Source organism: Thamnophis elegans, chromosome 4 (assembly GCF_009769535.1).
Source record: "Thamnophis elegans isolate rThaEle1 chromosome 4, rThaEle1.pri, whole genome shotgun sequence".
Classification (NCBI taxonomy): domain Eukaryota; kingdom Metazoa; phylum Chordata; class Lepidosauria; order Squamata; family Colubridae; genus Thamnophis; species Thamnophis elegans.
In genome coordinates, this window is record NC_045544.1 from 128,833,372 (window position 1) to 128,903,023 (window position 69,652).

The following is a 69,652-nucleotide window of genomic DNA, read 5'->3' on the forward strand; positions in this document are numbered from 1 at the left end:
CGTGATGGCGAACCTATGGCACGCAGGCCAGAGATGGCACGTGGAGCCATTTGTTAGGGCACGCACATGTTCACTGACCAGCTGACTTCGGCCTTCTTTTAAGGCCATTTTTCATCCTCTGGAGGCTTCCCTTGGGAATGGACTTCTGGTTTGCCCATAGGGCCATTTTTCACACTCTGGAGGGCCTCAGGGTGGGGGGAGGCTGTTTTCGCCCTCCCCAGGTTCTTAAAAAGCCTCTGGAGCCTGGGGAAGGCGGAAAACAGGTCTATCATGCGCCAAAGGTGGGGGGGAGGGTTGCACGTGCATGCATGTGGGGAGTCGTGCACATAGCATTATGGGTATGGGCATGCCTGCGCATGACCTCCTTGAGCTCCCCCACTTTTGGCACGCGATGGGAGAAAGTTTAGCCATCACTGGGCTAGATGGTGTTCCAAAAAAACCCAGGATCAATTGTACTACATTTTCACAGGACGAATCATGTTGCCTTTGGTATGCAAAGCACGTTCAAAATATTGAAGCCATATTTCCTAAACCTAATAAGGATCAAAAGGATAGACAGTTTATAACAGTGTGTTGTTTATGCCGGCTGGGGAATTCTGGAGTTGAAGTCCATGCATCTTAATGTTGGCTTTGTAATCAACGTTTCCCTAAACCTTTATGGCAACACAACAGCTGAGTTGAAAATTCCACTATATTTTGGATTATTGGTTTCCATAAGCATTGTCTACTGTTTGAACCACAGTTTAAATAGTGAAAATACATTCTTCTTAATTTTTGTAAAAGATGTTGAATTATTTCTCCTTCTGATACATTGACAGTATGGTTTGTGTGGTCTATGGCAAGTATTTTGCATGCTCTGTTTTGCAAATGGCCATTGCCAATTAGGTGCTTCTTAATGTCTGCATCTTCTGCTTTTCATTTCTCTGTTATTTCTCAATGTAGAACTTAGAGCCTAAGCCATGGGTGCCAAAGTCGCTGTGTGACGTTGCCGTCATGTGGCGTTTGATGAAATTTTTCCCATTTGTGGAGCTGGTGGGTGTGGCCAGCATCTGGCCCAACGGCCAGCAGTTTGACCCCTGGCCTAAGCAATTGGCAGTACTTAGCTATCCTTGATTGTCCCCCCCACTTTTCGACCTAATCTTTAGTTACAGCTTGGTCTCTTTTTTGGAGCATGCTGCTAGTTGTTACTCATGTTGTAATCATATACTATTGTTTTTTAGTTTTTTTACATTTTATCGAATCTTGCAGTGCTGAATAAAGTTTAGGTGGGAAATACTGTCTCCTTTACTGAATAGCAGGAAAGGTTAATTGCTCAGATAGCTTTCCATAGAGCCACAGGGTTACAAATTAGCGAATCCAAAGTATTCAAAAGTCCTTATTCAGTGTCATGATCCATGTCTCTTAAAATGAAAGCACTCCTCTTATTTAAGGGCCTGTGGGCTGGATGCGTCACAGGCTGGCCATGTCCACAGCCGGTTTAGCGAAAGTGGGGGGAAGTAGTGATATGTCACATGGTGCTGCCATAACAATGCTTGTTTGACACCCGTTATAAACCAATTAAAGTAAGTTTATGAAAATAATTTCCACCAAATTAATTTCATTGCTAAGCCTGTAATCCCCAGCACACTTACCTGGGAGTAAATCCCATTGTACTTGTCAAGACTTACAGCTAAATTCCCACATACAAGATTATCCTGTAAATAAGAAACAGCAAGAAGCAATGCAATGTCTTCATGTATCATATACTAGCTGGATTCCCATTGTCAGATCCCTAAAAGTGATACTGCCATTCAATTGGGAGGAGGGGGCCTCGGAATTAAATCACTAGCTGTATCTATAATGACTGAGTTTTACAACTGGTTTCCTGTCACCGGAAAACTGAAGGTCCCAGCACCTCTGAAGAGATGTTTATGATGGCCATGTGGGATATCTTACTTTAATGTCTAACTAGAGATAGCCATGGGAACGTGTGTTATTCGACTCTCAGGGCAGAAGAGTTAAGGAAACATCTTCACACTTGTGTATTGGTCGGAATCTGCATTCGGACAAAGGGGGGGTCATTATCAGTTTAATCCCACTTGTATTGCCTAAAGGGTTTCAGATGCTGCTTTGCCTCTAATGGTTTTTCATCCTGCTTGATTAAAGGTTCCTTTTGAAATAATCCATTTCAAGAGTCTTTACTTTCTTAAATTAGGAGGGGAGCTATTACACCTGTGCTCCACTACAAAACAATGTGATCGGGCTTGATAAATCAACACTTACAGCTTGAAAATTAATGAGTAGTTAACATTGGCCTCTCCTCTCCCTTTCTCTGCCTCAGGCAGAGACCTCTCCTATCTTATCCCCTTCTCTCCTTCAGGCTTGCCCCACAGAGGCCTCTCCTATCTTATCTCCTTCTTTCCATCAGTCTAACTTCTTAGCATCAGAGTGTTTTTGAGATGGGGAGAGGGAGTAAAATATCTAAACTCCCAGCCCGCAGGCTGGATGAGTCATGCGTTGGCCATGCCCACGTGGCAGTTGGGACAGAGCTTTTTTTAGATGGGAAGTGGGAGTAGAACATCTAACTTCTTAGCATCAGAGCATGTTAATAATAATATATAAGAAATAATAATGATCTGATGGTCATTTTGAAAAATCCCTCCTTAGCGAGCACCTAGAAACCAAGAGGCACATACGTGCCAAATTTCACGTTTGTAGGCTTTACAGTTCTGGAGATTTCCTGATGATGCATGAGTGGTATTTTGCTTTTATATATATAGATGAAACGGCGGGAAAAAAAGACAAAGACAGTTATTGTTTTTTTCCCATTAACTTGCTTCACTAAAAATTTATCAGGATGAGTTTTGAAACAAAAGAACCAACGAACCAAAAACCCAGGGGAAAAATACACATTTGAATTGCCAAAAAACTCTATAAAAATGTTTGATACTCTTGAGAAAATATTGCTAGTAGGCAGTAAGAAGAAAGGACACTGTTGCTTCCCGCCCCCAGCCACATTTCCCAGAATTAGCAGTGCACAAAAATGTTAAAATTCGTAGCCATTTATAGAGAAAAGGACACACACAGGCAGAGATGCTAATGGCTTTTGCCTCGGTTTATAACCTAATTTCCATCCTTCATTGCTTGCCTTTCATAGCACTTAGTACCCTGAAGACTGTCCAAGTCTTAAGAATTTGCATTCATCAGCAGACTCTGTGCAAATCTTGCTTTTAAATGCTATAAAATCCTGCCTTTTCTTTAATTTCATTATTCGGTCTTTCCTTAACAATGCAGCAAGCTGGCTGCAGGGCATCATCTGCGCAAATACATTTTTGGCAGCCCCGTAAAGTTCCTCTCACGTAGGGCTTTGTCCACGATCACAATAAACTGATCTATCACTTCTTTCATTTCCTTTGTGAAGGGTTCAAACCCTTTCTGCTTGGCTCCCGACCGCTTGAAATTCCCATCTCGGTTGTTTTCAACGCAGAGGAGCCGGTCGTAAGTCACTGTGACGTTCAGAAATTCAACCATTTCCCTCAGCTTGGGAAGAAGGGCTTCTTCTAAGTCTTCATAATGAACCACAAGGAGATGCCTGCCGTATTTAAGCCAGTCGAGCACATGAGAGGCCCACCAAGAAGCATAGCTGTTTACAAAATCCGGCCATTCTGCGGGGCAAGAAAGATAATAAAAGATGTTTTTATGGCTTTTTGGAACCCTGTGCAGAACATAAAATTGTTACACCTTCTTATATCTACATAGTCAACTAATAGTCAGCTGTTGTGGCCCAGCAGGAGCTGTTGGAGCTGCCACCAGACTCCGACAGCGAGGGGCCCTCTGAGTCGGCTCTGGAGGAGGTTGAGGACTCTGGACAGGGTTCCGACTCCGAGCAGGGCACAGAGAGGCTGGTTGGCCACCAGGTGGCACCTGAGCCTTGGACAGTGGGGAGGAGACAAGGGAGAGTGATCCAGAAGCCAGCAGTGAGTTGTTCCTGGATGCATGCCATCGAAGAGCTACTCGGTGTCAGGAGCAATTATGCAATTACAGGAGGTAATTGCGCTCCGCTGATGGTCATTAGGCTCCTCTCCAGACTATAAAAAAGACTGCTTGTGACATGTCCTTCTTGCAGAAGTCAACACATTGACTTCTGCAAGAACATGGTTTAGGACCTGGCTACCTGAGAGACCGCCTCCTGCCATTTACTCCCAAAGACCGATTAGATCACACAGATTGGGCCTCCTCTAGGTACCATAGGCGGGTCAATGTGGCTGGCGACCCCACGGGTGAGGGCCTTCTCTGTTGCTGCCCCGGCCCTATGGAATGATCTCCCCGTAGAGATCCGGACCCTCACTACTCTTCCAGCCTTCCGTAAAGCCGTTAAGACCTGGCTGTTCCGGCAGGCCTGGGGCTGTTGATCAACATCCAGCCCCATTTTAAGTGTATGTATGTTGTGTATTTTTAAAATGTTTATATTTCTATTTTTAACTTTAATTCCCTTGTTTCTCTGTAAGCCGCCCAGAGTCCCCGGGAGTGGGCAGCATACAAATACCAATGAATTGGAATAAACTGGACTAAAGAGAACGTAACTAACTTGGCCGCTGGATTGCTGCCAAGGTTTGTCTGAATTGCTGCCAAGGTTTGTTGGACTTGCTGCCAAGGTCCTTATCTGTTTGTTTGCTTGGCTTTCAGCCACCGAGATTCTAGTCTTGTTATTAAAGGACATTCTAATTAAGCTCATCTGGCTTTCGTTACTGGACGGATGAGGGGGTCAGAACATTCAGCACTAAATGGACACTAGATAGAATGAACAGAATTCAGGGGCTGGACTTGGGCCATTTCTGGCAACATAACGATTCTAGGCTACTTCCTCATTTGATTCTGCCCCAAGTTTTGCCTGTCTTCTTCTACAGTAGAAGAGTCACAGAAGAGTAGAAATAACATTTGAAATAAAGGCTGGTTAACCTAAGAGAGAGGGCCTTTTCTGCAGTGGCCCCACTTGTCTGGAAGGGTTTGCTTAAAGCAGGGCTGTCAAACTCAAGGCCCATGGACTGGATCCGGCCCACAGGATGCTTAGATCTGGCCTGAGGGGCTACCCGGGAAACAGCAAAGAACTGGCCAGTGGGGCCTCTGCCAGTGAAAATGGAGTCTCAGCCCTCCTGAGCTCCATTTTCACTGGCAGATGGTTGCAGGAGGCTGTCCCAGCCAAAAATGAAGCTTGGGAGCCATTTTCTCTGGCAGAGCACTTGGGCCACCACAGGCGCCCCCAACACGAGTGACATCAATGGCCACATACACCCCTGCCAGAGTGGGTTCCTACTGGTTTGGACCGGTTCGACCGAACCAGTAGTAACTTCACTGCCTGGGTCGCTGGAACCGGCAATGACCCATGCCTACCATGCCCCCGAACTCATTCTCCTATGGGGCCGCCATCTTGTTTTTCGGTTCTGCATGCACAGAACAATTTTCAGTGGAAATTTTTTTTTTTTTAGGGTTTTAGTGTACAAAATGATGTGCAAAATTTTTCAGGCACCGAACCGGAAGCAATGCCGGCAGCAACCCCACCTGACCCCCACCCCCACCCCCCCGGAGATCACACACAACCCTGATGTGGCCCTCAATGAAATCGAGTTTGACACCCTGGCTTAAAGGTTACTCATGGGAAGGATTCAATGAAGTCCAATCTATGTTAAAAGTGATAGCAGCTCTCAATTTATCTGTGGGCAAGAAACCCTTTACATTCTCGTCCCAGAATAAATTAATCATCTGAGGAAGTTGCAGAGAGATGCTATGGGTTGATTTGGCAGTGATTCTAATTGACCCTTCTCCGTTGCCATCCAAACTGACCCCAATCCTTCCATGGCGGGAAGAAATATTCCCAGGGCCAAAATGATCACAAGAGACCTAGCTATCCTAGTTACCTTTACTTTTCCAGTTTTGGTCTGTGGCATATCCAAGATGGCCAGCACATTTCCTGTTGAATTCTGCCACCAGCGATTTGTACGGGTTGCGTATCAGTAAAATGGCCGCATCAAACATTTCAATTTCCTTTCTGCCACTCTCATGTGTTTTGACACAGAGAGTTCTTCTGCTTCTCCAGTGGTCCTTTTCTCCTTTGAAACCTGGGCAGGATGTAAAGACTGGGGTTACTATTTTCAAAGTCTTAAAAAGTCTTGGATATGTTATGTGAGAAAATAGCTTCTTCTCTATAATTCCTCCCCATTTAATGAAATCATCTGAAGAAATTCACCTATAAATGACATCATGACATCAGGTGATGACCCAGATCAAATATTTCTGTAGTTATCCGAGTTTCCATTCACAGAGCAAAGTGAAGTTCTTATTGACATTAAAATAACCATAAAAAGCTTGGTTATTAAAAATGGGGGTGTTAATTGTCTATGATTTAAATTAATTTTCATTCTGAATTTATTTATTTACTAGCTGGATACCCGTGTTTCGCGATGAAACTATATGATTTGGCTATTGAGGAGAAATTCAGTTCGCAATCTGTTGGCTCAGTGATGGTTGGTGATTGAAACACATAAGGGAATATTGCTCCCACCAACTTGAGTCTGGAAGCAGTTCCATAGGTGAAAGGGTAGACATTTTCATGAGGTACCAATGTTTAGTGCTGTAAGGAGCCCCAGGCCGCTCCTTAGTGAAGGAGTGGAACGTCTGCCAGTTTGAACTGAGGTAATGGAATGTGAGATAATTGGCAGTTGGAACAGAGTTCTTTTCAGGAGGGGAGGGGAGTAGAATGTCTAACTCCTTAGCATTAGAGCATGTTAATATGAGGCAACTGTCAGTTTGTACAGAGTTTTTTTCAGGTGGGGAGGGGAGTAGAACTCCTTAGCATAGAGGGTATTAATTATTGTATAAGAAATACTAATGATCTGATGGTCATTTCAAAAAAATCCTTTCTTAGTGAGCACCTAGAGCCAAGAGGAATATACATGCCAAATTACAAGTTTGTAGGCTTTAGGTTCTGGAGATTTTGTGCTGAGTGAGTGGTTCTCAGTTTTTATATATATATAGTTTAAATGTATTTGCTGCCTATTGTGTGGTAGGCTACAGCATAAAAATATTTAAATCACCAAAAATAAATATTCCTGATACAATAAAATGAAAACATCAAAGTCAAATCATAGTTACAAGTTGGGAATGTCAGCATTCTGAGTAAGCATCGATTGAAAGCAGAACTCCAAGGTAGGCATATTCCTCAAAGAACATATTTATTTGAACATCATATAAGATATTCCAAAGGGCAGGAGCCATGGCAGAGAAGGCTCCCTTCTTGGATCCCACCAGCCAAAATTCCTTGGCTGATGAAATTTGCAGTATAGCCCCTCTGCCAGCGTGAGTAGGGCAAGCCAATCCCATCAGGGTGAGTCAGTTCCTCATATAACTTGCAGCCATGCCATGCAGGGCTTTAAAGGTAATAACCAACACCTTGAATTTGCACCCGGAATTGATATTTAAATATCTTCAGAGATTCTAATGATATGCTTGCATAGTATAATTGGTGAGCATTATTTAGCAATGTAAGCATGTGATGGCAAATGAGGAACTGAATAAATGTAGGCCTCCAAAATTGGAGCTAAAGAGAAGGGTGGTCACATTGAGATACACAATCTTGGGTTTGATCGAAAGAGGGTTTGAAAGAGGCTTTTCAGAATGAGCAGAGCACAAGGATACATCTAAAACTGGAAACCTCACTAATTAGACAATTCATAAAAGCAACCATATCTTTATGTTATTATTTTATTTATTTTATTTATTTTATTTATTTTTTATTTTATTTATTTTATTTATTATTATTTTATTTATTTTATTTATTTTATTGTTTATTTATTTTATTTTATTTATTTATTGTTTGTTTATTTATTTATTTATTTTATTTGTTATTATTTTATTACCACAGGGACACGGCTCAGTGGCTAAGACACTGAGCTTGCCGATCAGAAAAGTCGGAAGTTTGGCAGTTCGAATCCCTAGCGCCACTAACAGAGTCAGCTCCGGTTACTTGTCCCAGCTTCTGCCAACCTAGCAGTCTGAAAGCCATATAAATGCAAGTAGAAAAATAGGGACCACCGTTGGCGGGAAGGTAACAGCGTTCCGTGCGCCTTCGGCATTTACTCATGTCAGCCACTGACCACAGGGACATATGTGTGAGGGGAACCTGGACCTTTACGTTTACCTCACCACAGGCCAGATAAAAGCAACCTTGTCTTTAATATGATTCATTAATACAGCCATTCTACTCCAGGCTCAGATATGGATTATTTTTTTTTATTTTTTTTATAATGCTTGATTGAATTGATGGATGGTTTTAACTCCATTTAAGGGTTTTTTTTCTTTCTTAAGCTTGGAATATAAAGAAGATAAGAAGGATTATAAAGAGGGTTGTAACAACAGGAGGAAAAGCACTGCCACTTAGAGGCTGGATACATTGTTTTTTCTTCTTTCTCTTTGATCACTTGAGATTCAAGGTTCTTTCAGTTTGTTTACTGAGAGTGATAATAGGAAGAGCACAAGTTGTTTATACAGATGCTTTGGGAGTTGTATCATAGCTTTTGGAGGAAAGACAACATTTTGACTTGAAAGATAATAAAGAACCTGTTTGAAGTTATTAAAATAGCCTTGAATCCTATAGTGGCAGTGCCTGTAAAATTGGAAAATGGCGCAGCAGGAAAAAGAAACTGTAACATTGCAAATGATGTTTGAAATTCAAAATCTATTAGTTGTGACAGAGAGAATTGAAAAGAGATGGGAGAATATGGAATACAAAACAGAAAAATTTGATGGAAAAACTGAGGATGTTTATCAAATGAAGAATGTGGAGGACAGCGTTCAAAAAAAATGGAAGAAAAAAAATGAGCAAAAAGATAAGAAATCTGTGGATACTGACAACAAAGTGAGCGTGGTTGGTAATGGCAAAAGCGGAATATGGAAAGGGGAGATAGAACTCTACCCAGACTTCAAAGCACAGAAGAAGAAAAAAGTGTAGGCCGAGGTGTGGTGCAGTGGTTAGGGTGCAGTACTGCAGGCCACTTCACGACTGACTTATCTGCAGTTCAGTGGTTCTAATCTCACCGCTCATGGTGACTCAGCCTTCCATCCTTCAGGTGGGTAAAATGAGGATCCGGACTGTTGTTGGGGGCAATATGCTGACTCTGTAAACCGCTTAGAGAGGGCTGAAAGCCCTATGAAGCGGTATAAGTCTAACTGCTATTGCTATTGCTATCCATTGACTTCCAAAAGATTGCCTGCTTTTAATCCACAGCTTCAGTCTAGAAAGAGTCAACACATACCTTTATTGTACAGAGTTCCATCAAAGTAAAGAGCTCCCTGTGTAGACTCCTGTGGCATGCTCTATCAAATGGCGAACCCATGTTTCCTGCTCCTGGGAAGCTCGACAAAGCAACAAGAGCTTTTGATTGGTAGGGAGAAAATTCCGGTCAATACAAGGTGTCTGCAAGCAACATAGATGACAATTTGACCACAGTTAAATCAAACTGCCCCTCCCATTACTTATTAAGTTGCTTCCACCACCCCAATACTTTATTTTTATTTATTTATTTATGCTGCCAAATATGTATTAGATACAGATATAAATATAAACATGATTATGAATACATGAAATGGATACGAATAAAAGGGAACATTAGGACAGGGACAGTAAGCACGTTGGTGTGCTTATGCACGCTCCTTACGACCTCTTAGGAAAGGGATGAGGTTGACAGTAGACAGTCTTAAGGTTGAAGCTTTGGGGTTTGGGGAAGAAACCACAGAGTCAGGAATACATTCCAGGCATTGACCACTCTGTTGCTGAAGTCGTATTTTCTGCAATCGAGTTTGGAACGGTTACCTTGAGTTGTATCTATTGTGTCCTCATGTATTGTTATAGCTGAGATTGAAGTAGTCATGACAGGTAGGACATTGTAGAAGTTATTGTATGTACTATGCTTAGGTCAGATGAAGGCAGCATAGTTTTAAGATGTCTAAGCCCCAAATTTTAAGCCTGGTGGCATAAGGTATTCTGTTGCGAGCAGAGGAATGGAGGACTCTTCTCGTGAAATATATTGGACTCCTTCGATTGTATTAATGTCCGATATGCAGTGCGGGTTCCAGACAAAATGTCATTGAATAACAGAATGACAGAGCTGGAAGGATTATGGAGATCATCTAGTCCAACCCTCTACACAAGCAGAAAACAACTATATCATTTCAGTGGTTATCCAATCTCTGTTTTAAAAACCTCCAGTGCTGGCACCCACAACTTCTGAAAGCAAGCCTTTCCACAGGTTTATTGTTCTCACTGTCCGGCATTATAAAGTGGTATTAACACTTCACGTGATTTTGATTCTATCTCTCTGACTGCAACCTAGGACTGCATTGGCTTTTTTTGGCATCCGCAGCACACTGTTGAGTCATATGTTATCCATTAGGACTTCAATGTCCCTTTGCAGGTACTACTGTTGAGCCAGGTACTTGTGCGTTTGGGTTTGTGGAGCCCAATTGCTGTCTTGAGATGCTGGATGAACCAAGCCAATATGAAGATGTGGTGTGTGTGTGTGTGTGTGTATGTGTGGTGTGTAGCATGCTATGTAAAGATAGCAGTTATGTGGTATAAACCAGGGTTAAATGCATTGCGTGAAAGTTGGACTATAGGAAATATTGTTTATTTTTAAAATGTGACATTTATTATATATTACTATTTAGTAAATTTATAGACTATCTTTCTTCAGGGGAATTGGCTTCTTCTTCCTTCCTTCCTTCCTTCCTTCCTTCCTCTCTATTCTTCTCTCCTTTTCTTTCTCTCTGTCTCTCTCTCTTTCTCTTCTCTCTGTCTCTCTTCTCTTCTTTTTTCTCCCTCTCTTTTTCTGTCTGTGTCTGTCTTTTTCTTTCTTCTTTCTCTTCTTTCTTTCTCTCTGTCTCTCTTCTTTCTCTTTCTTTCTCTCTCTCTGTCCCTTTCTCTGTCTATCTCTTTCTCTCTCCCTCTTCTCTGTCTCTCTCTATCTCTCTTTTCTCTCTCCCTCTATCTCTCTCTGTCTCTCCGCTCTGTCTCTTTTTTTATCTCTGTCTCTTCTTCTTTCTCTTCCCTCTCTTCTCTGTATCTCTCTCTCTCTCTCTCTGTGTCTCTCTCTCTCCATGATTTTTATTCTACTTGAGCCACCCAGAGTCACATGACAGCAAGATGGGTGGCCTATAAATCTCATAAAATAAATAATCATTTGTTTCTGGGGCTATTGGTCAAAGGGGCGGATGGCTGACATAACAATGGGAAAACTGGAATTTAAAAATCTTGGATTTTTTTTTTTAAAGCAAAAGCAGTTGGAGATCTTTTTACAGATAAATGTGTTCACACCTGGACACACAGGGACCTACAGACTCTGGTTTATCTTTCCCTGCAAATGGCTTCCAGGCAACATTAAAGAAGATGAACATTGATAAGACACAGTTTCAAGGGGAAATGCTCAGAAGTTCTGAAACCATGAAATGAATGCAGTTCAACCAGAAAAAAAAAACAGTTCTGAAAACTGCATTAAAAACACAGAACAGGATGGAATACAGGATGAGCGATTATTACTTATTAGATTTAGACTCTGCGTTTCCTCCAGAAGTTTGTCATGGGAAAAAACTAAAACCTTTTTTCTTCAATGTTAAGCCCATAATTGCCAGGCATAAAGAACCGAACACGACACATGAATGGATTGGAGAGAAATATTTATGTTGCTTGCCTACGGACAGGAATCTTGCCAGACTAAAGCACATACTGCATAACTACTGCATAAATACTGTATTTGTATTTGTATTTTATTATTTGTATGCCGCCCTTCTCCGGGAGGACTCAGGGCGGCAAACAATTCAAGGGGGGAAAAAAAGGGGAACATAAAAGACAAAATACAAATAATAAAAGTAGACAACAGTCGCACAGCCATACATGTCGAGAGGGGAGGGAACTCATCAAAGTTCTAGGGAGGATCTCCCTTCAGCTCTTCCTCCTGACAAGGGAGTCATCTGTTTCATTTTCCACCTCTCCCCAATGCCAGATTCCATCACGACTTCACAAAGATAGTTGAGTAAGAGAGGGAGAGACTGTCCCTATGTCATCCAATTTGATCTTTCTCTATCACATGTCAGATTTGAAACTGGGTCCTCTGGTCCCTTTCAGTGTAGTAACTGCTACAACAGAGCAATTTGAATTCTGTCTCACTCTACCTTACCCCATAGACCCTTGGATACTTTTATAGTGGTATGTTAAATTGTACCCTAAAAAGAGGGTAGGACCCTAGAACAAACCATTCCTAACCATAAGGAGGTGAACATGATGAAATGTGTGGTGATGTCCACAATGCAAGGTCCACCTTTTTCTATTTGTGTTGCATATCTGTCTGTCTATCTATTTATCATCTATCTATCTATCTATCATCTATCTATCTATCTATCTATCTATCTATCTACTATCTATCTATCATCTATCATCATCTATCTATGTCTATCTACTATCTGTCTATCATCAACTACTTAACTTTCTACATCTATCTATTATCTATCTATCTATCTATCTATCTATCTATCTATCTATCTATCTATCTATATCTATCTATCTATCACATCCATCCATCCATCTATCCATCTAATCTATCTCTCTATCTCTACATCCATCATCAAATCTATCTAGATCTATCTATCATCTATCTATCTGTCTGTCTGTCTATCTATCTATCTTCTCTCTCTCTTCTCTCTCTCTTCTCTCTCTCTATCTATCTATTATCTATCTATCTATCATCTATCTATCTATCTATCTATCTATCTATCTATCATCTATCCATCTAATCTATCTCTCTATCTCTATCATCCATCATCAAATCTATCTAGATCTATCTATCATCTATCTATCTGTCTGTCTGTCTGTCTATCTATATCTCTCTCTTTCTCTCTCTCTCCTCTCTCTCTCTCTCTATCTACTATCTCTATCTATCTATCATCTATCTATCTATCTATCTATCTATCTATCTATCTATCTATCTATCTATCATCGTCTAATCATCTGTATCATCAATCATCAAATCCCACCCATCATCCATCCATCATCATCCATCCATCCATCCATCTATCTATCTATCTATCTATCGATCACTATCTATCTATCTATCTATCTATCTATCTATCTATCATCTATCTATCCCTGTGTGTCTGCAAGAGTGGCAATAAGGGGAAATGACAAAGTCAGGCAATCTCCAGAACTTTATTTCATGCAATTATCCTGCCAGGATGACCATTGGTGACAATTCTGGAAGCTGAAATGAAGTGAAGTGTTAGTCTAGATCAATGCTTCCCAACCTTAGCCATTTTAAGATGTGTGGACTTCAAATCCCAGAATGACAATAGCAATAGCACTTAGTCTTATATACTGCTCCACAGTGCTTTACTGCATTCTCTGGGGGTTTATAATGTTAATATATTGCCCCCAATGATCTGGCTCCTCAATTTACCACCTCAGAAGGGTACAAGGCTGAATCTACCTTGATCCGGTCAGGATCAAACTGCTGGCAGAGGGCAAAGTTAGCCTGCAGTACTGCATTCTAATCACTGTGCCACTACAGCTCTTATTTAATGACATATTTCTTATTTAAGAACTTCAACAATGCTGACATACATCTCAAAATGGTTATGGTTGGGAAACATTGTTCTAGCATGTTTTTGAAACAAATCAAATTTCTGTCTTCCTTCCTCCATCCCTGGGTGTTTGTCTGTATGTGTTTACTATATAAATATTAATATGATGATAGATGATATGAGTATGAGCAATGTAGGTCTCAATGCACTCTCTCCTACCTGGACTGGAGTCTGATAAACAAAGCGATGGTCTCCTGCATTTAAAACTTCAGCCGTAGTGTTGACATTTTCAAGCCTGCTGCAAAACGATCTGTCAGAACCATTATGCAGTGGGAAATTAATTGTTGCAAACCCACAATGGCATTGAGGCCTTCTAATAACCGCCAAAGGGAATTCTCTAATGGAAGAAAGTGAAGAAAATCAGGCTGTCATCCATAGTGGTAAACATCAGTAGATATTAACTACTTTAAAAAAAAAGTATTTATCCAACGTATATAGCCACCTGTGTCACCACTATGCAACTCTGAGCAGCATTCAATCATCAAGTAAAACCACAAAATAAAAACAATCATTATAAAAATATAGACAATAATCATTTAAATCATTAAAAAAGAGTAGGCAAACCATAAACAAAGAATTACAGTTACCACATATTCAATGGTGAAATTCAATTTTTTTTTTACTACTGGTTCTGTGGGCGTGGCTTGGTGGGTGTGGTGTGGCTTGGTGGGCATGGCAGGGGAAGGATATTGCAAAATCTATATTCCCCCACTCCAGAGGAAGGATACTGCAAAATCTCTATTCCTATTCCACTCCAGGGGAAGGATACTGCAAAATCTCAAATCCCAGCCACTCCAGGGGAAGGATACTGCAAAATCTCTATTCCCACCCACTCCAGGGGAAGGATACTGCAAAATCTATATTCCCTCCCCACTCCAGAGGAAGGATACTGCAAAATCTCTATTCCTATTCCACTCCAGGGGAAGGATGCTGCAAAATCTCAAATCCCAGCCACTCCAGGGGAAGGATACTGCAAAATCTCTATTCCCACCCACTCCAGGGGAAGATACTGCAAAATCCCCATTCCCTCCCCACTCCAGGGGAAGGATACTGCAATATCTCTATTCCTCCCCACTCCAGAGGAAGGATACTGCAAAATCTCAAATCCTATTCCACTCCAGGGGAAGGATGCTGCAAAATCTCAAATCCCAGCCACTCCAGGGGAAGGATACTGCAAAATCCCCATTCCCTCCCCACCAGGGGAAGGATACTGCAAATCGATATTCCCTCCCACTCCAGAGGAAGGATACTGCAAAATCTCTATTCCTATTCCACTCCAGGAGAAGGATACTGCAAAATCTCAAATCCCAGCCACTCCAGGGGAAGGATACTGCAAAATCTCTATTCCCACCCACTCCAGGGGAAGAATACTGCAAAATCCCCATTCCCTCCCCACTGCAAAATCTCTATTCCTATTCCACTCCAGGAGAAGGATACTGCAAAATCTCAATCCAGCCACTCCAGGGGAAGGATACTGCAAAATCTCTATCCCACCCACTCCAGGGGAAGGATACTGCAAAATCCCCATTCCCTCCCCACTCCAGGAGAAGGATACTGCAAAATCTATATTCTCCCCACTCCAGAGGAAGGATACTGCAAAATCTCTATTCCTATTCCACTCCAGGGGAAGGATGCTGCAAAATCTCAAATCCCAGCCACTCCAGGGGAAGGATACTGCAAAATCCCCATTCCCTCCCCACTCCAGGGGAAGGATACTGCAAAATCGATATTCCCTCCCCACTCCAGAGGAAGGATACTGCAAAATCTCTATTCCTATTCCACTCCAGGAGAAGGATACTGCAAAATCTCAAATCCCAGCCACTCCAGGGGAAGGATACTGCAAAATCTCTATTCCTATTCCACTCCAGGAGAAGGACGCTGCAAAATCTCTATTCCCACCCACTCCAGGGGAAGGATACTGCAAAATCTCTATTCCCACTCCATTCCAGGGAAGGATACTGCAAAATCTCTATTCCCACTCCACTCCAGGGGAAGGATACTGCAAAATCTCTATTCCCCCCCACTCCAGGGGAAGGATACTGCAAAATCTCTATTCCCACTCCACTCCAGGGGAAGGATACTGCAAAATCTCTATTCCCACTCCACTCCAGGGGAAGGATACTGCAAAATCTCCATTCCCACTCCACTCCAGGGAAAGGATACTACAAAATCGCTATTCCCACTCCACTCCAGGGGAAGGATACTGCAAAATCTCTATTCCCACTCCACTCCAGGGGAAGGATACTGCAAAATCTCTATTCCCTCCCCACTCCAGGGGAAGGATACTGCAAGATCTCTATTCCCACCCCACTCCCCAAAATTAACGACTGCAACACAGCAGCAGCCGTAAGGTGACCATGCTCGCCGCTGCCTGCACCTCAAAAATAAGACCAAGTACATATGGGGGGGGACGACGACCCTGTCTTATTTTCAGGGAAACACGTAGAAACAACAGTACTCATATTCTTTATTCAATCAAAACAGTCAGTTTAGCCTTCTCTATTAACTCCCTCAACTTTGACAGCCATTTGTCCATGGTGGGAATCGATCCATCCTTCCAATATAACCCAGATCCTGAGGGACCTTCCGAACATTAGCAAGGATGAAGCTATCCTAATGAATGAAATTAAGTTCTCCACTCTTTTCAACTTCATTTTCAATATATTGGGGCCTTTTGAGATAGATTGTGTCAGATGAAGAGGATTAATGAGACTGTCTGTTGGGATATTGAATTTAGTAGCTGGAACATTAAAGTGTATAGGAGGCCAGAACACACAGTTGTAGTTGATTAATTAGAGAACGCTGAATGTAGCAATCTACGCTAGATTGTTTGATGTGGGTGTAAAGAGGGAGTTTTCCTTTCCCCCCCTTTTCTGTGGGTTTGGTATATAGGTAGTCCTCAATTATGACCACTATTGACCGTCCAAATTTATGTTGCTAAGTGAGACATTGTTAAGTGAGTTTCCCCCCATTTTACAATTTTTTTTGCCACAGTTGTTAAGTGAACTACTGCAGTTGACCCCTAATCCCTTGCATCGGGGTGGAATCGGGCAACTCAATGGAGCTGATGTTTGGTGGTGTTTACTGGCCAGATGTCCTTCCTATCGCCAATGCAGAGTGTATTGTGCCCAGAGAGAGAAATATCCCTCTACTTAGCATTGAACTCATAGCCTCCTGATTGTGAGGCGAGAGCTCCACCTCTAGGCCACAGTACCACCCATGTTAGTAACACAGTTTGCCCACAGTTTTTCGCACTCCGGAGGCTTCAAGGAAGCTCTAAAGCCTTTGGGGGGGGGGCTTCCAGGGGGAGGGGAGGCTGGTTTTGCCCTCCCCAAGCTCCTAGAAAGCCTCTGGTAGCTGCGGAGGGAGAAAAAAAAGTGTACCAAAAGAGGGGGGGGGGAGTGCTGATCGTATGAGCATTTAGTGGGGGAGAATGCGCACATGCACACTGGGTTCATGCATAGCATTATGGGGTGGCACCCGTGCACGACTCCCGTGCGCTCCCCCCACTTTTGGCACATGATCCAAAAAAGGTTAGCCATCACTGTTCTAGTCCAACCCCTCTGCCTAGGCAGGAAACTCTACACCACTTCAGACAGATGGCTATCCAACATCTTCTTAAAGACTTCCAGTGTTGGAGAATTCACAACTTCTGGAGGCAAGTTGTTCCATTGGTTAATTGTTCTAACTGTCAGGAAATTTCTCCTTAGTTCTAAGTTGCTTCTCTCTTGATTAGTTTCCACCTATTGCTTCTTGTTCTACCCTCAGGTGCTTTGGAGAATAGCTGGACTCTCTCTTCTTTGTGGCAACCCCTGAGATATTGGAACACTGCTGTCATGTCTCCCCTGGTCCTTCTTTTCATTACACTAGACATATCCAGTTCCTGCAACCGTTCTTCATATATTTTAGCCTCCAGTCCCTAATCATCTTTGTTGCTCTTCTCTGCAGTCTTTCTAGAGTCTCCACATCTTTTCTACATCGTGGTGACCAAAACTGAATGCAGTATTCCAAGCGTGGCCTTACCAAGGCATTAGGAAGTGGTATTAACGCGTCACGTGATCTTGATCTATCCCTCTGTTTATGCAGCCTAGAACTGTGTTGGCTTTTTTAGCAGCTGCTGCACACTGCTGGCTCATTTAAATGGTTGTTCACTAGGACTCCAATATCCCTCTCACAGTTACTACTATCGAGCAAGGTACCACATATACTGAACCTGTGCATACTGTTAAGGGTATTTAAATAAATACCTGTGCTAGAGATAAGAAGAATTTTACTGATCTGCATTTAATGATAGGCGAGGCAATATTAAAGAATGCTGAAATTATCAAACAATTGCACACCTTGCAAATCCTTATAAAATACTCCTCAGGGTTTTACAAAACAGACTTCACGGAATAAGAACTGACAAGGATAAAAGCTGAATTCAGAAAAGGAAAGGATCATATTGCTTAGCATCTGATGGATAATAGAATGAGCAAGGGAATTCAAAAATATGCCTACTTTTGATTGACTATTGAATAGATTACAACTAATTATGCCTGGGTTTAAAAACATGGATATAACAAACCAGTTCAACAGCTTATTATACAATTTGGATGATGAGCAGGAAATGAATCGTGAATCATAGTAATTAATTTGACCTATAGTTAGAATATAAAAGTGGCAATGAGTGTACCATTGGAAGACCTGGAAAATCAGGTTAGAATAGATCATTAAAGTCTACCTATGTCAGGGGTCTGCAATCTTAAACACTCAAAGACGCATTTGAACCCGTTCCCCACAGAAAACACTGGGAGCCACAAAACCTGGGTGGGCATGGCCAACTCAATGTCACTCTCATCCAGTCACATGGCCACCACCCCAGCCACGCCTACCCAGGGGTTGTGGCTCCGTGTTTTTGTGGAAAATGGGTCTCTCTCCCCCTCCCTCCCTCTTGTTTTTCTCTTCTTCTCTCCCTCTTGCTCCCTCCCTCCCTTCTTTTTTTCTTTCCTTTCTTTCTCTCACCCCTCTCTTTTCACACTTTTCCTCATATCTCTCCCACCAGCTCTCATTTCTGTGTGTCTCACTCTCCCACTTTTCTCTCTCGCTCTCATTTGTTTCTTTTTTCCTCTCATTCTCTCCCTCCATCATTTTCTCATTTCTCTCTCCACTTTTCTCACTCTCAATTCTATTCTTTCTTTCCCTCCCCCTCTCTTTCCCCCCTCTCTCCCTCTCTCTGTCTTGTGTGTGTGCAGCGGTGGGTTTCAAATTTTTTTAGAACCTCTTCTATAGGTGTGGCCTGCTTTGTGGGTGTGGCTTGCCAGGCATGTGACCGGGTGGGAGTGGCTTGCCAGCCATGGTGGGTAGGAGTGGCTTGCCAGCCATGTGATTGAGTGGGAGTGGCTTGCCAGCCATATGACTGGGTGGGCATGGCCAACTTGTAAAACGTGATGAAACTCACTTAACAACGCTCTTGCTTAGCAACCAAAATGTTGACTCAGAAACTCTGGCATTTCAAGCACGCAAGTCTTAAAGTTGTCAAGTTACAAGACCCTTGCATCCCCAACCCTTTAGGAAAAAAAACCCAGGGGTGTTCAAACTTGACAGCTTTAAGAATGTGGACTTCAACTCCCAGAATTCCTCCTCCAGTTATGTTGGCTCAGGAACTCTGGCATTGAAGTGTGCAAGTCTTAAAGCTGTCAAGTTACAAGACCCTTGCACCCCAACCCTTTAAAAAAAAAAACCCCAGGGGTGTTCAAACTTGACAGCTTTAAGACTTGTGGACTTCAACTCCCAGAATTCCTCCTCCAGTCATGTTGGCTCAGGAACTCTGGCATTGAAGTGTGCAAGTCTTAAAGCTGTCAAGTTACAAGACCCTTGCACCCCAATCCTTTAGAAAAAAAAACCCAGGGATGTTCAAACTTGACAGCTTTAAGACTTGTGGACTTCAACTCCCAAAATTCCTCCTCTCACTCTTCATCTTGATGATGTGCGGAAGGCGGCGGGGGGCGGGGGGAGGGAGCTGGAACTGGTTCTAAACAGCACGGTAGATTTGTGGAACCTCTTCTATAGAAGAGGTTAGAACTGGAAGGAACCCAGCCCTGTCTGTGTGTGTATATGGTGTGTGTTCCCTCTTGAACTGTTTCCAAAAAGAGGCAAGGGTTGATTGTTGGGACTTTTTTTTGGTGATTTTCTTTCTTTTTGTATGCTTTTACCATATGACTTAAATAAAGAGTCATTTCAGGTTCTCAGATAAATGAAGCTCTTTCATGCTGCTGTCGCCACCTCCATGGCCTGCTCAATGCTTTGCAGCACCTTGCGCAGCACGCTTAAATTTAGCGCACTTCACAATGGGGAGACGGCGTCCCCTCCTCCTCCTGGAGCCCATTATGATGTGGAGCATCAGCTGCATCTCCCCGAGTGACCGAGGTACGCACAGCACCAAGAAGTGCCAGCCAAAGCACCTGCGAGATGAGAGCAAGTACAGGGGCACTTCCCTCCCGCTCTGGAATATGGAGCGAGTCTACATCCCTGCCATCGCCCTTACCTTCTCAGGCCACATGAGGAGTGTTTGGGAGGGGAGGGCAAGGAGCAGGGCCAGCCAGCTGACAGGGAGCCATGGTAGGGGGATGAAAGAGCCACTGTGGCTCAGGAGCCGCATGGCCAACACCCAACCTATATGGTCACTAAGAGTCAACAACGACTTCATGGCCCTTAATAATCAGATGATTTAAAATGGAAAAGGAATGTGTCAAGATTGCCTACATTCATTTTCCTTCTGTAATATATATATTACATACAATATATTATTATATATATATATATATATATATATATATATAGATTATATATATTATTACACACACACACATTATATATATATATATAATATATATATATATATTAATATATATATATATATATATATTAATATATATATATTATTTAGTGTCACAACCCCTGGTATGCCCCAATTATGGGAGGAAGCTAACTGCTTCCATTATCTGTCAATCGCTCATCACAAGAGTCCATCACGACAGAAACCCAATATTTTTACTGTTGCCTTTGTTATATTTGTGTTATATTGTGCTGAAAATAAATAAAGGGAGACTAGTATAGATCTATTTCAAGCTATTTAGCTCTCATCAGCCAGCCATACTGGGCTGTATTACATGTTAGGCAGATGTATTAACCACTAAGCCACAGGCTGTCCTCCGTTATAAGAGACATCCAGACACAAACCCAATATTGTTACTGTTGCCTTTTTGTTACATTTGTGTTGTATTTGTGCTGATAAATAAATATCATATCATATTTGGGCATACCAGGGGTTGTGACTTTAAATATATACCTTTCTCCTGGCTCAGCTGAGAGCCGAGGTGGCGCAGTGGTTAAATGCAGCACTGCAGGCTACTTCAGCTGACTGCAGTTCTGCAGTTTGGCTGTTCAAATCTCACCGGCTCAGGGTTGACTCAGCCTTCCATCCTTCTCGAGGTGGGTAAAATGAGGACCCGGATTGTTGTTGGGGGCAATATGCTGACTCTGTAAACCGCTTAGAGAGGGCTGAAAGCCCTATGAAGCGGTATATAAGTCTAACTGCTATAACGGAGGACAGCCTGGGCTTAGTGGTTAATATATCTGCCTAACATGTAATACAGCCCAGGTTCGAATCCCAGTAAGGGTATGGCTAGCTGATGAGAGCTAAATAGCTTGAAATAGATCTATACTAGTCTCCCTTTATTTATTTATCAGCACGTATACATATATACATACAAATATAACCTCACTGAAAACAATGATTTATGGCTGGTTTTCACACTCACAAGCAGCATCTTCATGCTCATGTGATCAAAAATTCAGGTGTTTGGCAACTGGCTTGTATTTATGATGGTTGCAGTTTCCCGAGGTCATGTGGTCACCTTTTGCAGCCTTCTGACAAACGAAGTCAATGGGGAAGCCAGATTCACTTAGCAACCCGGTTACTAATTTAACAACAAAAATGACTCACTTAACAACTATGGCTGAAAAGTTCATAAAATGGGGCAAAAAAATCATTTTATAATGGTCTTGCTTTCTGAAAGAAATTTTGGGCTTAAGTGTGGTCATAAGTCAAGGACTACCTGTACATATTGTCAAGGCCATGATTCTCCCAATTGTGGCACAGAGATGTAAGAGTTACATTATTAGAAAGAGTGAACAGAGACAGTGATGGATGTCTTTGAATTGTGGTGCTATCCTTGGACACCAAGAAAAACAAATCATTCAGTGCCAGACAAAGTAAAATCGGATGGCAGTAGTAATAAAGCTAAACTTTAAATACTTTGGGCCCATATTGTGAAGGAAAAGAGTTATTGGAAAAGATCTTGAAAAACTGAAAGCAATAGAAAGAGATGCCAAAAGATGGCTGCTACCGTATTTCCTCAAAAATAAGACCTAACTGGAAAATAAGCCCTAGCATGTGTCAGGATTCCAAATAGCACCCAAAATTAAATCAGAGTCCAAGACAAAGTATTGCTCAAAGTTCAAATTTATTAAGAGAGCCATTTTGGCACATCTGGGAAAACCCGAATCTGAAAGCTTCCCGCTTTCCCCACCTAGTTGAAAGTTCAAGATCTTTCGCCCACACCCACAAGTCCCTCACATGGTCCAATCTTCCACTGCCACGCTGGCAGTTCCACCCATCCCGGTCAGGCTCAGAGGTGCAGAGGCAAAAGATGACCTTGGCTTTCTAGAAAGGAATTTTGTTTTGGCTACATAGCATCTAACTCTGTACAGTTCCCCCCTCTCATTTTCCCACAATAGAAAAAGGCATAGTAGAATAATAGAAAGTGTGACAGGCCAAAGAACCAAAAGGAATATGGCTACAGGCTTGACAGCATGATTTTTCAGGATGATCGTAAGATAAGCCTCAAATAAGGCCCAGTTAAGGTGGTCAGCCAGACAGACGCATTTATCACATTTCCCTGAAAATAAGCCCTAATGCAGAGGTGTCAAACTCAAGGCTTGCAGGCTGGATCCAGCCACGGGGTGCTTAGATCTGGCCCTTGGGGCTCCCCTGGAAACAGTGAAGGACCTGCCTGTGGTGCCTCTGCAAGTGAAAATGATGTGGCCAGCTTGTCGTCTCTCCTGTTGGAGGGCACCTGTCATGGCCCAAGCATTCTGCCAGCGAAAATGGGCTCCTGAGCTCCATTTTCGCTGGCAGGGGGTTGCAGGAGGCCATCCCAGCTGAAAACTGGAAACTTGGCCATAAAAGCTAGCTGAGTGACTTTGGGCCAGTCCCTCTCCCTCTCAGCCCAATCCACCTCACACGGTTGTTATTGTGAGGCAAAAAAAGGAGGAAGCTAGGATGTATTGAATACATTTGCCACCTTGAATATTTGTAAAATAATACAGGTGGGACACATTTCACCCCCTGTAATCCCTTACATTGGGGTGGAGTTGAGCGACTGAATGGAGCTGAGCATTTATTGGCCGGATGACCTCCCTGACACCTATGCAGAGTTCACAGCAGACAATTACTCATTGAGCCCAGAGAGAAATATCTGCTGCTATACGATCGAACTCACAGCTTCCTGGCTGTGAAGCAAGAACTCCACCTCTAGGCCACCACACCACGCAAAGGTGGGATACAAATTAAATAAAGAAAATGTATGTGAACTTGAAAGGAAGCCCCATAATGCGGTGGGTGTTATGACTGAGAAGGTGTGCCTAGGATCAGGGCATCGGGAATAAGTAAGTCTATTCTTTCTCCTATCTATTTCTGCACCAACTCCTATTTCTGCGCCAACTCAAGAAGCTCAAACTGCCCAAGGAGCTGATGATACAGTTCTACAGAGGAATTATTGAGTCTGTCATCTGCACCTCTTTAACTGGTTTGGTTCTGCAACCCAATAAGACAGACACAGACTTCACAGGATAATTAGAACTGCAGAAAAAACAATTACTACCAACCTGCCTTCCATTGAGCACCTGTACACTGCACGAGTCAAAAAGAGGGCTGGGAAAGTATCTACAGACCCCTCACATTCTGGACATAAATTGTTTCAAGTCCTACCCTCCAAGCAACTATAGAGCACTGCACACCAAGACAACTAGACACAAGAACAGTTTTTCCCCAAACACCATCACTCTGCTAAACAAATAATTCCCTCACCACTGTCAAACCATTCACTAAGGCTGCATTACTATCACTATTAGTCTTCTCATTGTTCCTATCACCCATCTCCTCCCACTTATGAATGCATGACTGTAACTTTGTTGTTTGTATCCTCACGATTTATATTGATATTGTTTCCTGATTGATTATTTGTACCCTATGGCTACCATTAAGGGTCGTACCTTATGATTCTTGACAAATGTATCTTGTCTTTTTATGTACACTGAGAACTTACGCACCAAAGATATTTTCTGTGTCCGTTCACACTTGGCCAATAAAGAATTCTATTCTTTTCTCTTTTCTTCTATTCTATTCTATTCATTCCATTCCATTCCATTCCATTCTGTATTTTATTGTTGTATTCCATTTCCATCCCATCCCATCCATCCCATCCATCCCATCCCATCCCATCTTCTATGCAAAACAGAAGGCTAGTTCAAAGCAGGCAACAGCTATCAACTACCCTAAATGTGTCTGATGAAAAGGATCCAATGCTATTCTCCTAAAGAGAACTTTCTCGGTAATGATCCCCTCCTAATGAGGTAATTTATGGAGAGTCCCTAAGGCTTTTTTTTTCTAATGTTCCATCAGCATGACAAGGCATTAAATAGTTGTCAACATAATTGGGTTCAAACTGTCCCCTTCTGACTTTCCCTTTAGGTTAAAATCATGGCGGGGGAGAAAACTGTGGCTCTCATTAGTCCATTTTAACAGGATAGAAATAAATTCAGTTTGATTACATGTAAAAAATCCATTTTCTAAGAGAAAGGCATTAGCAGATTTTCCCTTTTCCTTCGTGGAGATGAAGTCTGGGAAAACAGTGAGGTTTATCTAAGCAAGCCAGAGCTGTGATTTGGACTGCTAAATTGCATCTTCTGGATACAACACAACTAATCTCAGCAGAAAAGCTTGTAGCTGCCTTTGCATAATAGGCTAAGTTTGGTTAGTATTAACCAAAATTGAGTTTTCTGTGGCTTAGCCTATTATCTTACTTATTGACTGGATTATGGTCCAGTGTGTAGCACAAATTCAGAAAACAGGTTACTTTAGAAATGAGGTTAACAATAATGTTTGAACAACACCATTGAATTGGAAGAGACTACAGGTAGTCCTTATGAGCCACGGTGGTGCAGTGGTTAGACTGCAGTACTGCAGGCTACTTCTTCTGACTGCCAGCTGCCTGCAATTTGGCAGTTTAAATCTCACCAGGCTCAAGGTTGACTCAGCCTTCTATCCTCCCGAGGTGGGTAAAATGAAGACCCAAATTGTTGGGGGGCAATAGGTTGAGTCTTTAAACCACTTAGAGAGGGTTGCAAAGCACTATTAAGCGGTATATAAGTCTAAGTGCTACTGCTTAACTTCCAACAGTTCGTTTAGTGACAGCTCAAAGTTACGAGAGCACTGAAAAAAGTGAGTTATGACTGTTTTTCACACTTTACGACCATTGCAACATCCCCATGGGGATATTTGGCAACTAGCATGCATTTATGATGGTTGCAATGTCCCAGGGTCATGTGATCACCTTTTGCAATCTTCTGAAAAAGTCAATGAGGAACTTAACAACTGCAGTGATTCATTTAACAAATGCGGCAAGAAAGATCGTAAAAGGGGCAAAACTCACTTAAGAACTGCCTTGCTTAGGAACAGACATTTTGGGCTCAATTTGGTCAGAAATTGAGGACTACCCATATTTAGGCTGTGTAGCTCAACTTTTTATTGAGCACAGACTAAAGCATCTCTGACAGAAAAACACACTCATCAAAGGGGAATTCACCTCCAATATTGGTGGTTCAGTTGTTCTTAACACTGGGATGTGTTTCCTAATGTTCATTTCGACGCTGCCTCCTTGTAACTTAAAGACATTATTTTGCGTCCTGCATTCAGCAAAAGATAGAAAACCGTTCTGATCTTTTCCCATATGATACCTTTTCTTTCTATAGCAATAGCACTTAAGACTTGTATACTGCTCCACAGTGCTTTACTGCACTCTCTGGGTGGTTTATAATGTCATACCTATGCCCCCCCCCCCAACTATCTGGGTCCTCATTTTACCACCTCAGAAGGATGGAAGGCTGAGTCAACCTTGATCCAGTCAGGATCAAACTCCTGGCAAAGTGGAAGGGGGCAAAGATAGCTTGCAATACTGCATTCTAACCACTGTGCCACCATGGCTCTATCATGTTCTTTGCTCAAAATTAGTGCCTTGTCAAGAGTGTGGCAAGACATCAAAAAATTGATAGTACTGATTTTCAGATCTGAATGGATTCTTTGGACATCTCAGTGGGCTTCTGATACTAATCAGGACATCCTGGATGTATTCTGAACTCCAACAGCCTCACTGTTCCCCAGTGGAACAGCCCCGATTCCAATTCAAAGTAGATAACTGGAAATTTCTTACACTTGCTATGAAAATATTTCTATCAGGAAATATTGAAACAGAACAACCTGCTTCAATTGTTCTTCTGACCTAAGCTGCCCCAACAGCAGCACGAAGCCGAGTCCTCATCCCGATAAAACCCTTTTTATTTAATTTACAGTCAATTTCTCTCCAGCAAAGTCTTTCCTCTCCCACAGTCTTTCAAGATAGTTCACAATTACCGACCTTTACCAGGCTTGGAGTGGTCAGGCTGATATCTTTCAGACGCCGATATCTTTTAGATGCCGCATACTTGGCAAGAATGCAGGAACAAACTAATTGTCTCCTGCAAACACCCCTTCCCTTTCGCTCCTCTTTATTCCCTATGTAAGGTTCACCTGTGGCCTTACTCCCAAGTCAACCCATGTTCTTGAGCTGTTCCCTTCAATCTGGCACCTCTGCCCATGTACACACTGGGAACAGGCTCCAGCTGTTTCTCTGCATCACTGATGTCTGACTCCGAAGGCAGCTGATAACAGTCGACGGCCTTGGCCCCCTCTCTGCCTCCGACACAGAGCCCTCATCAGAGCCTTCCCCCAGACTCCAGGACTGGCCCATGTTCCTCCCCAACCTCCTCACTGTCCGACTCTGCTGCAAACTCCGCTGGGCACTAGCAGGCCACAACAATTGTTTCCTCCTCAAAAGAGATGTTTCGAGCCCAAAATGTTTTGAATGCAAAATTCCTACAGGTAGCCCTTGATTTAGGAATCACCAAGGGGCCCATTAAATTGTTGTTGCCATTAAGCAAGACACCAATGCAATTCCCGCTCTCCCCTTGCAATTCATTATGCTGAACATGGGGTGCTTCAGAGGGTGGGGGAAGCTCTAGGTTTTTGAAGGAATAGTCATGTGGGAAGTTATCATCCAGCCCTCTCCCAGAAAAATGAAATATCCTAGGAAATATTGAAAAGGCAGAATATTTATCTGGATGTGAAAAGAAGCATGTTTTAAAAGACAGAATAGTTGCCTGTAGCTTCTTGCCCACCCCCACTTTGTCAATAGGCCCATTAAGACTAGCCAGGCTAGCCCACTCTACATAATAAAGACTTCACCAGCAGCTACAGAAAGGCATGATAATATACTCAATTGACCACAAGGCATCTGAGAACTCATCACAGCCTAGAGAGTAGCCCCCTGCATGGCACCATGGGAGTCTGACAACCAATCAGAATATATTTCTTACACAGGAACAGGAAACAGAGAGGTGGGACTAAACAGGGTATAAAAGCCTAGCCAGCCCCCTTCCTCAGCCCTTTTTTCTTCTTCTTCACCAACATTGAAACATGTGATCACCTTTTCTGTTCAGGGCTGAAGCATGTGGCCCTGTCCAACAATAAACCATCTTTCCAAGCAGCCTCCATGTCTCCAGTGTCTTTTCCCCACTTGGAGCTGAACCCAAAGGACATTTCTTTCAACAGTCATAAGTTGAGGCCTGCCTGTACACTTCCCTCCCTCGATCTCTCCCAACAGGGCTCTTGATCTTCTTAACCTAACCTTATTAAAAATTCCTGGAACCACATAAAATTGGAACTCAAGTTTTATTAATCCTTTTTGTTATGTAATCCTCTTTGCAGAGATTAGTAGGAAGGGTCAAAAAGATGATGATCAAAAACCCACACAATTAAAATCCTGCCTACTTTGTGGGTCTGTGTGTTTGTTTGTGGGTGTGTTGCATAAAAAAAGAATTTTTTTAGTGCAATTGCCATCTTGATATTTTGACTGTGCCCAGGACTCCCACAAGGTAGGGATTGGGGTTAAAAACAGAACTGGTTCCAATGATGCTGCCTTGACATTTTGATGGACGTGATGATGGCTTCTTTGGGACTGTCTGTCACCTATTCAGCCACAGGCAAAGCAAAGGTGTGTTATTCCAAACGCTTGTGTTGCCTTTTCTTCTCAAATTTGAAATACAGCATCGTTTTCTCAAAGAAAGCCATGATCTGACATTAAACAACATTCAACATGAATCACGGCAGGAGCAAACTCACTTTTTACTTTCATGGAAATAATGAACAGAAGAATGTTAAGAATGTATGTTATCATGGAAACAGTATTGAAGGTGAAGTGAACTCCAGACACCTGGGGACCTGGGCCATTAGGAAAATCAATCTATCTATCTATCTATCTATCTATCTATCTATCTATCTATCTATCTATCTATCTATCTATCTATCATCTATCTATCTATCTATCTATCTATCTATCTATCTATCTATCTATCTATCTATCTATCAATCATCTACCTACCTACCTACCTACCTACCTACCTACCTACCTATCTCTCTGTTACATCACCCATCTCACTGTGCAAAGGTGACTCAGGGTGACTTACAAAATAACAGGAACTGAAATATAGAAACAATTATAAATATAAGAACAATTAAAGTAACAAAGGATTGGTACTTCTAAAATTAATTGCATGGGCCTGTAAGTGTAAAAAGGGGGCTGGATGTCTTCTTCAGAATAATGAGTTGGAAAGGACCTCTTGGTCCAACCCCTTGGCTCAAACAGAAGACCCTATACCATTTCTCTTAAAAAGCTCCAGTGTTGGAGCACCCACAACTTCTGAATGCGATTCCTTCCACTGATTAATTATTCCAACTGTTAGGAAATTGCTTCTTAGTTCTGGGTTGGTTCTCTCTTTGATTAGTTTTCTATCCATTGTTCCTTGTCCTGCCCTCAGGTGCTTTGGAGAACAGGTTGACTCCCTCTTCTTTGTGGCATCCCCTCAAATATTGGAACATTGCTATCATATCACCCTAGTGACTAGTCCCCCCCCCCTTGAACTAGACAAGCCCAATTCCTGCAACTGTTCTTCATATGTTTTAGCTCCAGTCCCTTAATCGTATTTATAATCATCTTAACATCAATTCCAGATATGTTTTCTATATCAGAAGCTCCTAGCTTTGAGGAGAAGTTAGGAATCTGAAGACCTAGAAGCAGAGGTGGGTTCCTACCAGTTCGCACCAGTTCAGTAGAACCGGTTCGTCAAATCTACTGAACCGGTTAGAAGAGTTCCACCAGTGGACTCGGAAAGCAGGCCACACCTACAGAAGAGGTTCCAAAATTTTTTGAAATCCACCACTGCCTAGAACTTACAAACTTCTTTCATAGATATATCCCAAGGCCCTTTGACCTCATTTGCCAAGGGATGGTGGCATAGATTGCTGTAATTTTGTAGCAGAAAATATAGGAAATTGAAATGTTCTGTAATAATAATAATAATAGCCCAGAGAAAAATGCCACTGTAGAAATAAATTGAAGTAAAATCTCGAACAATAACACAATTGAAATGCTAAATGGCCAAAACCATTAGGAGCCATCAATCTGAAGCCAACAAGTATCTGAGCATTTTTACAGTTGGATAATATCAAGCATGACAAATTTAAAAAGTAATTAGTGACAAATATATCCAAGAGTGAGAAAAGACAAAAATGAATGGTGGAAATACCAAACAAAGACATCAATATCTGGGCCATAGCTGTGACTCAATATGCTGCTGGAATTATTAACTGGACACGGGCTGGATTGGACAATTTGAACAGAAAACAGGACAGCTAATGACTGTTCACTATGTATACATCCCCATAGTGAAATTGATGATTATATCTGCCCCAGGACTACACAGCCCTAGGCTGCATAAACAGAAATCTAGAATCAAGATCACATGAAGTTTATTACCATTTTATAATACTTTGGTAAGACCACACTTGAAATATTGCATCTAGTTTTGGTCTCCATGATGTAAAAAAAAACATTTTCAGACTCTAGAAAGAGTGCAGAGAAGAACAAGAAAAATGATTAGGAGCCTGAAGGCTAAAATATACAAAGAATAATTGCAGGAATTGGGTATGTCTAGTTTAATGAAAAGAAGGACTGGGGTAACACAATAGCAGTCTTCCAATATCTAAAGGACTTAGCAATGAAAGCCAGCTGGGTGTCCTTTCTCTTAGCCCAACCCACCTCACAGGGTTGTCATTATGGGGAAAACAGGAGGAAGATATGTTTTCCATTGTGAGTTATTTGTAAAAAATAATACAGGTGGGATATACAGTGTGCATGTGTACTGTATGCACAGTATTATCCCACCTTTATTATACACACTATACACACACTGAAACTTAGTAAATATAGCCAACGGTATATATTCAATAAAATGTGTGGGGATATAGATTAAAATTACTACTTGTGGATAACCAATTAAATGAAATGGTTGCTATATAAAATTAAACTTGAGGATTATTAATAGTAAAAAAGAATAATAGATGGAAAATGATATGTTAAATTTGATTAACTTTGAGAGGCAAAAGGATACTGTTTATATATTAAGAAAAAATTCAAACTAAGGGGAAGAATATGAAATAAAAATAAGACGACTGAAATTTAAAATGGAAATATGATGTAAAATGTAATATACATAATAGAAGATGAAAAGAGGGGAGGGGAAACCAGGACAACACTTTCTTCACAAAAGAAGTTAAAATATGCAACAAAAAAATAAATAAAAAACTTTGTTTGAAAAAAAAAAACCTTGAAAAAGCCCGCCCAAATATGAATGTTTTAAATTTCCTTTCAAACAGTTACAGTTAACAGTTAGGGTAAGGTGACCAGACATAACGCTTTTGGCGGGACACCCCCGCTTTTTGATGCATTTTCCCGCGTCCCGCCCGCTTTTTTAAAAGGCACGCTTTTTTGGCGCTGGCAGCTCCCGCCCATCAGCTGCTGGGCTGGCTCATCCTTCTGTTCTATGCTACCTACAAATTTAAGCCAGCCCAGCCTGCCGCTCACTGATTTGATTGGCTGGACTCCTTAGCTGAGGACGCAGAGGAGTCTCCATTTTATTTTGTCTTTCTTGTTGGGGTTGCAGCTGCGCTTACTGGTGGTGAGTAAAATTAATCATGTTTTGTAAAAAATTTTACTCGGGAGTAAATTTTACTTACTCCCAAGTAAAAATTTACTCGGGAGTAAAAAGCGGCTGCCGGTTGCGCAGAGAACTTCCACGTGGTTCCATCCAGACTTGCCGCCCGTGCTGGCTGTGAACTCCGCAAAGCCAAGGGGGAGAAGGCAGGGGGCTGTCTCCTCCTCCCAGCCCAGCAAACAGTCCTTTTTTCAGCTGTGCAGACAACTTCCACGTGGCTCTCGCAGCCCGGCAGAAGCATTTTTTCGGGGGAGGGCTCTGCCTTAAGCAAGAATTGCATTAAAGACCAGAGCAACAGGTATTTCCTTATTTGCCTGGAGACAAATAATTCCTAGGGATACTTGCCATGTTCTTTCATCACCATGACGATCTTATTTTTTTGAGCTAAATGTATTTTTCCAGTTTGAATTGGGCATAATCTTTTTTTATTGATCCACTGTCAGGAAGAGGGATTATAATTAAAACAGATGATTTCAGTGGCATCTTTTTTATTAATTTAAATTTCTTTCCGTTCTCCATACCCATCTTCTTGTATCAAATAATAGCTGTGGATTCATGTTTGAAGCAGTGCAGGAAATCTTGAAAACTTATGAATTTCTCTCCCCTCTGTGGCATTAGGCCTTAGTATCTGATTTGCTATATAACTTAACAGTAGTTATTAGCACTCTTGGTGAATGATTCCCTTTTCTCAAATTATCTTGAACAATAGTTTGCAGTGTTTTCATATCTTGCACCCAGCTTTTTAAATTTATTATTAAATAATTTGTATTCTATCAGGGGCTTTCAGCAGTTTACAGCAACAAAAATGCCAAATAAAATTATATTAATATAAAATCATTGTAACAATTCCACAAAAACAATAAAAAGAAAATCCAGTGATAAAACCATATTAAATCCCAATGGCTCTAGAAGACAGAATAATTTGTACAGCCTTCCTGAATGGACAGCAGGTTAGGGCTCCCTGCTCTGGAGGAGGTTTCCAAAGGATGGGCACCAGCTGAAACCTTCCTCCTGAGAAAGCCCTACCTTTGTCATGAATGGGATTACAGGGCCTCCCCAGAAGATATTTAAAGCTCTGGTAAGATAGCTTTGAGGGGGGTGGTCTTTAAATATTTGGACTTTAAGCTGATTTTGGAACATCTGTAAATTTGAAAGCACAAAAAATGCTATTGGCTTGTTTCCAGATGAGTCATTTACTGTAAGGAGTATAGGCTCAATGTATTTTAAAATAATATTTATTTATTGTGCATATGATTTTTTAAAATAGTGGTATTCTGTGTTGATTCTTTTTTAAAATTGTCTTAGACTATTTAAAAAAAGATTCTATCCAAAATAAATTGAAACAAGCCATTTTTAAAATTTCTATGCACAATACTTTGAAATGGACTCAGGAGTCATGATTGACACTGAGTGAATTTGCACTTTTAATAATCAGGAAGATACAATGGCATTGAAAAAAGTGACTGATGACCATTTTTCACACTTAGCGACCATTTTCACACTTAGCGACCGTTGTGGCATCTCATGGTTACGCGATCAAAATGTTGATGTTTGGCAACGGATTCGTATTTCTGATGATAGTTTGAAATGGTGATAGTATAAATTATTGCTGGTGTAATACTTAACAATGGTTTTTAAGGATTTCTTTTATTTATAGAATACCTTTTTATTATTTTGGGGGGATTTTTACTTTTAAATTGTTTATAAAATGTATTTACTACAAGAAATGTTCCTTTTTGCAAATGTGATCTTTGCAAATCTTTGTGATGCAATATGTTCAGACCAGGTTTATGTGTCTCAAAGTGGCTGCTATTCTATGGGCAGGCCAGGTTGGTGCAAGGCAGCTTTGCCAGATTTGGTGTGTTTCACCCTCATTGAATTTTATATCGTATAAATAATGGAAGGAGGAAGGAAGAGAAAAAAGGAGGAAGGGAGTGAGTGAGGAAAGAAGAGGATGGAAGGAGGGAGGAAGGAAGGAAGAAAGGAAAGAGCAGAAGACAGATAAGGTGAAGGTAGATAAGCAAGAGGAATGAAGGAAGAAGTGAGGAGTCTCGAGGAGGGGGAAAACATTTAGTGACCAAAGTTACAATGGCATTGAAAAAAGTGACTGATGAGCATTTTTCACACTTAGCGACCGTTGAGACCATTTTTCACACTTAGCGACCGTTGCGACCATTTTTCACACTTAGCGACCGTTGCGACCATTTTTCACACTTAGCGACCGTTGCAGCATCCTCATGGTCACGTGATCAAAATTTTGTTTGGCAACAGATTTGTATTTATGCTGGTTTCAGTGTCCTGGGGTGACCTTTTGACAAAAAAAATTTTTTTAATCAAGCCCCCCCCCCCCCGGTCAAGGGTGTCCCTCTTTTCCAATCTGAAAATCTGGTCACCTTAAGTTAGGGTCATCTAAAGATTAGTTTCACTTTAGCAGGGCTTAACCCAACTATATATATTCAATACATAACAGCCAGTACATTAAAAGGAAAAAAAGGCAAAGCAGTGTGGGAAGTTATCCGTGACCCGACAAAAGCGCGAACGTCATAAGCGCGCCGACAGAACCGCGGCGCTAAAACCGCGATGTCAAAAGCACGTCGACAACAGCGCGCCGACAGAAGCGCGATTTAAATTAAGGTAAGGTTTAGGGTTAGGTTTAGGGTTAGGTTTAGGGTTAGGGTTAGGGTTAGGGTTAGGGTTAGGTTTTGGGTTAGGTTACAGCGCGCTTCTGTCGGCGCGCTGTTGTCGGCGCGCTTCAGGGCTCATTTGTCGCTCCTTCGTCGCGCAGTTTTGTCGGCGCGGTTTAGTGAGGCGCGCTTTTGGCATTCGCGCATTTGTGGTGGAACCAAGTTATCATCCAGCCCTCTCCCAGAAAAATGAAATATCCTAGGAAATATTGAAAAGGCAGAATATTTATCTGGATATGAAAAGAAAGAAACATGTTTTAAAAGACAGAATAGTTGCCTGTAGCTTCCTGCCCATCCCCACTATTAATGGGCCATTAAGAAGGCCAAGCTAGTCCCTTTTATATAATAAAGACTTCTCCACTGCAGCCCCAGTGGGGATGGGAGTAAAGGCATGATAATATTGGCCCTTTACTCAACTGACCACATGGCATCTGAGAACTCAAGTAAACCTGGATTCAAAACACAGCCCAGAGAGTTGCCCCTGCATGGCCCTATGGGAGTCTGATAACCAATCAGAATACATTTCCTACACAGGAACAGGAAACAGAGAGGTGGGACTAAACAGGTTATAAAAAGCCTAGCTAGCCCCTCCCTCAGCCCTTCTCTTCTTCTCCACCAACATTGAAGCATGTGATCACCTTTTCTGTTCAGGGCTCAAGCCATGTGGCCCTGTCCACCAATAAACCATCTTTCCAAGCAGCCTCCATGTCTCCAGTGTCTTTTTCCCCACTTGGAGCTGAACCCAGAAGGACATTTATTTCATCAGCAAGTAACAAAAAGGCCTAGCGATGGATGGGTAAGAGCAGGAAAGTTGAAGAAAGAAACAGAGGAGCTAATTCTGGCTGCATAAGATCAAGTCTTAAGGACAAATGTATACAAAGCCAGAATTGAGAAGGGCACAACAGACAGGAAATGCCATCTGTAAAGAAGCTGAGGAAACAAGAGGACCAGGAAACAGAGGACCGTCTGGTTAGCTTGTGCAAGAAGATCACACGGGGTGATTGCAAACAATGGCACGACAAGGTAGCAAAAATGATGCATAGGAAATCTCCAGGAAATACTACTTGCCGGAAAGCAAGAATTGATGGGATCACAAATAAGATGAAGTAATATGAAATGAAGAGGCTAAAGTGCTCTGGGAAGACCCCAGACTTAACAATTGTTGATAAGAAAAACAAAAAAAATGTCTGTCTAGTGGATATTGCTGGAGATGATGGGATGGAATAGAATACAAAGAACTGGAAAGAGAGAGAGAGAGAGAGAAATCACAAAATATACAGAGTTGCAAACAGCGGGAGAACAATTGTGACAATAGAAAGCAAAGATAGTGCCAGTGGTAATAGCGGTCTTGGTTGCAGTTCCAAAACATCTGGTTCCAAAACATCTGGAATACCATTGGCATTGACAAAATCACCAGTGGTCAATTGCAAAAGGCAGCTTTAAAGGTAGCCTTCCAACTTACTATCACAGCTGAGCCCCAAATTACGGTTGCTAGGTGAAAATATTTGTTCAGCGTGTTTGCCCCATTTTGCGACTTTTCTCGCCACGGTTGTTAAATGAATCTCTGCAGTTTGGTAAGTTAATAAGACGGCTGTTAAGTGAATCTGGTTTCCCCATTGATTTGGCTTGCCAGAAGGTCGCAAAAGGGGGATTGCGTGACCCCGGGATATGAGCCAGTTGCCAAGTATCTGAATGTTGAACATGTGACCATGGGGATGCTGCAATGGTCATAAGTGTGAAAAACCTCACAAGTGTGAAAAACAGTCATAGGACACTTTTTTCAATACTGTACTAACTTTGAATGGTCATTAAATGAACTATTGTTAAGTCAAAGATTACCTGTACTTGGAACAGCTTAAATCCTGCAGCAATATCTTATTAAACAACATTCAACTATGTGACCAACCATAATAATATATTAAAGAAGATAGGAAAGGAGGGGAAGAAGGAAGGAAAAGAAGGTAGGAAGGGAGGGAGGGAGGAAGGCAGGAAAGAAGGGAGGGAGGGAGGAACAATAAGGAAAAGGAATTCTTACCTTTTTGGAGCAAAATTCAGAGCACATCTCCACTGTCAAATTAGAATGTATTAATGAGGCTGGCAAGATGTTTGTTAAATTTTCTGGTACTTTAAAACATCCTCGATAGATAATATTTTGCCCTGCAAAGAAAGACAAGAAGTTTGTTCTTAGGTAATAACAACCAGGAAAACCTCCAATCACCACAAAGAATATAACCAAACACACACATACATACTCAGAGGGAGGGAGGGGGAGATAGAGAGTGGGAGAGGGGGCGGGGGGAGGGAGGGGGGGAGGGAGGGAGAAATACATCTGGTTTCTATTAAGCCTAGTCACAATTCTTGATTTCAAGCTTGGCCCTAAGGTAAAGGTAAAGTTTCCCTCCCACATATGTGCTAGTTGTTCCTGACTCTAGGGGGCGGTGCTCATCTCCATTTCAAGCCAAAAACTGTCCAAAGACGTCTCTGTGTTCATGTGGACGTCATGACTAAATGCCGAAGGCGCACGCAACGCTGTTACCTTCCCACCAAACGTGGTTCCTATTTTTCTACTTGCATTTTTACATGCTTTCAAACTTCTAGGTTGGCAAAAGCTGGGACAAGTAACGGAAGCTCACTCCCTTATGCGGTGATTCGAACCGCCGAACTGCTGCCCTTTTTGATCGACAAGCTCTAGATTAATGTGTGTGTGTGTGTGTGTGTGTGTGTGTATGGATATAGATATATGTTGTGGCCCAGCAGGAGCCGTTGGGAGCTGTCGATGGACTCCAATAGCGAGGAATCCTATGAGTCTGCTATGGAAGATGTGAAGGACCCTGAGCAGGGTTCAGACTCAGAGCAGGGACCAGAGAGGCTGGTTGGCTACCAGGAGGCGCCTGAGGCATGGAGCAGTGGGGAAGATCAAAGGGAGTTTGTCCCTGATGCCAGGCAACGGAGGGTGGAGAAATAGAGGCAGCAGTTACAGAGACTGACTCATAAGAGATAATCAAGCCCAGGTGGTTGTGGCTTGCCCCCCCCCCCAAGAGAGTATATAAGAGGAGACTTTGGGAGGAATCCTTTTGCAGGACACAACCGTTCGTAATAATCTGGAGAGCTCCTTGTCTGGAGTTCTTGTGTCTGCCTTGTGTTCCGTGTCTGTTGGAGTCTGGGTTGCTGCCAACTTCTTGCCAGTGAGTCGTGTCTGGGCTTTCAGCCAACAGGATTATAATTGCTGTGAATGAAGAGTGGCAAACAGCTAAGCCTGTGTCTGCGTTCATTACCGGACGGAGGGGGCCCAGAACAAACAAACAAACAAACAAACAAACATACATACATACATACATACATACATACATACATACATACATACATTAGAGAGATAGAGAGATAGAGAGAGAGAGAGAGAGAGAGAGATAGATAGATAGATAGATAGATAGATAGATAGATAGATAGATAGATAGATAGATAGATATAGAGAGATGGAGAGATATAGATTAGATATAGATTAGATATAGATATCCCCAAAAAAATCCTCTTCCTGGAAAGATCTCAAATTTCAATGATTTGCAAAAACAGCTTCTGGAAGCCTCCTGTGTACTTGTGTCAGGAGGGGAAAGGGGATTTTTTTTTTTTAACCAAACACATTTCTTCATCTTTATTCCTTTTCATAGGCAGGAAAGTTATTTCAATGTTCAAATGCTAAACAGATTTCTACTGTGGTGATCTGTCTCTGGAGATTCTCAGTTCATCCAGGTCATGGTTGTTGCAAAGTTTTTTTTTTTTTCAAGAAGCAACTGGAGTTTCTTGGTTTTTTCCTTGAAGATATTCGGCTTCTCATCTAAGAAGCAGTTCTGTTAGAAGAAGTTTGTTGGATGAGAAGCAACATATATCAAGGACAAACAAAAAAAGTAGAGTTGCCATTTCAAAAAAGCACTTTGCCATACTGTGATCATTATCATCATCGTAGGGATGGTTCCAGGAAGCACTACTGCTGATTCACTCTTGGGCATGCATGCATGTTTGATGTGCATATGCAGAAGCAAAAAACAAGATGGCACTGCCTATGGCGCTACCTATGGCGCTGCCCAGAGAACCAGTTTGGGGGCGCGGCAGGCCTGAGTCGCTGTCCTGCATCATCGTCTTTAATGAACCCATAATCCCATACCGGATGGAATCTGAGCAACTGAATGAAGCTGAGTGTTTAGTGGCCAGATGCCCTTCCTGTCGCCAATGCGGAGTTGTATTCAATACAATACAATAGCAGAGTTGGAAGGGACCTTGGAGGTATTCTAGTCCAACCCCCTTCTAGGCAGGAAACCCTATACCATTTCAGAAAAATTGCTATCCAACATCTTTTTAAAGACTTCCAGTGTTGGGGCATTCACAACTTCTGGAGGCAACTTCTGTTCCACTGATTAATTGTTCTAACTGTCAGGAAATTACTCCTTAGTTCTCAGTCACTTCTCTCCTTGATTAGTTTCCACCCATTGCTTCTTGTTCTATCCTCAGGTGCCTTGGAGAATAGTTTGACTCCCTCTTCTTTGTGGCAACCCCTGAGATATTGGAAAACTGCTATCATGTCTCCCCTAGTCCTTCTATCTATTAAACTAGACATCCCCAGTTCCTGCAACCGTTTTTCATATGTTTTAGTCTCCAGTCCCCTAATCATCTTTGTTGCTCTTCTCTGCATTCTTTCTAGAGTCTCCACATCTTTTCTACATCGTGGCGACCAAAACTGAATGCAGTATTCCAAGTGTGGCCTTACCAAGGCATTATAAGGTAGTATTAACACTTCATATGATCTTGATTCTATCCCTCTGTTTATGCAGCCTAGAACTGTGTTGGCTTTTTTGGCAGCTGCTGTACACGGCTGGCTCATCTTTAAATGGTTGTCCACTAGGACTCCAAAATTCCTCTCACAGTTACTACTATTGAGCAAGGTACCACCTATACTGTACCTGTGCATTTTGTTTTTGTTACCTAACTGTAGAACCTTACTCTTTTCACCATTGAATTTCATTTTATTAGATAGTGCCCAATGTTCGTTTGTCAAGATCCTTTTGTTTCTTAAGCCTGTCTTCTGGAGTGTTGGCTATTCCTGCCAGCTTGGTGTCATCTGCCCAATTTGATGAGTTCTCTATTTATTCCCTCATCTAAATCATTGATGAAGATGTTGAAGAGTACTGGGCCTAAAACAAAGCCTTGGGGTACTCCACTGCATACTTTCCTCCATGTAGATGCAGTTCCATTGAGGACTACACGTTGAGTGCGGTTGGTCAGCCAGTTACAAATCCATCTGGTGGTGATGCTGTCCAACCCACATTCTTCTACTTTATCTAGTAGTAGGTTATGGTCTACCTTATCAAATGCCTTACTGAAGTCCAAGTGAACGATATCGATGACATTCCTCTGGTCCACTATTTTTGTCACTTTGTCAAAGAATGCAATAAGATTAGTCTGGCATGATCTGTTTTTGACAAACCCATGTTGGCTTTTGGCTATTACTTTGTTTGTTTCTAGGTGTTCACTAATTCATTGCTTGATTATCTTTTCCAGAATCTTTCCTGGTATTCAACAGATAGAATCTCAATGTGCCCAGAGAGAGAGAAATATCTGCCTCTACCTAGGATCGAACTCACAGCTTCCTGATTGTGAGGAGAAAGTTCCACCTCTAGGCCACCACAACACTCTTTGGGACACTGTGATGGTCAGAAATAAAAACAGCTAAATCCAGGGGCACCCAAACTTTCCAAAAGTTTGAATGATATTCAGTTATAAAAAAATAATAATGTTCTTATAAAGATTTGCCAAAGATCCTTGAAAGCTAGGAGACTTTAATGAAGGAGGAAGCCATGGATTGTACGTAGAGGTAATGTTATATACAGATAGCCCTTGATTTGCGGCCACAATTGACCCCAAAATTTATGTCGCTAAGTTAGACAGTTGTTAAGTGATTCTTGGCCCATTTTTGCAACCTTTCTGGCCACTGTCGTCAAGTGAATCACTGCAGTTGTTTTGTTAGCCACATGGTTGTTAAGTGAATCTGACTCCCCCATTGACTTGGCTTCTCAGAAGGTCAATACATGCAGGGGTGGGCTTCAAAAGTTTCAGCAGTGGGTTCTCTGCTGGGTTGCTGGGTGGGTGCGGCCTAGTTGACCTCCTGCACCATAACGGGGGACGTTTTCACCTTCCCCAGGCTCTGGAGGCCTTCCTTGAGGCTCTGGGAGCGTGAAAACTGTCTCCCCCAGGCTCTGGAGGCCCTCCGGAAGCCAGAAACAGGCTCCTTCCGGCCTTCTGGAACTTCCGTGAGGACCCCTTTTTTAAAGTGACCAGATTTTAAAATTGGTTAAGCGGGACACCATTGACGGGGGGCGGGGCGATGTGTTCTTGATTAAAAATTTTGCCGCCCGGCGCTGCGGCTGAGGTGAAGCCGCCAAAGCTCCTGCTGGCGCCCCTGTCCGTGGCTGCCTCCTCCTCCACTTGGAGCACCTGAGCTGGGCACCACGTTACTCCTGCCCCCTCCTCCTCCTCCACCGTGCTTTTGAGAAGCCATAGGGCCTTTTGTTTCCTGCTCCCCCCGCACCCACCCTCCGCCGCCTTCCTACTGGCTCCCGTGGCCTCATGACTCCTCAAAAGCACGGCGGAGGAGGAGGGGGCAGGAGTAATGAGGTGCACAGCTCAGGTGCTCCGAGCAGAGGGGGAGGAGCCGCTGCCACGGGCGGGGGTGCCAGAGGGAGATTGGCGGCTTCACCTCAGCCGCAGCACCGGGTGGCAAAAGTTTTAATCAATAACACACACCCCCATCCCATTCCCAGGCAGAAGAAAGAGACTCCGGGGAGGAGAGCTTGGCCAGTCATTGGAAGGCGTTTGAGAAGGAGAAAAGCAGGCAAGGAAACTTCTCAAGAAGTTCCAGAAGCAGCTGCTTCTCCTCTGGGCTGGAGGGAGGGGAGGAGAAGGAAGGAAGGAAGGAAAGACGGGAGGGAAAGAAAGAAGGGAGGGAGGCGAAAGGGAGGAAGGGGAAAGGGAGGAAGGGAAGAGAAGGGAGGGAGGGAGGGAGGAAGAACCCGGCTTTCCCGAGAACGGTCTGCTCCGGGCCGGGGATGGCAAACCAAGAAGTTTAGATGGGACTTCACTGGCAGTTGCAAAGCAGCCTTCCCTCGATTGCCTTCCCCCAACGCCCCCCAACCCTTTCAAAAGCCACCCCCATCGCCAGCCTCTCCCAACCGGATCCCCGCCTGCCTCCCCTCGGCTCACCCGGACCAGTTTGCTGACGGCGGCTTGCACGGCATGGCTGCAGGGAGAGTGGCACCCAAGAGAAGCGGGCAAAAAAAAAAACACCTTCCGATGGCTGAGCCGCTTGGCCCGGACCAAGCCTCCTCCTTGCCACACTGCCGCCGCCAGAAAGCCATCGCTCTCCCTGCAGAAAAATGGCACGCGTCAGCACTTGCACGCACAGGAGGGGAGGGAGCCTCGCCCCTCGTCGGGCGCTGCGAGCAAGGCGAGTGGAGAGAGGGAAACCACTGCCCTCTAAGGCCACATCGGGAATGACATTTCAGAGAAATACAAACTTTTTTTTAATGGCATCCTTTTTAAAATTGATGATTCGACGTCTTTTCTTTCTTTTGGAAAATCGGGACTTTTTGAACATGCCGTGGGACATGGGACAAATTATTAAAAATTGTGACTGTCCCGCCAAAAGCGGGACATCTGGTCACCTTAACCTTTTCCCCCCTCCCTGAGCCTCCATGCAGGCCCTGCACATACCTAACATCCAAAACGGGCCGCATGGAGACTCCTGGGAGGAGTGGAGGGTTGTGGAGGGTGGCAGTGGGGCATGGTGGTTAGGACCAGCCAGAGATGGGATTTGGAGGTTCTCTGAACCGTCTGTAATGCTAGCTATGGGTTCTCCCGAACCCGGGCAAATCCATAGCACACCACCCCTGAATACATGCCAGTCGCCAAGTATGTAAATTTTGATCATGTGACCACAGGGATGCTACAATAGTCATAAGTGTGAAAACAGATGATAAGTCACTTTTCCAGTGCTGTTGCAACTTGGATAGTCACTAAAGGAATAGTTTTAAATCAAGAAGTATCTGCATTTCATTCTGACTTTTGTCCTTTAAAGGGGGAACACCTAAGGACCGGAGCTTCTGCATTTTCGGCCAAAAACAAAAGGAAACCTACAAAGAGGTCAAATTCTTCTTGATCATTATTCTTTTAAATGAAATGTTCAAAAAAGTCCTGGCTTCATTAAGGAGGAAGCGGGCTCCCTTATTAGAAAATTCTTAAGCAACTGATTTTATGTGATGAATCAATTAATCTTGATTAAATCTGCATATGGAAGATGACAAAAATGCATTCTCTGCCATATCAGGACAGGAGAGTCAGCCAGAATGTGAAAGCACCTTTTCGGGTGATATACTTTGCAGAATCTGTAAGTATCCCGATTAAGAACAGTTTTCAAAAAAAAGAAAAAAATTAATTAATTGGGGCATACTTTAAGAAAAATGCAGAGGCTGCAATTCTTCAGCCAGAAATTTTTGGATTAAGTTACATTGCAGACTTTATTTCTAAGTCAAAAATGAGATAGTAAATGCTAATCATTTAATCTCCCCCCCCCCAATTAATCAATTAATTGTTCTGGCTATTTTCATCAATAATAATGCTTTTTTTTTATTTAGGCATTTCTTAGAGCCGAATTGGTATCAATCAGAATTTTGAAAGCTTCAGGTGTTAGTCCCCAACTTATGACCACAATTGAGCCAAAAATGTATAGTGTTAAGTGAAACAAATGTTAAGTGAATTTTATGACTTTTCTTGGCACAGACGTTAAGTGAATCACTGCAGTTGTTAAGTTAGTCACACAGTTGTTAAGTGGATCTGGCTTCCCTATTGACTTTGCTTGTCAGAAGGTTGCAAAACAAGATCATGTGATACCCCCCCCCCCCCTCCATCCAGGACACTGCAACTTTCATAAATAAGAGTCAGTTGACAAGCATTCAAATTTTGATCACGTAACCGGGGGGGATCGTAAATGTGAAAAATGGTTATAAGCCACATATTTCAGTCAAATGTTCACTAAATGAATGGACTACCTGTATTTCCTCTTTCCACTCAAACATTCCGAATTCTGGGAACAAATAATTAAAGCAATCAATAAACATTTGTACTTGAAGAAGTGTTAACACTGATGCAAATTTGGGAAATGCGCCAAGAAGAAGGTTAAACTCTGCAGGTTAAAAGTCCTTTTTATTAGCAGAGGGAACAGTGTTAGTGTTCCTTCTTCACAAATGGCATTCCTAGAGTGTTTGAGAAAAATAAGAATGAATCAGAGGTTTAAAATATATTATTTCCCACTCGTAACAGGATAACTAGAAAAGGATGAAAAAGGAAATGTTGTTTTTTCTTTAAAACCAAAAAGGATAAACAAAGTTTACCCTGAATTTTATTTTCATTGCAAAATCAACTCTTACTCATTACATTTTTTTTATGAATCTTCCATTTTTTTTCTTTTGTTTGGTCCCTTAATGCTGGACTACAGCTAGGAAGGATGTGGTGGCTCAGTGGCTAAGATGCTGAGCTTGTCAATCAGAAGGTTGGCAGTTCAGCGGTTCGAATCCCTAGAGAGGATTGAGCGGAGTGACGGAGTAAGCTCCCATTACGTGTCCCAGCTTCTGCCAACCTAGCAGTTCGAAAGCATGTAAAAGTGCAAGTAGAAAAACATTCCATGCTTCCGATGTTTAGTCCTGCCGGCCACATGACCATGGAGACGTCTTCGGACAGCACTGGCTCTTTGGCTTTGAAATGGAGATGAGCACCACCCCCTAGAGTCGGGAACGACTAGCACAAATGTGCGAGGGGAACCTTTACCTTTACCTTACAGCTAGGATAGGAGCTAAGAATCCCTCAACAGAGTTAGTTGTGGAAAGTCCTGATCTATATGTCCCTAGGGTCAAAGTGAGTTGATGTGAACATCAGCAAAGATACAACCTAGAATTGTACTAATGAGGCAAATATAGAGTTCAAAATACAATCCCATCAATTTCCCAGTTCCATCTCCTGAACCCATCTTCTGTACCAGAGGTGGGTTTTTGTCGGTTTTCCCTGGATCGGGTGAACAGGTAGTGGTGGTGGCAGGAGGCTCCACCCATCCAGCCGGACGCTTCCTGCGCATGTGCAGAAGCATCACGCGATTACGTGAGCACTCGCACGCATGAGCAAACCAGTAGTAAGATAAATAGAAACCCACCACTGTCCTGTACCCATCATAGAGATTTAGAAGCATTTTTGGGTCCCACCCATTAAAGCCTTCTGCTTGATTGTTTGTCTGGTATTAATCCCTGCTTATCTACTTACTTACTGCTTATCCCTGCTTATCTATTAACACCAGACAAACAGTCAAACAGAAAATAATACATGCATTCAGTTCCCCATCCCTATTGGGAATAAAATACTCACTTAAGAAGCTTACATCACTTACGTCGTTTAGGCCCTGCCCCCGATTCCTCCACCTGGTAAACAGAGAGCCTGTTGATGCCTCCACAGATGGTCCCTTTCTCCCCTTTACACTCATTGTTACACTCTTCCTGCTTTGCAATATTCACTGGCAGCTGGTTTCCACAATAGCATTCTGTTCCATATTCCAAGCCGGCATATTTATAAGTTCTGGACAAAACCAAAAAGAAAATTCTTCTTATATCATCATTGCAACCGATACCAAAAAAAAAAAAAAACATTTTGCGTGATGTTCAAAAGCAGAGGGAGGTGGGGTCCTGGGAAATGGTGGTGGAGGAAATCAAAGGGAAATTGAAAGGTGAGAAGTTGAAGAAGGAAAGGTAGAGCTTTCAAGGACTCTTTATAAAGCCCTAGTAAGGCCACACTTGGAATACTGCATCCAGTTTTGTTCGCCACGATGTAATAAAGATGTTGAGTGGAAAGAGTGCAGAGAAGAGCAACAAAGATGATTAAGGGCCTGGATACTAAAACATATGAATGGTTTCAGGAACAGAGGTGGGTTGCTGCCGGCATTATTGCCTGTTTGCAACCCATGTGCAATGTGCACACGTGTGTTTGTATGCTCTTCAATGTAAATTGTTCCATGCACAGTCATTTAAATCCAAAATGGCGGCACCCAAGCAGAAGTGAGGGAACCAATCCAGGGGCGTGGAAGGCCTGGGTCACTGCCATTTCTGTGACACAGGCCTGAATTCCACTACCAGTTCAGCCGAACTGGACCGAACCAGTAGCAACCCTCCTCTGTTGCAGGAGTTGGGTATGTCTAGTCTAGGGAAAAGAAGGGCTAGGGGCGACATTATGGCAGTGTTCCAATATTTGAGGGGCTGCCACAAAGAAGAGGGAGTCAAGCTATTCTCCAAAGCACCTGAGGGCAGGACAAGAAGCCGTGGTTGGAAACTAATCAAGGAGAGAAGCAACTTAGAATTAAGGAGAAATTTCCGGACAGTGAGAACAATTAACCAGTGGAACAACTTGTCTTCAGAAGTTGTGGGTCTTCCATCACTGGAGGCTTTCAAGAAGAGTCAGGAAAGCCACTTATTTGAAATGGGATAGTGTCTCCTGCTTGATCAAGGAGCTGGACTAGAAGACTTCCCAAATCTCTTCCAACTCTGTTATTCTATTAATCTGACTCTGCTGGATCAGCCCAAGGACATCTAGTCCAGCATTGTTTGTCAGACTTGGCTAAATTCGCAACAGACATTGGGGAGGGCTTTGATGGCTCAATCACACATTTTGATGCTGTTGACCCAATGCCACTGTGTAACAGAATATAGAACATAGAATCCTAGGGCTGGACGGGACCTTCTCCTCAAGGATACTATCCTAGTCAAATAGTTTTCCAGTCAATATAGTATTTATAGTGTAGTAGTAGTATAGTATATAGTGTCAACCCTGAAGCTGGCCTGACTGAAGCCATCTTGGAGCTTCAGTGCTGCCACACTGGAGCTAAGGGAAAGTGAGGGGGGAATAGAGATAGCTGGGGTTTTGCAGCCAAAACAAAATGCTTTCTCCTGGGAACCAAGGTCATTCTTACATCTGGAGAGTGTGTGTGTATATATGTGTGTGTGTGTGTGTGTGTGAGAGAGAGAGAGAGAGACAGAGAGAGAGAGACAGAGAGAGGAGGAGGAGGAGGAGAAGTGACTTTACCAGCCAACCAGATAGCAACTTGATTGGACCATGTGACTGACTGTTTGTAGAAGGGGGGGAAAGCTTTTACTTTTAATTAGGTGAAAACAGCAGGAACTTTCAGAGTCGGTTTTCCCCAGAACTGTGTCAATATGATATACCCAATAAAACTATTATTTGAGGAATCTAACTGCTTTGGAGTTTTTCTTGCTATGGGTATATTACTTGAACCCCGACATATAGTATATTTGGGGATAATCTTGGGGAGAAAGAAGCAAGATCTGCAGACAAATCAAACAAGCAGCTGCTAAGCCCACAGAAGGAGTTGAGGTATGGCAAACGCCTCAGAAGGGAATCCTCTCTAGTTTCTTCAGTTGTAAAGGTGGGATTGAGGGGAGAGATGTACTTTCAAACTTGGATATCAGCCTTCGCAGCAGAGGTGGTATTCAGCCAGTTATAGAGAACCAGTAGTGAAAATTTTGAGTAGTTTGGAGAACTGGCAAATAGGCTGGCCCTGCCCCTGCTGCCTCCCAGCTGATCTTCTTTTATTGCTCTGAACAGGAGAACGGAGCTGGAAAGCAGGCTAGCGGGGTGGGGTGAGAATGGGGCAGTGGTGGGTTTCAAAAATTTTGGGAACCTACTCTGTGGGTATGGCCTCTTTTGTGGGAGTGGCTTGCCGGCCATGTGTTTCCTTCCTTCCTTCCTTCCTTCCTTCCTTCCTTCCTTCCTTCCTTCCTTCCTTCCTTTCTTTCTTTCTCTCCTTCCTTTTGTCTCTGTTCCTTTTTTCTTTTTTCTTTCATCTCTCTCTCACTCTTTTTCTTTTTTCTTTATTTCTTCCTTTCTTTCTCTCTCTCTATATCAGTCTGTCTGTCTCTCTCTGTGTGTGGGGGGGGGGCAGTGGTGGGTTTCAAAATTTTTTGGAACCTCTTCTGTAGGTGTGGCCTGCTTTCCAAGTCCACTGGTGGAACCTCTTCTAACCGGTTCTACCGAATAGGTGCAAACTGGCAGGAACCCACCTCTGGAATGGGGATGTTGCAGTAACCTTCCCCCAGGAGTGGGGGAGGGAATGGGGATGTGGCAGTATCCTTCCCCTGCCATGCCCAACAAGCCATGCTCACAGAACCGGTAGTAAAAAAAATTTTTTGAATGCCATCACTGCTTGTGAGGTAGTCTAAACAACAAGCATATCTATAAATACTACCTCCATCTTTATTGTAAGGCTACATTAATACATTCTTTGCAAGAACGAAAGCAAATCGCTCTCTCCCCTCATCTTTACAGACCAAGAAAGTAAGGAGAGTCCCTCTTGAGGCATTTGCCATGCTACCCATTCCTTCTGTGCGCTCAGCTGCCTCTTATCTGACTGTTCTCCAGACTGTGGCTCTTCCTTTTGTTGTCCAAGGTCATTCTCGCATACCTGAGTCAATACATATAAAAGAAGGACCAATTCATGTTAGATTGATTTCGCCTTTAGGAGCAACAGCATGTAGGAAAAAATAAAATACATTTTTTTCTTTTATTCTTTTACCTCTCAGCACAGGCTTCTTGGCAATGGGAAATTGTCATTTTTCTCAAGTCATAGAACACGGCTCCTTTCAACGTCCTTTTCCTTGAGTCGTCGCCAAAGCAGCCAATATAAGTGCCTTCAGCATATGAAAATACAATCAACAGTTAGAAAGAATCCTGAGAATCCTGAGAATAGAACTGAATACAACCCCCCCTCCCCTAAAGGTAAAAAGTTAGGGTTAGCACAGCAATGGCAGGGGGAGCATGGGGGGGAGGTCATGCGTGCCACACCCATAATACAATGCACACAACCCCAGCATGTATACGCGCATGACCAGCGCTCCCCTCACATTTTTGGCGTGCTTTTTTCACCCTCCCCAGGCTCCAGGGGCTTTATAGGAGCCTGGGGAGGGTGAAAACATCCTCCACACACACCCACGCACACACACACCCGCCCCGGAGGCCATTTGAAGCCTTCAGGAGTTTCCCTGAAGCCTCTGGAGCGCGAAAAACCACCCCTACGGGCAAACTGGAATTTCGGCAACAGACTTCCGGTTTGCTCGTAAGGCCGGTTTTAGCCCAGTTTAGCCTTCAAGGCCTTCCGGAGTCTTCCCTGAAGGCTCGGGGGGGGGGGGCGCAAAAAAAGACCCTATGAGCAAACCAGAAGTCACTTCTGGTTTGTTCGTAGGGTTATTTTTTTCCCCTCCACAGCCTTCAGGGAAGCCTCCGGAAGGCCCCTGAAGGCTCCGGACAGCTAAAACCGGCTCCATGAGCAAATCAAAAGTACGTTCCCAAACTTCCGGTTTGGCCATAGGGCCAGTTTTTCACACTCCAGACAAATGGCACCCCTGACAAATGGCTCCGCGTGCCATAGGTTCGCCATCACGGCCCTAGCACATATGTGCTAGTCATTCTTGACTCTAGGGGGTGGTGCTCATCTCCCTTTCAAAGCTGTAACGGGAGCTCACTCTGTTATGCGGCACTAGGGATTTGAACTGCCGAACTGCTAACCTTCTGATCGACAAGCTCAGCATCTTAGCCACTGAGCCACAGCATCCCTTTTAAAGTACACCCTTGCATTCCTCTCCCATAATAGCTGTAGCCTCATGTTCTGCCAGGGAGAACTAATAAAACATGATTAAGAACTAAACGTTATGTAAGAAAATATGTAGCACTTTTATGAGCAGCCCTTGGCTCACCACCATGCATTTAATAACCATTTGAAGTTACAACGGCATTGGGAAAAAGTGACGTATGACCATTTTTCACACTTATGACCATTGCAGCATCCCTGTGGCCACATGATCTCATTTCAGAGGCTTGGCAACTGATTCATATATATGACAGCTGCCGTGTCCCAGGGTGATGTCATCACCTTTTGTGACCTTCTGACAAGCAAATTTAATGGGGAAGCAAGACTCACTTAACAACCACTGCAGTGATTCACATAACCAATGTGGGAAGAAAAAACGTAAACTGGTTCACAACTCGTTGAACAACTATCTCGCTTAGCAACAGAAATGTTGGGGTAAATTATGGTCATAATTCAAGAACTACCTAAGCCATGCTATTTTTTTTCTCTTTTGCTGCTTCTTTGTCTTGTGCATCATTTAGCAATGACAATATTTTTTAATTCTCACACATAATATTCATTATTTATTGAATATTAACAGAACTCAAGTACTTGCTCCAAAACTTACTGAGAGTGGAGTTTATCAAGGAAAGAAGCAACTTAGAACTTAGAACTAAGGAGAAATTTCCTGACAGTAAATTCTCCAACCCTGGAAGTTTTTAAGAAGAGATTGGAACAACCATTTGTCTGAAATGGTACATGGTTTCTTGCCTGAGCTGGGGGTTGGACTAGAAGACCACTAAGGTCCCTTCCAACTCTGTTATTCTACTTTATTCTAAAGTGCCATTGTAACTGAGTGCAGCTCCTAAATGATTTGTTTTAAGTTGAGGACTAACTACTGTATATTTCATTTTTGTTCCCAAACTATGACCATTTACAATCAACTTTCTCACTTCCCCCGTAAAGGTTGATTGGAGTGTTTATGAAACTTCTCATGCCAGTTGCAAACCATTATTATACATTCCCCAATTCTAGTCTTTAAAGCATACCCGATTGGAGAAATGAGCCAAACCAGAAAAAAAAAATCAGAGCTAGAAAGCAAAAGTGATATAATTTTTTCTGGCATTATTGAGGCATGTTTCCTGCTTTTCCCTGACTTTGACATCCTACTTGGAAAATCTTCAAGCAATGCAACATTTATTTAAAACCAATCTTCCTTCATTCTCCGCACTGCCCCTCCCTCCTTCTGTAATGCAAAATTAAAATGAAACCATCATATTTGCATCTCCTTGATAAAGCTTCTGAATTCAATCTTGCGAACTGTCAGGCAAATGTAGAAGATAGGGGAAAAAAGGCCTACGTGGAGAAATGAAGACTAGCCATTTATCTGATTTCTTGTGAAAGGACATGAAAATGATTTTTAATTATGTACTACCTATGCAAAGCTAAAAGGAATTTTTGGGCTGGTGAAAAAATAATAATAATAATCACCTTTTGGTTAGCGTGTGACAGCAGCCCTGGCCATTGATTAGCTGAAATTTTCTGTAAGGGTTGCCAAACTAAATACTTATGCATTGCAGGTAGTCCTCGACTTACAACGGTTCATTTAGTGACTGTTTGAAGTTACAGCGACACTGGAAAAAAAGTGATTTATAACCAGAAGTGGAATTCAGCTGGTTCAGACCGGTCTGGGCCAACTGGATGTTAATTTTATATCCGGTTCACCGAAACGGTAATTGCAAGAATTGGTAGGCCCCGCCTACCCCATCCCACCCCTCCCAGGAGTCTCCATGTAGCCCATTTTGGATGCCAGGTAAGCGCAGGGCCTTTGTGGAGCCTCTGACAGGGCAAAAAACGGGCCTCCCGGAAGTTCCGGAAGTTCCAGAAATGGGCCCGTTTCTGGCCTCCAGAGGGGCTCCGGAGTCTGGGAGAGGCCGTTTTCACCCTCCAGGAGGCTCGAGGAAAGCCTCTAGAGCAGTGTTTCTCAACCTTGGCAACTTGAAGATGTCCGGACTTCAACTCCCAGAATTCCCCAGCCAGCAAATGCTGGCTGAGGAATTCTGGGAGTTGAAGTCCGGACATCTTCAAGTTGCCAAGGTTGAGAAACACTGCTCTAGAGCCTGGGGAGAGCAAAAAATGCTCCCCACCATGGTGCAGGATGCCAAGTAGGCCATGCCCACCATAGCCACACCCACCCAGCAACCATCCAGCGAACCGGTTGCTAAAAAAATTTCAACCCCACCCCTGCTTATGACTGTTTTTCACCCTTACAGCTACTGCAGCATCCCCATGATCACACAATTAAAATTTAGGCGCTTGGCAACTGATTCATATTTATGACGGTTGCAGTGTCCTGGGCTTATGGGATCCCCTTTTGCAGCTTTCTGGCAAGCAAAGTCCATGGTTCGCTTAACAATCATGTTAGTAACAACATTAACAATTGCAGTGATTCTGCAAGAAAGATTGTAAAATAGGGCAAAACTCCCTGAAGAAATGTCTCACTTAGCAAGAGAAATTTTGGACTCCGTTGTGGTCATCACTTGAGGACTACCTGAGTTACAGCACTCTATCATATCAACTAGAAAAAGCATCGAACTCATAAATATCTCCTTTTCATTTAAGAATGTATTGTAAAAGCTTTCGAAATGGATTGGTTGATGGTTCGTAAAGTCTCTCGTCTCATGATAGCTAGCTTCCTTCTTGAGTTTCTTAGAAATCTCTTCAACTGTGTGTGTTATCCTACACAAAATCTGACAGCGACACAAATGTGCCCAGCGGTCTCTGAAAGCAGAACTAAATATTTATCTGATTGATTTGAATCATGGAAGATAAAGGCAGGCAACGAGTTTTGATGCAAAAAGAAAGCAACGCGCAAAGTGAACATAACCGATAATTATAATAATTTTTTAAAAAGGTACTGAGAATTCACTAGAGAATTTTACTCATGTGTGCATTTGTGGGTGAAAATTATTACTGACAGACCCTCTTTGCCCCCTTTCCATGCACACGTCTTGGTGAACAATTTCATTTCCATGAATGAAGGATTCACGCAATGTAGTTAAAATTATTTCTGCAGCGAGGACACGTTACAGAATTATCCTTCCACTCCCCACCATCCAGGCAGAGCTGAAGAAGCTTCTTGGAGGAGAAGCGAAACATCTTCAAGGAGAAGCAGAGAAAGTCCCAGTTGCCTCTTGAAAAAGCACCTTTGGGACAACAATGGCCTGGATGACTGAGAATCTTTGTAGCAGTGGTGGGATTCAGCCAGCCCGTACCTATCCGGGAGAACCGGTTGTTAACTTTCTAAGCAGTTCGGAGAACCAGTTGTTGGAAGAAATCTTATTTTATTTTTTTCCACTTTGCAGGGCTAATCCTGTAGGAAGGCAGGAAGGAAACATTCTGGTGTTGTTTCTAGCCTAATCTTTCTTGCCCTGCTTACAGAAACTGCCTCTCCAGTTAACCCTTATTACATTGTAGCAGCTAAGGTGAAGCGCCCATCGACCTGAGTGACCTTGAGTTGGCCACGCCCACCCAGTCACATGACCACCGACCCCCATCTACTTACCAGGGGGGCATTTGCCCAGGTTCGCCTGGTGCGCCAGTTGCGGCCCTACCTGAACCGGGAGGCTCTCACAACAGTCACTCGAGCCCTTGTGATCTCTAGGCTGGAATACTGCAATGTGCTCTACATGGGGCTGCCCTTGAAGAGCATCCGGCGACTTCAGCTAGTCCAGAACGCGGCCGCGCGAGTGATTATGGGCGCACCACGGTTCGCCCATATAACACCAATCCTCCGTGAGCTGCGCTGGCTACCTGTTGATCGTCGGGTGCACTTCAAGGTCTTACTTACCACCTATAAAGCGCTCCATGGTAGTGGATCTGACTATTTGAGAGACCGCCTCCTGCCAATTACCTCCCTGCGTCCTATCAGATCGCACAGAGTAGGCCTCCTCCGAATTCCATCCGCCAGTCAGTGCCGACTGGCGACTACGCGGAGGAGAGCCTTCTCAGTTGCAGCTCCGACATTATGGAACAACCTCCCCATGGAGATCCGTACCCTCACCACAGTCCAGGCCTTCCGCACAGCCCTCAAGAACTGGCTATCCCGTCAGGCCTGGGGATAGGATTACTCTCACCCCGCCCGAATGTTGAGTGAATGTTGTGTTTTTATGACCAATTTCCTTTTAATCACGATTCTTTCTTTTTAAGTCTTGTCTTGCACTCCCTTCCCTTTATTGTTGTAAGCCGCCCTGAGTCCCCTCAGGGAAAAGGGCGGCATATAAATTTGCAATAAAACTAAAAACTAAAACTAAAAAACTTAGATGGTCTTTAGGGAAGAGAACCGATTATTAAATTATTCTAGTCCAGATATCTTGAAATCGCTAAGTTTTGAAAAACAGTTCTAGGTGCAAGGAGTCTCTGACTTACAACCATTCATTTAACAATGTTTGAAGTTAAAAACGGCACTGAAAACCTGTTCTTGCACTGACGGCTGTTGCAGTGTCCCCATGGTCAGGTGATCAAAATTCAAATGCTTGGCAACTGGCATGCACTTATGCCTGTTGCGGCATCCTGGGGTCACCATTTGCAACCTTCCCATGGGCTTCCCACAAACAAGTCAAGGAGGAAGCAGGATTCACTTAACAACTACATCTCATAGCAATGAAAGTTGTCATACCACTTTTGGTTGTAAGTCAAGGATTACCTGTATTTCATATATTCCCAGTCTGAGAACTTTAAAGTAGGGGAAGGATATTTGAAGAAAGATCAATATTTTGTTTTCCTGTTTCATGTTGTTATTTAATTATTTATTTTGCTTCAAAACAACCTGCAAACCTTGCCTGGTTTAACCTACTTTTCTTTTCTTTTCTTTCTTTAAAAGAGAGCGCAGTGGAAAGAATTGTATATATGAATGGCATACTTAGTCCTGTTTCAAAAAGGCTCTTGAGTTTCAAACTCCTACACACCTTTCCCATTTCCTTGTTATTGTAGAGCTACATAAGCCCGATGTCAACATCCCAACTGTGGATCCCAGACAAATCAAGCTCACTCAAGACCTGCCAATGTCTCAGTGCAAAACTTCGTTGAGTGCATCATTTCGGCCAGAGGTGGGTTTCACATAATCTTACCACCAGTTCTCTGCGTACCGAAAATGTGAGTGCGTGCATGGCTTGCACACATGTGGGCAGCTTAGAAAATATGGCTAAATAGGACGGCAGGTTTGCCTGAACTGGTCCGAACCGGCTGAATACCACCACTGATTTTGGCACTATCAAAGGCAAAACCAGCTCTACCAAATTCCCACAGAAACCCACTGTGGCAAAAAATATCCACTTGGTCCAACCCGGCGGGAGGGGGGGGAGGCATTGGAAATAAAATGGGGGGTGATTGGAAAGAGGGTCCATTTATTGATGAAGCAGGGTTTGTGGTTCTGGGCAGCTGACAAAATGGAGTTGAGAGTGGGTGCCAAGGTTGGATACCCCTGTCATAAAGCAACATAGTGTTAACAGATTGCTTATATTACAGGTGTCAAATTTGCAGCAGCACATTGTCAACACATGACATATCATGACATTTTCTCCCTCCGCAGAGCTGGGGAGGGCATGGCCTGCATGCGATGTATCCATCCCGTGGGCCACCTGTTTTGACACCCCTGGCTTATATCTTCCTCAAAGTCAGTTCTGTGTTCCTTTATAGCAGGGGTGTCAAACTTGTGGCCTGCGGGCCGGAAGTGTTATGTGCTGGCCATGCCCGGTTTAGTGAAGGGGAAAAAAGTTGTGATACATCATGTGACAATGTTGTGATGACATGAGTTTGACACCCCTGTTTTACAGGGAACAAAAGCAAGAAATTCAAGATGGCAGTTTTGAATAATTACAGCTGCCATCCTGACTTTTTCTGACATATACCACGTCCAGAGGTGGGTTCCTACTAGTTTGCACCTATTCGGTAGAACCGGTTCGTCAAATTTACGGGCCACACTTACAGAAGAGGTTCCAAAATTTTTTGAAACCCACCACTGGTCCTTGGATATGATTATTCTACACTTTCATGCTCATATTTATAAAACTCAGTGCCTCTGTGAAAGGTAAGGATGACTACTGCGTTTGTGGTGCAATCAGAACATTGCGTGTGTTGAAGTTGTTTTAACGCAAACCAAAGATGCCTTTTAAAAAACAAGTTTACATCATATTCTTATGCATGCCAGTGCTGTGTGTGAGGTAATTTAAGGTGGTTCTGACAAGTGTCATCGGCATCTTCATATCCGGTCATGTGGGCGGCAAGCCACTCCCATCCGGTCACATGGGTGGCAAGCCACTCCCACAAAGGAGGCCACACCCACAGAGTAGGTTCGAACAATTTTTGAAACCCATCACTGACCACATCCATAAACACTTCTATACACAAGCTTTTTAGACTTAAATGGAGGCTTTGCGTTCTTCTGTTCCCACCCCCTGCATTCTTTCCCATCTCATCTTCAGTCTCTGAACGAAAGCTTTTCACAGATGGATCCAAAATAAATCATTCAATCTTCAGCGCTTTTTTTTTTTTTTTGCTAAAAATAAACAATAGAATCTACACCACTCTCCCTTTGAAAAAAAAAAGTGGAAAAAAAAGAGTAAAGAAGAAGATAAATCAGCGAAGTAGGAGGGAAAGCTAGAACTCTTGAATTAAGATGTTGAGACAAGGTGAATGGTATGTTTCTTCTAAAGAGGTGAACATTGGCACTTTCCAAACATGCAATTAGGAAGTTCGCAAGCTGTGAACAGGCACCCACAATAAGCCGCTAAGAAGGTAGGAGGTTCTCTCTCTGAGCTCCATTTCACAGGTTTGGAGAGGTGTTTTTTTTTTTTTATCGTTTGCAGCTGCATATTCAAAGCCATCTGGGCTTCCTCAGTTGTCGTTGTTGCATTGCGAGGTAGATAGAATATTGTGGTTTAACCTCTTTTCCTCCTGCTGTCAACTCTGAAGCGAACCTGGCTGAAGCCATCTTATGCTGTCTCATAGTTGCCACGAACTCTGAGAGGGGGAAGGGAGGGGGAAGTAGATAGACTGGTTAACAGTCAAAACAAAAAAAATTTCTTGTAGGAACCAAGGTCATCCCAGCCTCTCAGCTACTTACAATGTAACCGGTGACATTTGGGGAGGGAACTATTTGTTCTTTAAATTAGTCTAAAACTGCAGGAATTTTTGGAGTTCGTTTTCAGTAGCTGTGTCGATATGATGTATCTAATAAACATGTTCTTTGAGGAATCTACCTGCCTCGGAGTTCTGCTTTTGGCAGATGCATTACTCAGAATACTGATACCTGCTTTAAGGGTTTTTAATTAAGATGACAGTTACTTCTTGACATATGACCAAAATTGACCCCAAAATTTCTGTTGCTAAGCAAGACAGTTGTTAAGTGGGTTTTGCCCCATTTTGAGACCTTCTTGCCACAGTTATTAAGTGAATCACTGCATTGTTCAGTTAGTAACACAAATGCGGTATTGTAGGCGAATTCTGTCAATTGTTAGCAGTTCGATCCTGACCAGCTCAAAGTTGACTCAGCCTTCCATCCTTCCGAGCTCGGTAAAAGGAGGACCCAGATTATTGGGGGCAATATGCTGATTCTGTAAATGGCTTGGGCAATCATTCATTTAGTGACCATTCAAAATTACAACATCACTCAAAAAATGACTTGTGACCATTTTCACACATATGACTGTTATAGAACCCCCATGGTCATGTGATCAAAATTTGGACTGTACCGCCACTCCCTAAGCATCATTTCTCTCCCTGAGCAGCTCTCAATGTACGGTCTCCAACTCACAACATGGTGTCTGGGGAATTCTGGGAGTTGAAGACTACACATTTTCAAATTGACACAGTTGAAAGATGCTGCCCTATGGTACAAAGGATAGGAAGAGAGAAGACGAGGGGCAAATATGCAAGAATCTGTTACTACAGACTATCACAATAAAATATAGTTGTAGTCATCATGTGGAATCAACTTCCTGGTCTACCACTGGTTGACCAGTTACTAACCATCATTTAACCTCATGGAGGTATTGTGAAGGTAAAAGGACAGATGGTGAATTGTGAGCCACTCAGAGGAAATGTGAACATAAATTAAATGCTTTGCTCATTTTGGCCTGTTGTGCCTTAAAATGGCTTCTACTGTATTGCCGTAAAATGGCTTCTACTGTACAGCACGGTGGAGTTGCCATGGTACCGGCTTCACAGTACTCCACAAGGGAGCTCCCTCTGGTAAGGGGGAAAATCCAACATTAGAAATTACATTTGGTCCAGACATTTCCCCCCTATAAATAAATACATGGACAATGCCAGGTTATCAACTAGTATTAATTTAAATTTTGATTTGACTTTTTGCTGATTTCTTGACAATGTTTCTTTAATATTTTCTACGTCATGCTATTGTAAACTGCCTGGTGCACTTTAATAAGCAGAAAGGTGGGAAATAACAACAACAACAACAACAACAACAAATTGAAGATAAACAGCAAGAAAAAAATCACAAAATACCGGGACTTGCAAATAGTGGTTGACGACTGTGGAAAAAGAAATCATGTGTTGTCCCAATTGTAATTGGAGCCCTTGGAGCAATACCTAAAGAGCTACCTCACTATTTGAAAATTCTAAATTTACCTGACTTACCTGTACTAAAAAAGGTCAATGAGGCTGTGCAAACCATTCAAACCACTACATTAGCTGAAACAAACCAGCTGATGTATGCAGCAGCCTTCATGACCACCAAAGAATTGGATTTGAAAATACAAAAGAACCAATGGGGCAAGAAGAGGAAGCCTAAGTGGAAAATTCGGTTGGAATTGAAGATCAAAAAATTTCGTGGAGACTTGAGCAACTTGAAGAACCTAAGGCAAGGTCAGCTAAAGCAGGTCAAAAGCAGCCTGGAAGTAAGATATGATTTGGAGAATAAGGAGATTGCGGTAGTAATTGAAGAGCTGAAGCAGAGGGTTGTTGCCGTTGCTGAAAAGATTAAAAGGTATGAAAACCGAGTAACTCAGTTCAAGGAAAACTCACAGTTCAGAGCAAATCAGCACCAGTTTTATAAAAGCTTAGAAAGTGGAGATGGAGTAACAACAAATGAAAAGCCTGATAAAGAGAAAGCTCTGAAATTCTGGAAGAATTTGTGGGAAAACAACAAGAACGACAACAGAAATGCAAAATGGATCAAACAGATTGAGGATTCTATTAAAGTGCATAAAATGGAAGATGTGAAAATAACAAAAGAAATGGTACAAAGAAAGTCAAGAAAAGTGAAGAACTGGAGTGCACCTGGACCAGATGAGTTACATGGCTTCTGGTTAAAGGCACTTACAAGTGTGCACAAAAGATTGGCAGCCCAAATGAACCAGATCTTAAAAACACCTGAAAATGATGAATGGATGACAACTGAAGGACATTTTTGATCCAAAATGATAAAAAAAAGGAAAGGATCCTGGAAACTATAGGCCAATCACCTGTTTGCCAACAACATACAAGTTCCTTACTGGTATCATTGCAAACCAAATTTATGGATACTTGGAAAGAAATAACTTGCTTCCTGTAGAACAGAAAGGATGCTGCAAAAATTCAAGAGGAACAAAGGACCAACTGCTAATTGACAAGCTAATCCTAAATAATTCAAAGAAAAGACAAAACAACCTGTTCATGGCTTTGATTCAGTTCCCATAGCTGGATCAAGAAATGCCTGAAAATCTTTGGCATCAGCAGCAACATACAAAAATTCATGGAAACTTCAATGAACCTCTAGAAAACGAAGCTTATAGCTAATGAAGAAGAACTGGGTGAAGTTGAAATTAAACAAGGCATTTTCCAGGGCGATTCCCCTTTCACCTCTACATTTATACTCTCAATGCTACCACTGACAATCGTTTTGAAGAAGATGGACTGTGGATACGAACTTGCAAAGAAAGGACTGAAAATTTCACACTTGGTGTACATGGATGATTTGAAGCTGTTTTGTAAAACAAAAGCTGAACTGAATTTATTATAGCAGTTATAGCAATAGCAGTTAGACTTATATACCGCTTCATAGGGCTTTCAGCCCTCTCTAAGCGGTTTACAGAGTCAGCATATCGCCCCCAACAATCTGGGTCCTCATTTTACCCACCTCGGAAGAATGGAAGGCTGAGTGAACCCTGAGCCAGTGAGATTTGAACAGCCGAACTGCAGCTAACAGTCAGCTGAAGTAGCCTGCAGTGCTGCATTCTAACCACTGCGCCACCTCGGCTATTAATTGAAAGCACAAAAGAATTTAGCCAAGACATTGGTATGCAGTTTGGAATTGACAAATGTACAACAATGGCAACCAAAGCAGGCAAGATCATAGAAGATGATGGAATAGAACTTGAGAATGAAGAAATAATAAAGGCAGTAAAACCAGAAAAAGGCTAGTACTTAGGGAATTTAGAGGCCTCTGACTTAATGCATAATAAAGTCAAGGAATTAACTTCATCCAAGTACATTCGACGAATTTGCAAGATATTAAAGTCCAAATTGAATGGAGGAAACATCATAAAAGCCATAAATACCTGGGCTATACCTGTGATTCGATACTCTGCAGGAATAATTGACTGGACCCAGATGGAGTTGGACAATTTGGACAGAAAAACAAGGAAGCTTATGACAATGAATCATGCTTTGCACCCTAAAAGTGATGTTGACCGATTATATCTACCAAGAGCAGAGGGTGGTCGAGGACTCCTACAAGTAAAACAGACTGCAGAAGAAGAAAAACACAGCTTGAATGATTACATCCAGAAAAGTGAAGAACCAATGATTAAGGAAGTAAATAAAGGAGGCCTTTTAAAGACAACTAAGTCAAAAGCTGAATATAAGAAAGAAGTAATTAAGAAGCGAGCTGAAAATTGGAAAAACAAAGCTATGCATAGCCAATACTTGAAAAGTATTGAAGGCAGAACTGACCAAAAGCTAACTTTATCAGACTTGAACATTCTGATTCTACAAAAAAACCACCCTACTTGGAATAGCTTATATCTTTCGACGTTACCTAAGCAATAGCAATAGCAGTTAGACTTATATACCGCTTCATAGGGCTTTCAGCCCTCTCTAAGCAGTTTACAGAGTCAGCATATCGCCCCCACAGTCTGGGTCCTCATTTTACCCACCTCGGAAGGATGGAAGGCTGAGTCAACCTTGAGCCGGTGAGATTAGAACCGCTGAACTGCAGATAACAGTCAGCTGAAGTGGCCTGCAGTACTGCACCCTAACCACTGCGCCACCCCGGCTCTTAACAGTTCCTAGGTCCTTTGTTAGGACTCGAGCTGTTGAACTACCAACCAGCCCCAAAGGCTGTGAATCTCACCAAAGATTATCATCATCATCATCATCATCATCATCATCATCATCATCATCATCATCATATCATCATCCCACGGAAGATATTTCAATGTATCTATGTCTCCTTTCTGAAATGCTTCTGCAAAATCTAGCATAAATCAGATTTACCTTTGTTTTTGGAGGTGTGCTTCAGTGTTTTTGTTCCAGAAGCCAGAACAGGTTCTTGGTCATTTACAAATCGGAGAAACCAACGTCTCCGTAACTGTCTCAATTCAGAGTTTCTGGAGATCAACCACCGTGGTCCATCTTTCTGGTCCGGGTTGGACCCATACACTGTGTGCATGTTGACAAGAAGCTTAGAAGTCAGGTGAGGCATCTGAACTGGTCTGCTCTCTGCCTTTGCATCCCCCGGCAAAGTCTCCGCAACTGGTAGGCCTTGATTCCTGGAGAAGCCCCTGGAGCCTTGCTGGAGGACCAAGCGAGATCGCTGTAGGAGGAGAAGGCTACCTGCCATCAGATAAGCGGCTGTGAGGAAAAAGAGCAGAAACTGGGTCCTCCGAAGAAACTTTTGTGGTCTGAAAAAGGATCTGGCCATACCCTTCCCAGGAAACTGAGCCGTTTACGCCTTTAGAACAGCTTTGAAGCCCCACCTTGGCTTCCCGCTAGGCCCTCCCATGGGTTCATCGGATCATCTTAGATCTTTCCCCATCTCCAATATGCTTCCTTCTGCAGTCAGGCTGGTCGCCATCGTTCTCTGCACTAAGGAGGTTTCAGAAGGCCAGAAACATCCAGTCAACCATTCACAAGCATCTTTCTCGATCACGGCCCATCACACTTCGGAGACTCCGCTCCTCAAATCTGCAAGAAGAAAGCACAATCTGTTCAGTTCCGGTTTACCAATTTGTTCCTCCTTAATCCGTTCCATTCCTCTTTAGCTGAAACCTAATCTGTAATTTACCACAGTCTGTTTCTATCACAGTCTGTGAAACAATAATCCTTTGAAAAATGCTGGATGAGACACCGGGTGGGAGAGAAACAAAGCAGAGACTTTCAGCTGGTTGTAGCAACTCCTTTCCCTTCTGCTTTCTCGGAATTTCACCAAAATTCACACTGAGAAAGTTTGGGATGATAAGAAATGTATTCTTTTGGCAACTACGAACTCAGAAAGCTCAGACTGCCCAAGGAGCTGCTGATACATATCTACAGAGGAATTATTGAGTCTGTCTGAATTATTGAGTTGCACTTCTGTAACTGTTCGGTTTGGCACAGCAATCAAACAGGACAGGTAGAGACTCCGACAGATAGTTAGGACTGCAGGAAAAACAATTGCAACCAACCTGCCTTCCACTTAGGACCTGCATATTGCATGTCTCAGAAAGGGGGCTGTGAAAATATCTACAGACCTCTCACATCCTGTTTCAATTCCTCTCCTCGGGACTCCACTATAAAGCATTGTATACCAAAACAACACAGGTTCTTTCCCTTGTGCCATCACTCTGTTGAATATCTAATTACCATATTTTTCAGAGTATAAAACACACTTCCCTTGCCTATTCTTTTCTCTTCTCTTTTCTACTCTACTCTTCTGTTCTATTCAATTCTACTCTACTCTACTCTGCTCTCTATTCTGTTCTGTTGTTCTAGTCTAGTCAAGTCAAGTCTAGTGTATTCTATGTTCTGTTCTTTCTGTTCTGTTCTGTTCTACTCTACTCTATCTGCTCTCATTCTGTTCTGTTCTATTCTATTCTATTCTATTCTATTCTATTCTATTCTATTCTATGTTCTGTTCTATTCTATTCTAGTCTATTCTATGTTCTGTTCTGTTCTATTTATTTATTTATTTATTTTATTTATTTATTTGTCTTGCATGCTGCCCACTCCCGGAGGACTCCAGGTGGCTCACAAAAGACAAGGGAAAGGGGAAAATGAGACAAAGACAACATATTAAAATAAAACCAACATTCACAATTTCCGTGGAGGTAGATGCTTCTCAGCCCCCCCCCCCCCCCAGCCTGCTGGAACAGCCAGGACTTAGTGGCTTTGCGGAAGGCCGGGAGGGTAGTAAGGGTCCGGATCTCAACAGGGAGCTCGTTCCAGAGGGCTGGAGCTGCAACAGAGAAGGCTCTCCCCCAGGGAGTCGCCAGCCGACATTGGCTGGCAGATGGAATCCAGAGGAGACCTAACCTGTGCGATCTAATTGGTCTGAGAGAGGTGATCGGCAGGAGGCGGTCTCTCAGGTACCCAGGTCCGATGCCATGTAGGGCTTTATAGGTAGTGACCAGCACCTTGAAGCGGATTCGGAGACTAATAGGTAGCCAGTGCAGCTCGCGGAGGATAGGTGTAACGTGGGTATACCTTGGTACCTATTCTATTCTATGTTCTGTTTTACTCTACTCTACTCTACTCTACTCAACTCTACTCTAAATATTCTATTCTGTTCTATGATGCTTTGATTTTGGTGCATAAAATGGAACCATGGAAAAATGGATTCATACCCTGTTTTAAAACTGGCTACGTAACCTACTTTCAACCAAAATATCCTTGGAATTTGGGTGGGCCAGCCAAGAAAAAGTTAAAACTTAATTTAAATTAAAGCCTAATTAAAACTTAGCAAAAATTAATTGAATAGAGTTGAAAGGATTGTTCCCCATGTACTTAACAATTATCCCCTTCTGGAATATTAAAATTACATCACTGCCAGTTGTTTCAGGAGCTCTGAACTGCAACCAAGTCTCAGATGAGGCTGTTGCCTGTGTGTTCTTCTTTTAAAACAAAGCAGTTCATTTGCATTCCAGGATTCATAAATCAGAATATAGTTATCCATATTTCACATTCCTCCACGTTTTTCATTTCACTTTTTTTCTGGAAGACAATGTGCACAAGCATCTATATTTTAGGCAAATATTGATAAAAAGGAGTACTTTAGGGGAAATGCAAATTTTCAAGAATAAATCTATGTTTAGAGAGTAAATGCAGATGTTCATACTATCTGAGCTGCTGAAACAGTTCTACAGAGGAATTATTGAGTCTGTCATCTGCATCTCTATATCTGTCTGGTTTGGTTCTGCAACCCAACAAGACAGACACAGACTTCAGAGGATAATCAGAACTGCAGAAAAAAACAATTACTGCCAACCTCCCTTCCATTGAGGACCCGTACGCTGCATGAGTCAAAAAGAGGGCTGGGAAAATATCTACAGACCCTTCCCATCCTGGACATAAATTGTTTCAATTCCCACCCTCAAAGCAACGCTATAGGGCACTGCACACCAAGACAACTAGACACAAGAACAGTTTTTTTCCAAACGCCATCACTCTGCTAAACAAATAATTCCCTCACCACTGTCAAACTATTCACTAAGGCTGCATTACTATTAATAGTCTTCTCATTGTTCCTATCACCCATCTCCTCCCACTTATGACTGCAGGACTGTAACTTTGTTCTTTGTATCCTCACGATTTATATTGCTATTGATTGTTTCCTGGTTGTTTATTTGGGTTCCACCACAAAACCGCGGAGGACAAAATCGCGCTCGACGAAAGCGCGCATTTGACGTCATCACAGCGCGACGAAAACATCGCACTGTGATCGAAAAATGTAAAAACAAAGTGAAAACCTTACCCTAACCCCCCCAAACCTAACCCTAAACCTAACCCTTAACCTAACCCTAAATCTAACCCTAAACGTAACACTTAACCTAACGCTAAACCTAACGCTAACCCTTAACCTAACGCTAAACGTAACCCTAATGCTCTAAACCTAAGTTAATGATAATTGAATCCATATAATTTTCTTGGAAATAACACAGGCTTACCATTGCCTTTCTCTAGGCGGTTTTTCAAATTCCCGGACTAACCTATGGGGATTTTCAGATGGGCACTCAGCCAATGGCAAACTAAGTCCAATTCTGCATAGCTTCCTAAATAAACAAAAAAGTGACCATAATCCCCACCAAAGGCACTTTTTCCCCTCTAAGGGAATTTTCCTATGGTCTTGATTTTCAAGAATATAGTTTCTAAGTGTTTACATCAGCTCCAATGATCAAATAAACTACCAAAATCAATGTCTATGGAGATTCTCAGTCATCCAACTGGACTTTCTGCTTTTTCTTTGAAGATGTTTTGCTTCTCATCCAAGAAGCTTCTTCAGCTCTGAAGAAGCTTCTTGGATAAGAAGTGAAATGTCTTCAAAGAAAAAGCAGAAAGTCCACATATCTCTTGAAAAAGCACCTTTGGGATATCCAAAATCAAATAGACTACCAAACGTTTGAGTGGCTTGTGTTTAAAATAGAAAGACTTGTCCAGAGATATTCCATACAATACGTGTAATCCTTGATTTCTAACCACAATTAGGATCGGAACTTCTGTCATTAAGTGAGGTGATTGTGAAGTGAGTCATGGCTGATTTAATGACTTTTTTGTCATAGTTGTTAAGGGAATCAGCATGGCTGTTAAGTGAATCCGACAGTTGTTAAGAGAATCTGGGCTCCCCATCAATGTTCCCTCTAATTTTTTTTCAGTGTGAGCAGAAAAGTATAGTGTTTTTTGAGCGGCACATTTTCATGCCTGAGCACCTGAATTTTTTTCACAAACGTCACCCAAGACAACAACAAAATCAGTATTATTTGAAACTCAAAGTTATGTTTATTCAACATACCCGCTTAATTAAGTGTTATATAATATCAGTATCACTTAACAACATTTCTGCTTAGCAACCAAAATGTTGGCTCAGAAACTCTGGCATTTTAAGCATGCAAGTCTTAAAGCTGTCAGGTTACAAGACCCTTGCACCCCTAATCCTTTAGAAAAAAAAACTCCAGGGGTGTTCAAACCTGACAGCTTTAAGACTTGTGGACTTCAACTCCCAGAATTCCTCCCCCAGTCATGTTGCTCTTTTGCCTCGGCACCGCTCTGGCTACCTCCATCCAGACCTGGCAGCTGCGGCGATGTCATCTGCCTGGATCTGCTCCATCTTCAGTTTTTTCACCAGGGGCAGGGTCACTGCTGAAGATGCCGATGAGCCCCCGCTGCCACCAGAATAACTGCTGCCTCCTCCTCCTCCAACAGCACCACTGCATTTGTTGCCCGGCGCTGCAGCTGAGGTGAAGCCGCCAAAGCTCCAGCTGGAGCCCCTGCCCATGGCAGTGGCGCCTCCCCCTCCACTCGGAGCACCTGAGCTGGGCACTGTGTTACCCCTGCCGCCGCCTCCTCCTCCACCATTCTTTTGAGAAGCCATGAGGCCTTTTTTTCCTGCTCCGCCCCCTCCGCTGCCTTTGGAGCCGAGGTGGCGCAGTGGTTAAATGCAGCACTACAGGCTACTTCAGCTGACTGCAGTTCTGCTGTTCAAATCTCACCGGCTCAGGGTTGACTCAGCCTTCCATCCTTCCGAGGTGGGTAAAATGAGAACCCGGATTGTTGTTGGGGGCAATATGCTGACTCTGTAAACCGCTTAGAGAGGGCTGAAAGCCCTATGAAGCGGTATATAAGTCTAACTGCTATTGCTATTGCTATTCCTACTGGCTCCTGTGATGGCACCACCATCGGGTTCGTCCTCTCCACCTCACCTTTGACAGCCCTCCGGCTGTAGGAATGTATTACTATTATCCTTATCATTTTTCCTATTACCTATTTCCTTAACGTCTTATGATTATAATTTTGTTTGTATCACTTTTTATATTGATTGTTGGTTTTTTTTTACTATCCTAGTATGATTTATGTTATAGGGACATGGTGGCTCAGTGGCTAAGACGCTCAGCTTGTCGATCAGAAAAGTTGGCAGTTGGGCGGTCCAAATCCCTAGTGCCACATAACGGAGTGAGCTCCCGTTACTTGTCCTAGCTTCTGCCAACCTAGCAGTTCAAAGCCATGTAAAAAATGCAAGTAGAAAAATAGGAACCATCTTTGGTGGGAAGGTAACAGCATTCCATGCGTCTTTGGCATTTAGTCATGCCAGCCACATGACCACGGAGACGTCTTTGGACAGCGCTGGCTCTTTGGCTTTGAAACGGAGATGAGCACCGCCCCCTAGAGTTAGGAACGACTCACCAATATGTGTGAGGGGAACCTTTACCTTTACCTTATGATTGGTGTTGATTGCTTATTTAGTATTCTATGATTATCACTGTGTTGTATCTTACGATTTATGAGGATTGTATTTTATGATTACGATCATGATTTATCACGTTGCTTGTATGTACACTGAGAGCATATCAGAGGTGGGTTTCAACCGGTTCGCGGCGGTCCCTGCGAACTGGTTGGTCGGCGAACCTGGAAGTAAGTAACTTCCAGGAACGGCGAAGGGCCCACACACCCGCCCGCGCTCCTTACCCCTTTTTGACGAGTTCTGTGCTTCCACGCATGCGCAGGACGCATACAGCGCCTGCGCGATCCTCCAGGAGCAGCTGAAGCATCGCACAGACGCTAGTACGCATGTGTGCACCGCACGGGTGCATGCGCACGCCGCACGCGTGCATGAGGACACCGCCGGCCCTGTTCCAACCGAACCGATTGGAACGGGGCGAGAAACCCACCCCTGGAGCATATGCACCAAAGACAAATTCCTTGTGTATCTAATCACACTTGGCCAATAAAAAAAACCCTATTCTATTCTATTTATCTCCCTTTCCAAGCAGCACCTAACTTTTTGCCTGACATCTTTGCGATCAGAGAATAGAAGAAAGCTCTCACTGTGGAAATGTTCCCTGCCTTCTTCATACACAGCTGAACAAGGAACATGTTTCCTTTGCCTTCCCCCAAGCTGCTTTCACAGAAAAGATGCTCCTTGGAAACCCAAGACAACTCCTGGCCAGAAACTGCCTTCCTTTTGCAACAAAAGGTTAAAGGTTACCAGAAACATAAAACAGTTTTCTTTTCATTCTAGGACAGGCCTTCTACTGTTCAGAAACAAAATGCCCAGTGATATATTTCAAGCCTTCTGAGGTTTCCCGAGAGGAAGGAAGTTTTCTAATTACCATATTTTTCAGAGTATAAGATGCTCCGCAGTATAAGACGCACCTAGATTTTGGGGAGGAAAACAAGGGGAAAATATCTGCCTCTGCCTCTCAGCAATTTGCCTCCTTGCAACAAACAGTACAGACAATATACACTGTTTGTAGTGTTATATTTCAGACTATACCTGTACAGATGCTGTTAAAATTGATGTGCTTTCTGGAAGTATAGTTACTCTCTGCTATTTAAAAGAATAGCACTTTTTAAAAGAATAGCATGGGGCCTCTTCAGATCAAGCATTTATTTTAAAAAACTTCTTCATTTTGTTAAGTTGTCTAGAATAATAATAAAGCAGTCTTTAAAAAATAAGTCTAAGAATTTGAACATTCTATAGGCATTTATAGTTGTTGACTTACCTTCTTGAAGCAAACAGCCTGATTAGCACAAGAAAAAAAAAATCTGCCTCCCAGAAATTTGCCATGTGGAGCAAAAGCTAGTTTCACTTTCAATTCCTCCCGATCATCAGCTGTTACAGGCTGCAGGGATTGCTACAGCTTATTGAAGCCTCCTTGCAACCCCCCCCCACACCCCCTCTTTGCTGCAAAGAGGTAAATTGCTGGAAGGCAGAGGCCAAAGGGTTGTGGCCGGTGGGTGGGTGGGGCTACATTCAGTGTATAAGACGCACACAAATTTTCACCCTCTTTTAGGGGTGGGGGGAAGGTGCCTCGAAAAATACGGTATATGCATGGATGCTCAAATTCTCCACCCTTTCAAATCCATATATAAGTACTGTATTTTTTCGGAGTGTAAGACGTACCGGAGTATAAGACGCACCAAGATTTTGAAGAGGTAAATTAAAAAAAAAAGTTTTTGCACTCTGCAGGCCTCCCAAATCCTCTGCATGCCTCATTTTTTTGTGGAAAAATGGGGCATGCAGAGTTTGAGAGGCCTGAAAAGTGTTCTTGGGGGATGGGGGGGCACAAACGAGCAAAAAAAGGGCCCATTTTTCACAGAAATGGGCCCATTTTTTACCAAAAACAGGGCATGCATAGGCTTTAGGAGGCTTGTAGAGTGCTCTGGGCGGCTGAAGGGGGGGGCAAACATGAGCAAACGACAGCCCATTTTTGGTTCATTTCTGCCCTCCCCAGCCCCCAGGAGTACTCTGACAGCCACCTGAAGCCTATGTGCATCCATTTTTGTGAAGGAGGCGGGGTTTGGGGAGGCCACAAATGCTGTATTTAGTGTATAAGGCGCACCCATTTTTTTCTCCCTCTTTTTTTTAGGGAAAAAGGTGCTTCTTATTCTCCAAAAAAATACGGTAGTCCTCGACTTACAACCATTCATTTTTAGGCACTGAAAAAAGTGAGGAATAGTTGTAATTGTGAGGTACCTGTACCTCAATAGGTTGTGACAATAGCCTTTCTCTCCCCAGTGGTAGGGCTGATCTTAGATGTGTCCAAGACAGAATAGAGGGTGTAGAGCAGTGTTTTAAGACCACACCTGGGATACTGCATCCAGTTTTGGTCACCACAATATACAAAACAGGGGTGGCATTCACTTACTTTCCCTACTGGTTTGCAAATGTGAACGCGCCGTCAACGCATGTGCACGGCCTTCCACGCATGAGCTTTGCTCGTGTGCGAGGCTTGCACGCATGTGCACGGCTTGAAAATGTGCCTAAATAGGACAGCATAGAGCCAGGGTGGGTGGGCAGCCCATCCATAATCTCCACTACTGGTTCGAGTGAACTGGTCTGAACCGGCTGAATACAACCTCTGATACAAAAGAAGTTGAGACTCTGGAAAGAGTACAGAGAAGAGCAACAAGAAAGATTAGAGGCCTGGGGGTTAAAGCATATGAAGAACCGTTGCAGGAATTGGGGATATCTAGTCTAGATATCTAGGTGCTAGTCGTTACTTTTAAAGCCCTACATGGTTTAGGACCTGGCTACCTGAGAGACCACCTCCTGCCACTCACCTCCCAATGACCAACAAGATTGCACAGGCTGGGCCTCCTCCGGGTGCTGTCAACCGGACAATGCCGGTTGGCGGCTCCCCGGGGGAGGGCCTTCTCTGTTGCTGCGCCAGCCCTGTGGAACGATCTACTCGCAGAGATCCGGACCCTTACCACTCTCCCGGCCTTCCGTAAAGCCGTTAAGACCTGATTGTTCCGGCAGGCCTGGGGCTGTTGATGGATATCCAGCCCCCACTTAGATGTAATGGATGATGTGAATTTTTAATATTGTATTTTTCTATTTTTAAATTTAAACTGTTTCTGTCTTGCTGTGAGCCGCCCAGAGTCCCGATGGGAGTGGGTGGCATACAAATTTTAATAAACCTTAAACCTTAGTGAAAAGAAGGACTAGGGGTGACACAACAACAGTGTTCCAATATTTGAGAGGCTGCCACAAAGAAGAGGGAGGGGGGTTCAACCTATTTTCCAAAGCACCAAAGGAAAAGATAAGAAATAATGGATAGAAAATAACCAAGGAGAGAAGCATCCTAGAATTAAGGCAAAATTTCCTTACAGTGAGAACAATCAACCAGTAGAATGGCTTGCCTTCAGATGTTGTGGATGCTCCAACACTGGAAGCTTTTAAGAAGAGACTGGACAGCCACTTGTTTGAAATGATACAGGGTTTCCTGTTTGAGTAACGGGTTGGACTAGAAGACCTCCAAGGTCCCTTCCAACTGTTATTCTAGACTGTTTTTCAAACTTGGTGGCTGAAAGATGTATGGATTTCTGCTCCCAAACTAAAGAGGATGTTAAGAATGACTACTTAGTAGTAAAGTTAATCCTTCATAGTGATTTTGAGCAGATAGCTTGTCAGATGCCATTTAACGTCCTT

General features: G+C 42.9%; 1 protein-coding gene across 1 annotated transcript; it reads right to left on the minus strand.

Moving 5' to 3' along the window:
- Positions 1 to 3,025: 3,025 nt before the first annotated feature.
- LOC116508134 (WSC domain-containing protein 1-like) lies at positions 3,026 to 60,507 on the minus strand. The gene is given in 12 exon segments (XM_032216617.1): positions 3,026 to 3,644; positions 5,895 to 6,095; positions 9,288 to 9,318; positions 9,320 to 9,368; positions 9,370 to 9,418; positions 9,421 to 9,448; positions 13,819 to 13,994; position 32,998; positions 35,848 to 35,969; positions 44,290 to 44,474; positions 47,479 to 47,593; positions 60,025 to 60,507. Coding segments are annotated over 12 exon segments (1,737 nt in total). The 5' UTR covers positions 60,452 to 60,507; the 3' UTR covers positions 3,026 to 3,291.
- Positions 60,508 to 69,652: the final 9,145 nt, after the last annotated feature.